The sequence below is a fragment of the Mus caroli genome, unplaced genomic scaffold (genome assembly GCF_978045245.1).
Source record: "Mus caroli unplaced genomic scaffold, Mus_caroli_1 scaffold_19, whole genome shotgun sequence".
Lineage (NCBI taxonomy): Eukaryota > Metazoa > Chordata > Mammalia > Rodentia > Muridae > Mus > Mus caroli.
This window is the reverse complement of record NW_028227274.1, coordinates 53,857,319-53,929,407: the sequence shown is the minus strand read 5'-3', so window position 1 is coordinate 53,929,407 and position 72,089 is coordinate 53,857,319. Positions and strand designations below refer to the sequence as shown.

General features: G+C 39.1%; 1 protein-coding gene, 2 long non-coding RNA genes and 1 pseudogene across 3 annotated transcripts; 1 reads left to right on the top strand and 3 right to left on the bottom strand.

The window, feature by feature from the left end:
- Window positions 1–11,826: 11,826 nt before the first annotated feature.
- Window positions 11,827–12,764, bottom strand: LOC147000297 (glyceraldehyde-3-phosphate dehydrogenase pseudogene; annotated as a pseudogene).
- Window positions 12,765–27,135: 14,371 nt separating this feature from the next.
- LOC110284938 (small ribosomal subunit protein uS17) lies at window positions 27,136–27,733 on the top strand. Its single transcript, XM_021150950.3, has one exon. The coding sequence runs from the start codon at window positions 27,190–27,192 to the stop codon at window positions 27,664–27,666; it is 477 nt and encodes a 158-aa protein (XP_021006609.1). The 5' UTR covers window positions 27,136–27,189; the 3' UTR covers window positions 27,667–27,733.
- Window positions 27,734–28,065: 332 nt separating this feature from the next.
- Window positions 28,066–43,914, bottom strand: LOC115029876 (uncharacterized). The gene is made up of 3 exons (XR_003835462.2): window positions 43,576–43,914; window positions 36,373–36,536; window positions 28,066–28,918 (listed from the first exon to the last, which is right to left on the bottom strand). It is a non-coding gene; the product is annotated as an uncharacterized LOC115029876 (long non-coding RNA).
- Window positions 43,915–44,933: 1,019 nt separating this feature from the next.
- LOC115029875 (uncharacterized) lies at window positions 44,934–46,692 on the bottom strand. The gene is made up of 3 exons (XR_003835461.2): window positions 46,644–46,692; window positions 45,615–45,919; window positions 44,934–45,120 (listed from the first exon to the last, which is right to left on the bottom strand). It is a non-coding gene; the product is annotated as an uncharacterized LOC115029875 (long non-coding RNA).
- Between the last annotated feature and the right edge of the window lie 25,397 nt (window positions 46,693–72,089).

Sequence of the window (72,089 nt, the reverse complement as noted above, 5' to 3'; positions counted from 1 at the left end):
GTCACTTGATCTTTGACAAGGGAGCAAAAACCATCCAGTGGAAAAAAGACAGCATTTTCAACAAATGGTGCTGGCACAACTGGCAGTTATCATGTAGAAGAATGCGAATTGATCCATTCCTATCTCCTTGTACCAAGGACAAATCTAAGTGGATTAAAGAACTCCACATAAAACCAGAGACACTGAATCTTACAGAGGAGAAAGTAGGGAAAAGCCTCGAAGATATGGGTACAGGGGAAAAATTCCTGAATAGAACAGCAAAGGCTTGCGCTGTAAGATCGAGAATCGATAAATGGGACCTCATAAAGTTGCAAAGCTTCTGCAAGGCAAAAGACACCTTCAATAAGACAAAAAGACCACCAACAGATTGGGAAAGGATCTTTACCTATCCTAAATCAGATAGGGGACTAATATCCAATATATATAAGGAACTCAAGAAGGTGGACTCCAGAAAATCAAATAACCCCGTTAAAATATAGGGCTCAGAACTGAACAAAGAATTCTCACCTGAGGAATACCGAATGGCAGAGAAGCACCTGAATAAATGTTCAACATCCTTAATCATCAGGGAAATGCAAATCAAAACAACCCTGAGATTCCACCTCACACCAGTCAGAATGGCTAAGATCAAAAATTCAGGTGACAGCAGATGCTAGCGAGGATGTGGAGAAAGAGGAACACTCCTTCATTGTTGGTGGGATTGCAAGCTGGTACAACCACTCTGGAAATCAGTTTGGCGGTTCCTCAGAAAATTGGACATAATACTACCAGAGGATCCAGCAATACCTCTCCTGGGCATATATCCAGAAGATGTTCCAACCGGTAAGAAGGACACATGCTCCACTATGTTCATAGCAGCCTTATTTATAATAGCCAGAAGCTGGAAAGAACCCAGATGCCCCTCAACAGAGGAATGGATACAGAAAATGTGGTACATTTACACAATGGAGTACTACTCAGCTATTAAAAGGAATGAATTTATGAAATTCCTAGCCAAATGGATGGATCTGGAGGGCATCATTCTGAGTGAGGTAACATATTCACAAAGGAACTCACACAATATGTACTCACTGATAAGTGGATATTAGCCCCAAAACTTAGGATACCCAAGATATAAGATACAATTTGTTAAACGAATGAAACTCAAGAAGAACGAAGACCAAAGTGTGGACACTGTGCCCCTTCTTGGAATTGGGAACAAAACACCCATGGAAAGAGTTACAGAGATAAAGTTTGGAGCTGTGAAGAAAGGATGGACCATCTAAAGACTGCCATATCCAGGGATCCATCCCATAATCAGCTTCCAAATGCTGACACCATTGCATACACTAGCAAGATTTTGCTGAAAGGACCCAGATATAGCTGTCTCTTGTGAGACAATGCCGGGGCCTAGCAAACACAGAAGTGGATGCTCACAGTCAGCTAGCTATTGGATGGATCACAGGGCCCCCAATGGAGGAGCTAGAGAAAGTACTCAAGGAGCTATAGGGAACTGCAACCCCATAGGTGGATCATTATTATGAACTAACCAGTACCCCAGAGCTCTTGTCTCTAGCTGCATTTGTATCTAAAGATGGCCTAGTAGGCCATCACTGGAAAGAGAGGCCCATTGGACTTGCCAACTTTATATGCCCCAGTACAGGGGAATGCCAGGGCCAAGGGGTGGGGTGGGTGGGTGGGGGACTGGGGGGGGAGTGTATTGGGGACTTTTTGGATAGCATTGGAAATGTAATTGAGGAAATTACCTAATTAAAAAAAATGGATCATAGATCTCTAATTTCACCCCAGGTCAGAGGTCTCATGTCAGCAGAAGATGAAGTTATAGGAGCAGATAGAGAACAAGTTTATGTAGTTCTAACCTCAAAGTGAATCTATAACATATCCTGTGTGTCCAGAAAGAATTGTCTGTCAACTGATATCTCTCAGTCCCAATTTGAAATATTGCTGCCATGTAACCTTATTGCTTTATATTATAAACGAGTAATTAGAAATATAAATGAGATATCTACATTGCAACAAATCCTCTAATCCCTTCCAGCTTCCAATTTTCCTTATTTTGTACATTTTCTCAAAATTGAAATATTGGTCTAGTAAATAAAAAAAGAATGGGAGAAAATCAAAATATTAGCTTTCCCCAAATCAGTTTTCAAATTGAATAAGAAAAGCTCTAATCCTTTCTTCTCCAAGCAGGTCTAGCCTTCCCAGTCTTCCTTCCACTGAAAAGGCCTTCAATATGGCATCGTTGTCTTCTCCCTGTGGAAAGGTAGAAACCATGCATACTACCACACTGCTACCCCGAACTTTCTGTTTCTTTAGCTTTTTGTTTGTTTGTTTTTCAAACCATGCCTTATTGTCAACTCAGGCTTGGTCCAGACTTTCTGCTTAATATTTTTGCAAATGTGTGCACTACATGTGTGCCTGGCACCCTCAAAGACTAGAAGGATGTCTCAAGACTAGAAGAATGTCTCATACTCACCCCCTGGAACTGAAGTTACAGATGGCTGTCATCCTCCATGAGGGTACTGAGTTTTGATCCCGAGTCCTTAGCAAAAATTACTGGTGCTCTGAACCACTGAGCCCTCAGCCTTGTCCCCGGCCTCCAGGTCTTTATTTTCTAATTAAATATTGTTTTCATACAATATTTTCATACAATATATTCTGTCCAGGTTTCCTTTCCCCCATCTCCTCCCCAACTTGATAGAGTTTTGTTTTCTCTTTACTTAGACAATAGTTAAATAAAACCAACAAATCAGGATCAAAGAAAGCAAATAGATAACAAAAATAAAAGCAGTAGAAAGACACACACACACATGCGCATGCACACACCACACACACACACACACACACACACACACACACGTGTCACCCAAGGTCATAAACTGTGATATATAAGCTAGAGACTTAGTAAGGCAAAAAAATAAAAAATGCCTAAACAATGCAATGTGGGAGACACCAACAATGGAATCTCCAAATGTGTTCTCAACTACACATTTTTGATTCTCCTGCCTCAGACTTCTGAATGCCAGGCTTTACAGAGCTATGACATCACACACAACCAGATTCGTCTCCTTTAAGAAATTCTAATTCCTGAGATTAGAAACAAAAATGTTTATACGTCTTTCAAAAACAAAATTTTGCAGTATATCCTTTTGTAGTAATATCTGAGCTCTACCAAAACCAAAGTTTATAAACTTTAGTCAGGTAATCATATAGTTGTGACCACAATAAACTAAATTGTAAAATTAGTCATATCATCATATTTTTCATGTAATAATGTGATAGAATATTTTCTACCTGGGATGTATGTTTTCATATATAATACTTATGTTCAATAAATGTTTATTGGTTGATTATGGTAAACATTTCTTAATCAAAAAAGCAAATATAAAAAAAAAACCAACCAATGAAAAGACATGTTTTATTTTTTATGTTTGTGACTAACAGTCAGTCAATATTTTGTCATTTACCATCTATATTTATGAATTCTTCTGTCATCTTTTTATCTCTATGTATATCATGTAAATCATTTATATTATCATATCTATGTCTCAGTTTATTTGTATAGTGGTCCATAAACAACCAAATTCCCAGAACAACAACAACAACAACAACAAAAAACCCAAAGAATTAAGGAGCTGACTGTTAATATGGAAAATAAGGAATATCTTGCAGCAAAGGAATAAAAGGGGTATTTTGAAGTGTTCCCTTTCTTTCTTAGACAAGATAAATGAAAACAAAGTATAGATTTTTCTGAAAATTTACACAAAATGCTTCCATTAATAAAGTTTCTATTCAACTCTGTTCTTCCATTATCTCCTCAGAAGATACTGTGGGTCTACTGATTGATCAGTTATGCTGCAGAAGGAGGATTTAACTTTTCATCAATAGTATTACTTATAGACATATGGATAACATGTTTTCTATAGTGTACTTCCACTGTTATAAGTAAAAAAAAAAGCATTGCTTTTTATGACCAACACCCTTATTTTTTCTATATATCCCTTCTGATATTATCAATGGTGAAAAGTGTATCTTTCTCTTTAACTAAACTTAAATCTCTTATTTACTACTGCAAATGACCTAAGGCTTGAAAGGCAATATGTACCATTTAAATTATTACAACGAACATGCTCATCCTTAATAAAACTGGAAACTTACTAACTTACTTTATGATTCTAATACTCTGGCCTACAAGCCATTAAAAACAGCAGTTATTTATGCCAGATTAATTATGTCCTCCATCCTACACACAGTCGCTCCAAATTGGGCTCTGTTTGAGGGTGTTTTTTGCTGTTGTTGTTTAATCACATTCTTAAGCATGTTTTAATTTTTGCTAATGCATTTAGCTTTTCCTTGGCGAGAGAGCTGATATATTTTTCAGCTTTCTGTTGTTACTCTGCTTCAGGAGTACTTCCTGTTTCTCCATATTACTGAGGATCTAATTCATGATTAAGAAGGAGAAGCTACAGGGTTCAAGACATGGCCCAGTCACCAGAACTGCAGTTATCAAAAGTATGCATTCCTTGTGACGAGACAGTTGGAAAGACTTCTGGTGACTGTGCAGTTTGAAACACATTTTTAAATCAAGTTTTATAACAATATAGAATTTTGTTTTACTTTTTTATTTTTATAAAAGCTATGTTAGCACACAACACACTTGCTTTGTTTTGTGGGGAACAGGTGCCACTAACAAAGTGTCTCTCAAGCTGGATTGACGAGAAACAAATATCTTACCTTGATAATGTTGAAAGACTCCTCTTGGCTCCCAGAAGAGACTTTCTGGTGACAGACATGGTCACTATGACACAAAATACCTTGTGGTAAGGGAAAAACACCAAATTCACTTTATATCTTTCTCCCCCAACCTCCTGCCATCAACATAGCCTCAACTCCCTTCAAACCAGAGACCTGTTGGGACCTGAGACCCTAAAGTTGTTTTGCCAGTCTGCTGGGGAATGGGGACTTTGCAGTGGCACATACATACATGTTGGCAAAAACACTCATACACATAAAATTAAATGGATAAATGTACATTTAAAAAAAAATCCAAGAATTCATTGACCTTCCTGGTTTTGTTTTCAACCTGATTGCCTTAGGTGCTTTCTAGTCTCTTCTCACGGTCTGGGCTCTTTCTTTCTCTACGGAGGGTTGTAGTTTTGAGAGTCAACAAATTCTGAGATCCATAAGTTATGGATTATCATTAATTTGCCTTTATATGCTGTCTCTTTATATCTTCGTACTTAATGGATTTCATATTACATAAACTGGCTTATTTATGTAAATATGGCTGCTGCCACGTAACATGCTTACTGACAGAGTTGGGTTGAAACTATCTTGCTCTATTTTTTTAAGTTCATTTTTCCATACAATATTTCTCTCTCTTTCACACTATTTTGAGAGTGTGTGAGTTCATGTGTGTGTGCACATATGTTCATATATATTTAGTGACCAGATATTAATATCAGTTTTCTTCTCCATTTACTCTCCACCTTATTTTTTTTTTTTGAGAACTGTTCTTTCACCAAAACATCACCCATTATTTCATGTCTCCAGTTCTGAGCATTAGGTAGGACTTTATTTTATTTAAACATTTGTTTAAAACTCAGTCTTCCTAATGCTTCCTGTTTTCAGTTCTGGATCTATTTCTATTGATTAATTTTCTCATTAGAGGTTGCCCCTTCATGCTTCTTTGTATGCATGTTAATATTCATTGTCTCTAAGATTAACTGATAACTATAGGGTTTTGTGTCCGTTGAACTGCTTTGGGTTTATACTGGAATGCATTCCCAGCAGAAGCTCAAGGAGAAAGACCCTCATATAGGAACACCACAGCAGTCTGTGTGCGCTCCACACTCTGGCCTGTGCCACTGCTGTTGCTGCATTCCTTTTGCACACTCTCTACACTTAACAAATAACTACTGCTCTTTTTGTTTACAGTACACAATCATTACTAGGGATTCTCACAATAAAGCAAAAAATACTGCAATTGCATACATTCCATTTCTGGGGTAACTCATATTTTTTTGTATATTCAGGTTTTCATCTTGCAGCATTGTGGGTCTGAAGGACTTCAGCATTCAAACCTTCCTTTCAACAGATATTCCGTTAACAAGTTTTAAATCTTTAACATACCTAAACAAATGTCCTTTATGTTGTTCTGATTTTGAAACACGATTTCCACTTGGTAATATTCCAAGTGGACCGATAACATTTTTTTTTCTGTTAATAGTGTGGGAGAATCCTCTGTCTTCTGGCTTGCATTATTTGTACAGAGAAGTAATCCCTCATTCTCATCTTGAGCTTCTGTGTGGTTTAAGTGTTTTACACCTCACTGTTCTCTCCCTTCCTGTAGCCACAGTCAATGGTTTATCTTTATCTCTGGTTTTAGCAACTTGATCATAATGCACTTGTCTATAGTTCTTTTCTCTGTGTTTTTATTCTCAGCATTTGGTTGCCAGGGTCCTATCCTGTTTAGTGTCGTTTCTGCAGGTGCATTCATGTTTGAATATTTTCAGCCATGATTTCCTGGTTGCCCACATATCAGACACGGATAGTATCTCATAGCTTGTTCTATCTATCTATCTATCTATCTATCTATCTATCTATCTATCTATCTATCTATCTATCTATCTATCTAATCTGTTTTATTTTGAATAGTTGCTATTACTATATTTTTTGGTTCATTGGTCTTGTCTCCTATTGTCTACTGCCAAAACCATGCAGGTGACATGTTATATGTTTGTTACTTAATCTCTTGTGTTCCTTCATCTCATGCCCCTTCTTTCCTCTATTTCTCAAGCATAGGAACCGAATTTCAAACATTTCTTTAAAACTCACTCTTCTTGATGCTTATTGTTTCCAGTTCTGGATCTGTTTCTATTTATTTATTTATTTATTTATTTATTTATTTATTTATTTATTTATTCTCACTAGAGGTTGTATTTTATTGCTTCTTTGTATGCTTGATAATATTCAGTATCTCTAAGATTAGCAAATACAACCTCTGTCACCAGTGGGGCAGGGATGTGGTGTGACCATGCTATGACATGGAAGACCTCCATTTCCCCTAATATTCCTGTCAACTCATCCTTCTTGGTGAACACTTTATTTCATCTCTTTGAAAAGATTCTCATGTTTTTTTTAAAAGCTAATTTCTCTACTTACACACAAGATATTTTCTCTGAGATATTTGAATATTGACACCCTCACTTTTCAAAGGAATTTTTACATTCCTCACAACTTTTCGTTCTTGTTAGCATGTGTGCATAATTAAGCATATCTCACTCTTAACTGTACGCTGTCTTAAGATCTAGACCTTCCTTGTTCTCTTGGCCCAGCTTCTGGAAACAATTAAGAACTTAGTCTTGAATTGTTCCTAAACATAATCACAGGCTTTTCTTCTTCTAACCCACCAAAGTGAATGATATTGCCTCCCAGAGTTTTTATCATCTGGAGTGGATAGTTTGCAGTGAAAGTGGTTTTCTTATTTTTTTAAGTTTCCTGTACCATGAGCTATGGAAGTATCAAGGGTAGAGTTGCTTTTGTCCTGGGAACATATACATTTTTTAAGACTAGAGACCTATTTGCGTACTAATCTCTCTCTCTTTAGCTTCAGGGCTCCTCTGGCAGCTTGTATATGGAGTTCTCATTTGCATACATTATAGGTTTGTGATTATAATTATTTATGAGGCGTTTAGGGTAATAACTGTTGAGTAAATATTTGTAGTTTTGGCTTTTGTGGTGGGTGGCACTAGGCTCATGCTGAAAGCTCTGCTCATAACAGCCCGTTATACATGAGTTTAATCTCCCTTTCTGCAGTGATCATCTAAATGTCAGCCTCTTTTCCAGTCTTGGTGACAGCACCCTGCAGTAATTTACATTTAGTTTCCAGTCTTCACATGAACTTTGCGTTTCGACTTCAGTCTTGGCAAATATTTTCCTTTCTTTGAAATTTGGCTGCACATTTAATTTTGTTTTTTCTTCCTTTTTTTTCTTTCTTTTATTTATTTACATTCAGTCATTGCCCCCCTCCCCAGCACCCTCTCCCACAGTTCTTCATCCCATTCCTCCTCCCCCTTGCCTCTGAGAGGGTACTTAACTCCAATCCAATCTCCTCCTTCTCTGGGGCTTCAAGTCTCTCCAGGATTAAGGGCATCTTCTCCCACTAAGGCCTGACCAGGCAAACTTCTGCTATATTTGTGTCAGGGGCTTTGGACTAGTCCATGTATGCTCCTGGTTGGTGGCTAGGTCTCTGGGAGCTCCCTGGGGTCTAGGCTAGTTAAAACTGTTGGTCTTCCTATGGGGTTGCTCTCCCCTTCAGCTTCTTCAATCCTTCCCCTAATTCAAACAGAGGGGTTCAGTTCAATATTTGTATATGCTTCTGTCTCAGTTAGCTGCTGGAAGGGCCTCTCAGAGTACAGCCATGCCAGGCTCCCATCTGTAAGCACATCATAGTATCAATAATAGTGTCAGGCCTTGAAGCCCTACCATGAGATAGATCCCAAATTGGGCCAGTCATTGGACAACCTTTCCTCCAGTCTCTTCTCCATTTTGCCCCTGTAGTTCTTTTAGACAGAAATTTTGGGTCAGAAATTTCTACTGTGGGTTAGTAACCCTGCCCCTCTGCTTGAGGCCCCATCTATCTACTGAAGGTGAGGTCTTTGAGTCCACCCTCCCTCTTCCCAATGTTAGGCATTTTGGCTACAGTCACGCCCATTGAGTCCTTAAAGTCTGTCACCTTTCAGGTTGCTGGTACTTTCTAGGGGGTCCCCCACATCCCATCCCCTGAGGCTGCTTCTCTCCATTCATTCTCTTGGCCCTCTGGGCTTCTCTCCTGTCTCCCCCACTCCCATATTTGATCCTGTTCTCCTTTTCCTCTCACCCTCCCCTATCCCACTCACGTTCCTCCTTCCCTTTGCTTCCTGTGATCATTTCCCCTCCCCTTCTATGTGGAATTGAAGCACCCTCACTTGGGACTTTCTACTTACACTTCTTACAATCTATGGGTTGTATCCTAGATATTCTGTACTTTATGGCTAATATCCACTAATCAGTGAGTACATACCATGTATGTACTTTTGTCTCTGAGTGACCTTACTCAGGATGATATTTTCTAGTTCTTTTCATTTTCCTGCGAAATTCATGATTTCCTCATTTTTAAATAGCTGAACAGTATTCCATTGTATGAATGAACCACAAATTCTGTATCCATTCTTTGGTTGAGGTACATCTGGGTTGTTTTCACCTACTGGTTATTACAAATAAGGCTGCTATGAACGTGGTAGAGCATGTGTCCTTGTGATATGGTAGAACATCTTCTGGGTATATGCCCAGGATTGGTATAGCTGGATCTTCAGGTAGAACTATGGGACCTCATGAAACTGAAAAGCAAAAGACACCATCAATAGGACAAATCAGCAATCTACAGATTGAGGGGAAAATAGTTCACTAACCCCATATCCGACAGAGGACTAATATCCAAAATATATAAAGAACTCAAGGCATTAATCTCCAAAAAAATAAATAACCCAATTGAAAAATAGAGTAAAGAGCTAGACAGAGAATTCACAACAGAAGAATCTCAAATGGCTGAGAAGCACTTAAATAAATGTTGAAAGTCCTAAGTCATCATAGAAAGGCAAATCAAAACCACCCTGAGATTCTACATTACACCAACCAGAATGGCTAAGATCAAAAACTCATGCTGCCTAGCATGTGAAGAAAGAGGAACACTCCTTCACTGCTGGTGGGATTGCAAGCTGGTACAACCATGCTGGAAGTCAATCTGGTGGTTCCTCAGAAAACTGGAAATGCTTTCAATGTATTATTATTATTATTAATTAATTTATTTATTTCAAAAGAAAAGAGGAAAATTTTTGTATCAGTAATGTATGGTACATTGAATTCTCAGTTCCCTCTGGACTGGTGGTAACCTGAACCTTTCACTAAATTTTAGTTTTATTGAAACACCCCCCCCCCCACACACACACCCCTAAGGATTATCTTGACTTGCCTATGATTCCATGGATTCAGGCTAGAATCTAACTATTTAAAAATAAATACTACCAGAGAAATCTCTGCTAAGATGCAAAGTGAGCTGATCTGACTGCTAGTTTTCTGTTAGGTGTTTGCACATCAGCAAGCTCATTCGAAGCCAAATGTATTCCTTTGCCTTCACAGGCTCACTCTGGCCACCTTCACTTTCATTAATGACAACATCTGATTCTTCTTTTTTCTATGGTCCATGGTTGTTCTTTTATAACACATTTTCATTTATGCTTTGACAATTCCGTACATGAATACAATGCATTTTCATCCTATCTGGCTGCTTCTTATTGGCTCACTACTCTCTTTGGTCACTTACCTCCCTAGGATGCTTCCCGCACTTCTCTCTCTTCTTTGCATGTTTCAAAAAATAAAACATCATGCAGATTTTCCCTTTGAAATAAGTGCATTTCTGTCCCCATGTCCATTTCAACAATTTTCAAGATTTTCTGTCTAAAATCTTTTATGCACACTGTTGCCAATGCCTCAGATAGTTTCTTTGCCCATCCTGAAGAACTTCACTTACCACTTGACTCTGATATTGTTCGTCACCAAGGAGATCTTCTTGACCTCTTAATACTAACCTTTCATCCTGTGTTCCCATCACAAATACCTACAAATTGCATGTCTTTCCAGCCTAATTAGAATAAAGGATCTTTGGGTATATGAATACATATCTACTGATATACATAGCGTTACGCACATAATAGGCACTTAGTAAAATATACTATTGTTTTATTTCTGTAGCTGGCCAGTTCAGGGAGGAATAACATTGTTTGTGTTCATGGCATTGTGTCTAAAGCCAACTTAATATTATACTAGTATAAATATTCCCCATTCCAAATAGTAAAACAAAGTTTAGTCCATAGATTATAATATCTGAGATACTTTATGAAAGGTGTAATTAACAGCATTGATTACCAACACATTATATCTAATTCTAAATTTACCATAGGCCTATTTGAATTCTCTCAAGGACTTAGTCAGTGGCCTGGTTATACGGAAATAGAATCTACTTAGCGTATTTCTCTATACACTTTCAAAACTTTTCATTGAAACAGTTTTTGTACTGAGACTATACAAAGAATAATACTTAGTCATGTGCTTTCTGTAACCTTCATGTATAATTAGGTAAAATATTACCAATATGACTGTGAGAGAGTGCTTTTAACTTTTAGGGCTTATATGACTTTATTTGCTTGAGTACTGTTAGTTGGTTTAAAGAGTAACCCTTCATCATGGGAGAACACTTAAAATTATTGTGGTGGTCTGAATGAGACTGGTCCCTCATAGGCTCATTGATTTGAATAATTTGAATAGGGAGTGGCACTATCTGAAAGGATTAGGAGGTGCGGCCTTGTTGGAGGAAGTGTGTCACTAGGGATGGGCTTGGAGGCTTCAAAAAGCCCATTCCAAAACCATAGTGTTTGTCTTCCTGCTGCCTGCAGATCCGGATGTAGAATTTTCAAATACTTGTCCAGCATCATGCCTGCCTGTATTCTACCATGCTCCCTGGTATGATGACAGTGAACTAAACCTCTGAAGTTGTAAGCAAGCCTCAATTCAATGCTTTTGTGTGTGTGTGTGCAGTGAACTTTATTGATGGTATTCAAGAGAGTAGGGAGGGCTCCCTAGGCCCCTCCTGTTATTATGGGCATCTGGGGTGGAAATTGTGAGGGAGATGCTCAGTGTTGGGGGCTGAGTTGGGATAGGGACTCCTCAGAAACTGAGGGCCTCTCTCTTGCTCTCAGTGTCCTTGCTGGGGTCATGGTCCAGGGTTTCTTACTCCTTGGAGGCCATGTGGGCCATGAGGTCCACCACCCTGTTGCTATAGCCATATTCATTGTCATACCAGGAAATGAGCTTGACAAAGTTGTTATTGAGAGCAATGCTAGCCCCGGCATCGAAGGTGGAAGAGTGGGAGTTGCTGTTGAAGTTGCAGGAGACAACCTGGTCCTCAGTGTAGCCCAGGATGCCTTTCAGTGGGCCCTCAGATGCCTGCTTCACCACCTTCTTGATGTCGTTATACTTGGCAGGTTTCTCCAGGCAGCATGTCAGATCTACTATGGATACATTGGGGGTAGGAACATGGAAGGCCATGTCAGTGAGCTTTTTGTTCAACTCTGCGATGACCTTGCCCACAGACTTGGCAGCACTAGTGGATGCAGGGATGATGTTCTGAGCAGCCCCACGGCCATCATGCCACAGCTTTCCAGAGGGGCACCCACAATCTTCTGAGTGGCAGTGATGGTATGAACAGTGGTCATGAGCCCTTCCACAATGCCAAAGTTGTCATGGATGACCTTGGCCAGGGGTCTAACCGGTTGGTGGTGCAGGATGCATTGCTGACAATCTTGAGTGAGTTGTCATATTTCTCATGGTTCACACCCATCAAAAACATGGGGGCATTGGCAGAAGGGGCAGAGATGATGACCCTTTTGGCTCCACCCTTTAAGTGGGCCCCGACCTTCTCCATGGTGGTGAAGACACCAGTAGACTCCATGACATACTCAGCACCGGCATCACCCCATTTAATGTTAGCGGGATCTTGCTCCTGGAAGATGGTGATGGGCTTCCCATTGATGACAAGCTTCCCATTCTCAGCCTTGACTGTGCTGTTGAATTTACCATGGGTGGAGTCATACTGGAACATGTAGACCATGTAGCTGAGGTCAATGAAGGGGTCGTTGATGGCAACAATCTCCACTTTGCCATGTGGAGAGCAGACGTCAGGCCTGGTAACCAGGCACCCAATATGGGCAAATCTGTTCACACCACCCTTCACCATTTTGTCTATGGGATGAGGCTGGCACTGCACAAGAAGATGCGGCTGTCTCTGGAACAGGGAGGAGCAAAGAGCCTCAATGCTTTTCTTTATGAGAGTTGCTATGGTCTTGTTGTCTCTTTACAGCAACAGAACACTGATTGCAACAATTATTGTTAAATTTCTCATATGAAAAAAATCATTTATATGTATTGCTATGGCAACCACATATAAAAGTGTGTTAAGTGTAGACTGTACAATTCTTTACATTAGATTCCTAAAACCAATGCAGGGATCATCATATAAACCATGAGGATTAAAGTAGAACAAAGTACTTTGCGTAAGTGCCTCTTAAAGACTTTCTTTTAAAATCTATTCTGCATAATACTCTAATAGTGGATTAAAGTCTTTACTTATTTAGCAAAACACATAGACTATGTACAACACAAGGAGAAAATTGTAATGCAAGCTGTGGAACCCAGGGAATGATATTCTTGTGCTGCCTTATCAGTGGTGAAGGTACTGTATCTATTCATGATGTTAATAACTGGGAAATCTGGGACCTAAGGGGAGCAAGCATAGGAGGTCCCATGTTGGCTATGCAAGACTCTCACAGGTGTGACAAGACTATCATCCACAAAAGGAGTATCAATATCTCACTATAGTTTGGATAGATCTTTATCACATAGAACTTGGGCTTCTTGTGTTTTCTCAATCTTATGTCTAATTCAAGAGTGAATCTGATAGTAAAGAGAAAACATCACGGATTAACTAAAAGACTATATGAAAATAAATCAGAGTGATATTTTCTTAGTTAGGAGAAGGACTGAAGGAGCAGAATTTCTTAGTTAGGAGAAGGACTGAAGGGAATTGCAACCCCATAGGAAGAACAATAGTGTCAACTAACCCAGACCCTCGAGTACTCCCAGAGGCTAAGTCATCTAACCAAAGAACATTAATGGGCTGGGAGTGGGTGGGTGGGTGAGCACCCTCTCAGAAGCAAAGAGGATGGGGGATGGGGTGAAAAACTTGTGACCAGGAAAGGAGACAACATTTGGAATGTAAATAAAATAACTAATAAAGCAAAAAAAATTCATTGGCATACACAACATAAAGTTTGCTTGTGAAATTTCCAAGCCAAATTTATTTTTATTGATTCTCCTCCTGTCTTCTCTCCCACTCTCCTGACCCCCTCTTCCACCCTTCAGTATCCTCCTATAGCTTCCTTTTTAAATACATATCACATATGTTTTATTCCATTCTCCGTATAACACACACATGCATGCACACACATACATACACATGCATGCGTGTCAGAGAGAATCACCAAGGCATTCATTAGCATAAAGAACACTTGACATATTACAATCCTTCACCCAACATTATAGTACAGAGATATACTGACAGATACAATAGTATTGGCACAGAGACAGACATGTCCTCCAATGGAGCAGATGAGAAGATCCAAAAAAAAAAAAGAAATGTACACACTGATGGTAACCTAATTTCTGACAAAGTTGCCAAAAACATTTATAGAAAAAAATGATATTCTGTCCACCATATGCTGCTGGTAAAATACTGATATCCACATGTAATAAATGTAATTTGATTCATTATTTTATCATGTATGAAGATCAATTCAAAGTGGGTCAAATTCCTTACTCTAAAAACTGAAATGCAAAAAGCTGCATACTTAGGGAATATATTACAGAAGAAAGCACAGGGAATATGTTATGAAGTTAATTGTGCGTGCACATGTGTGTGTGTGTGTGTGTGTGTGTGTGTGTGTGTGTAGTTCCAGTCAGTGTCAGATTTTCAATTCTTATGGAGTGAATTCCTTTCTTCCAGAATTCATTTCTCAAAGTTCTAAAGGGCCACTTCCCGAGAAAGGACCTTTTGCCTTTTGGGAGGCGATTAGTTCTACAGAGCAGGGTCTCTGTCACTCTGCTCTCTTCCTTTCCTTTCACTGTTCCCAGTGTCTGCTCCTCCTCCTCTCTCTGCTTCTTCTAATCCTTGTCAGCTCTCAGTGGATAGTCCTTGAACCTTCTGATGCTTCAACACTTATGTGACTCTGAACAGCTTTTGACTTTCCACTTAGTGGTCTCTCCACACTAAACCTCTTACCTTGGTGTTGATTTCAGGCTTTAGGAAGATGTTAAACCCAGGCAAAGTCAGAATTTTCCTGGTGATAGTGAATGTTGACAGGGCCATAGGATCAGAAATCAGAACAAGTTGAGTGTTCTCAGAAAGATGACAGCAAATTTGGATAATTCTTCAAAAATTTAGAAGTCCTACTTTAAAGTGCAATGTAATTAACTATCACACCAAAGGAGGAACTAGGGAAACTCTAATAAAACATGGAGGATGGAACTTGCAGTCTGAAAACTACAGACCTCTGACGAGAGAAACCAAACAAACAGATACAGTATTCCTGGCTTGGAAGACTAAACATGATAGCATGTCTGCTCTCTCCAGGCTGATACACTTAGTGCTACAATTCCAGGAGGGCTCATAGTAGTCATAGAGAAGAGTACTGTGTTTCTTCAGGCTAAACAACATCAACAACAACAACAACAACAATAACAACAACTAAAATAAAAACCCACCACCACCACCAAAAAGTCCTATACAGTTAAAATTGGTAGGGATTGGGGGTACAGGCTAGCAGTTAATGTGGTTGCCTAGCGTGTTCAACCCAGCATCACATACAGTAATGGTTAAACACACACACACACACACACACACACACTTTCAGTTATTTTAAATGGAAATATTTACACATATTTTTATGGGTCTATTTTTGTGTTTTCTGTTCTACTTCATTGATCTAGGCATCTGTTTGCCCACATCATTTGGTCATGAGTGTTGTCCAAATAATAGATTTCCTTTATCCTTGTTCAGAATTACTCCAGCCACTGTGTGTATCATCTGATGTGGGTTCTGGGAGTCAGACTCAGGACTTTTGTAAGAATAGTACACTCTTAACCTCTAAGCCCCCTGCTCAGTTAGTTTGTGGCTGGTTCACAGTGTAGAATTCAAACACAGTTTTATAGAGGAAAGACATTCTCAACACGTGCTGCTGGGTGGGGGCTGATGATCTTATACCAGAGAGAGCTAAGAAGCATTGGCCTAATATAATTTCCATCAATGTTAAACATCAAATTACAAAACATTTCAGTAAAAAGCAGGAAAACACTTAGGATATAGAGCTCGACAAAATATCCTTAGTCTTCAAAACAAAGGATGAATTGTAAAAGAAAAATTGATAAGTTAAACTTCTTCAACTCTAATGGTTTTCTCTTTGAAAGGTCTTATTAAAAAACTTAAAAATAGACTACGAGAAGTTGTTTGCAAATCACTCAAAGGAATATTATCTAGGATATATAAAGAATATTCAAATCACTCAATGGTAAAACAAATGATCAGATTAGCAAAAGACATGAGAGAGTATGTCAACAAAGAGGATATACAAACAAGCCCATGAGATGACATGAATGACAAATAAGTCCACAAAAAGACGTTTAACATCATTAGTCATGAGGGACAAGAAAATTAAAACCACAGAGAAATATCACTATGCAGTCACAAAAATAATTAAAATGAAAAATAGCAGCAATACCAGACCCTGCTGAGCATACAGAGTAACTGGGTGACTCACGTTTGTCATGGCAGTGGAAGTTAGAGAAAATACTCTACAAAACAGTGAGTCTATTTGTTAGGAAGCTAAACATGCAAATATTCGATGGGTACTTAGGGTATCATTGTGTTGTTTCCCAGTGGTCTCCAGAGAGCAACAAATTAATAAGATGGTACGTGCCTGTGATTGGATTGTATATGCTTGGCCCAGGGAGTGGCCTTGTTGGAGTAGGTGTGTCACTGTGGCCATGGACCCTCACCCTAGCTACCTGTAAGTCAGTCTTCCACTAGCAGCCTTCAGGTGAAGTTGTAGAACTCTCAGCTCTGCCTGTACTATGCCTGTCTGCATGCTGCTGTGCTTGATGATAATGGACTGAACCCCTGAACCTGTAAGTCAGTCCCAATTAAATGTTATCCTTTTCAAAACTTGCCTTGGTCATGGTGTCTGTTCACAGCAGTAAAACCCTAAGACAGTGCCCCCAAAGAACTTCAGTCTGAATACCAGAGTAGATTGTCAAATAATCTCAATATAGTGTGACCATCACACTTTTAGAATCCAGATTAATCAAAAAACAAAACAAAACAAAACACCAACAGATACAGTAACTGAGAATGATAGATATGTCAAAATAAACTATGCCACCACCATTATTATTGGCTCTGATGTGTTATGAAGCTATGACTACCCTAAGAAGCGAAAAGCCACATCCTTTGACACATATTAAATGGATTAGGCATGTGCAATTTTATGTTCTGGTATAAGTTTACAATAGGTATTGCATTTCTTTTTCAACTGAAACATAACAATGTGTTTGTTTGGTGGAAATCTACTGTTTTGATATATGTATATATTGTGTCAAACCCTAACTCTAACGGTAACCCAAATGCTAACCCTAACCCTAGCTCTAACTCCAACCTAACAGAAAGTGGATCCATGGTGGTTTGTCTTTCCTGGAGTCATATTTTAACTGAGAAAATAAGAAAGATGGCCCCATTGAAGAAAATGAAACATTGTTTCAAGAAAAAGTATGATGCTAATAGGTAATTACCCCAATAGCTTTCTGCTTACCCCTCACCCATGTTACTAATAGAAAAAAATGGATAGTGGAGATTTAGTAGAGATTTCTGAGTAGTGTCATATGGATTATTCTAGTACATAGCACAGCTAATGCTATGTGCACTGTTGCTAAGCCTATCTTCAAACCATATGCAGGTGCCATATGCCACAGAGTGACAACAGCTAAAGATGAGCCATTTCTGAAATACTTTTGTAGATAGCACTGATTTGCTGTTCACTTAACCAAGTTCAGAGCATCAGTTATTTATGTGCTTTTTGACACATATTAAATTGATTAGGCTTGTGCAATTTGGTGTTCTGGTATATATTTATGACAGAGATTGATTTTCTTTTTTGAGTGAAACATAAAAATGTTTGGTGGAAATGTACTGTTTTGATATATGCGTATACTGTGTCACTCAAATCAGGATAGACTCATTGCATCAAGCATTTAGTATTTCTTTATGGAGACAACTTTAAAGTCCTTGCGTGTGTGTGTGTGTGTGTGTGTGTGTATGTGTATAATAGCTATATATGTACACGTACACAAACAAACAAACACACACACACTCTCTTTCATTGCTTTCTCTTTGTTTCTGTTTCTGTTTCTCTCTCCTAGATTAGATTCTGGGCATGCCTGTGAAGAATGTTGTTAGGTTAATTGAGAGAGATCAACCCCACCATTTTGTGGACTAGATCCCAGGGCTTGTGTAATATCATCCCAGGAGCTGGCGTCCCAGGCTTCAGGAAAAGGAAAGCTGACTATGAGTACTGAACACTAATCCCTGCTTCCTGACTGTGGATACAATGTGACAAGATGTCTTAAGCTACCATGACTTTACCCTACTGATGGAATATATCTCTATGAGTGTAACCAGAATAAAACCCTATATCTGCTAAATTGCTTTTATCAGGCTTGTTAAAAAGATTTAGTTTTTTTTTTACATGAGTTATCTATTATTTACATGAAACCCACATGACAGAAGAGAGTGTCAGATCCCATTATAGATGGTTGTGAGCCACCATGTGGTTGCTGGGAATTGAAGTCAGGACCTTTGGAAGAGCAGCCAGTGCTCTTAATCACTGAGCCATCTCTCCATCCCCTGTTAGCCTTTTTTCAACAGGAAAGGAAACTGATATAATGATGATCTACACCTCCATGTTAGTTATTATGGTTTTATCTGATAATAAGAGATATTGAATTATTTTCATGTACCTATTAGGTATTTGTAGGTCTTCCTTGGACAAATGTCCAGATTCATTGCCTGTTTCAAAAACTGGATTTATTCTTTCCCTGCTACTGAGTTTTAAATTTTTCTTATATTCTTGTTAGTTCCTTGTCATATGTATAGTATGCAGATCTTCAATGAAAAGCTAATGCCAATACTCCTCAAAGTATTTTGTAGTACATCAACAAAAGGAACATTTACTAATTCTTTGCATAAAACCACATTTACCCTGATACTACAACTATAATATTCAACACAAAACTAAGAAAATTTTATACCAATACCCCTTAAGAACATAAATGCAAAAATTCTCAATAAAATATTACAAACTGAATCCAAGATCATATCAAAAAGATTATCCACCATGATCATGTTGGCTTTATCCCAGAGATACAGAGGTGGCGCAACCATATGTAAATGGATAAATATAAGCTACCACATGAATAGACTGAACGACAAAAGATGCCCATTTATCTCATTTTACCCAGGAAAGGATTTTGACAAAATTCAATATCCCTCTCTGACTAAAAGTCCTGGAGAACTCAAGAAGTTGACAGAAGCTTCAGTCTGGACACCATCTTTCAAGTAAAGCAGCTGCCTACTAAATGGGGAACAGTCTTTACTACTTGTACACATGAGAGAGGGTTAGTATCTAGAATATACAGAGAAAAACCAAAACAACAAAAGCTAAGCATTGTTGGCCAAAGGAATCCCATAGGAATTCCCAAATAATCTCTAAGAAAAATGAGTAGTCTCCCTCTTGGGTCTTTTCTTGGGCTCTTTTCCTTCTGTTGGTGTTCCTTGTCCAACTTCAATGTGATGGGTTTTTGTTTTATCTTACTATGTTTCATTCTTTATGTTTGGTTGTTATCTCTTAGAAACCTGTAATTTTCTAATAAAAGATGGAAAAAGAGAGAGTATGGATGAGAAGGGAGGCAGGGAGCAATTTGGAGGACTCAAGAGAGGGGGAGTTGTAATCAGGATATATCGTGGAGGAAAGAAAGGTTCTATTTTCAATAAAAGGAAAAAAATAAGGATCAAGAAAACAACACAAAAATTGGATATAGAAATAAACAGAGAACTCTAGAGAGTTCTCAAAAGATGAAACATACATGGCTGAGAAACACCTAAAAATGTTCAACATCCTTACCTATCAGGGAAATGGAAATTAATTCTGCTTTGAACTGTCATCTTGCCCCAGTCAGAATGGCCACAATCAATAAAACACATGACAGCAGGTACTTAAGAAGCAATGGGGAAAGTACACGACTTTTGCATTGCTGGCAAGAGTACAAACTTATACAGCCACTGAGGAAATCAGTGTAGAAGTTCCTCAAAAAGCTTAAGATCAATTTACTGCAAGATCTGGCTATACCACTTGTGACACTTTACCCATATGACTACACCCTGCCACAGATCCATGTCTATTGCTGCTCTAGTCAGAATAGAGAGGACTTGGATACAGCCTAGATGCCCATCAATTAATAAATATGTAATAAGAATGTGATACTTTTGTGTAATTAAATTATTATTTAGCTATTAAGAAAAATGAAGTTACAAATTTTTCAGGTAAATGAATAAAGCTAGAAACATAACAGATAACAAAAGACAAATGTTGCATGTTTTCTCTTATAAGTGGATATTATCCTTTAAGCTTTAGATATGTGTGTTTGGTTCATAGTAGTATAAAGTATAGTCTTAGAAGTTAGGTAGCTAGTAAGACACAAGAGGGGAGGAAGTGAAGATTGGAACTTCCAAGAAAAGGGAAATAAAATAGAGTATCATAAAGTGGTAAAGGAGAAGCTACAATAGGCGGATTAAAGGGAGAGTCAGATTGGAGGGCAGGGTAAAGGATGAAATATGGGAAGAGACAACTAATACTAAAGGTGCTTTAAAAGCCATCTGGAAACCTACTACTGTAGAAACTTCCTAATATACATACATATACAAAAGGGATCTAAGTGGAGTCTCTATAAAATGGGCAACAAAATTACTCAACTAGACATATTATGTCATCAAGTAGAACCTCTACTGCCAGAAATAGGTTAAATCTTGTTGAGTTATCTGCTAAATGGGTCCTATAGACCATGCCCCCAAACATCCCAGGCTATTGCCAAAGCTATTGATTATTCTCCATAACCTGATAGTAAGACCCTATCCATGAAGACACCACTTATTTGTATTATAGAACATGAGAAAAATAAAACTGGTATCCAAGTAGAAGCTCTAGCCCTACTGACTGGCATTTAGATTCTGGAGGGAACTATGCACACTTCTGGTTGGGAGAAGGAATCATCCGTCTAGCTCAGCTTCACAACAGGCAACCTACACTAGACAGCTGCTGTAAAATACACTTGTGGGATAATGGCACAACTGTTAGATGAGCATTCAACCATGGTTTGATTGGATTTAAAGCCCATTCCATGAGTTCCTATGGCTAAAGTGACCAGTAACCAGAGACTACACAAATGATGGGCTCTGGAGGAAAACCCAATACTATTATTCTACTTGAGGAACAGAGCAACAAAGTGACTCCTAGTGACCTATTGATATACCGATAGATTAGTGGATTGCTCAGCCCTCATCAGAGAAGTGTCTTCTTTCAGGAGATGGGAATTAACACAGAGACATATGACTGAACAATGTGCAGATAGTGAGATACATCAGAGTGTTCAGTCCTAAATCAGATGTCCTCACCAAATCCCTTTCCTCAAGGCTCACGGTTCTATGTACAAGAGGAGATGGGTTATAAGAAGAGCTGAAGGTGGTGGATGACTTCAAGGAAAGTGAATTTTTCATATACAACAAGGCAGAGTTACATATACATTCACAGAGAGTACATGACAGCTTGCCTGAGGCTAGTACAATATGAAGTACAAAATCCCAGCATGAAAACGAAGTAAATAAAAAACCTACCTCTAACCAAGAAGCCATTTGCAACTGGTAGCTTCTGAAAAAGAGATCAGTTGCCTCCAATGGAGTAGCACTAGCAAGGTATAGCAACCACATTCTCAAAGAGTACTTGGCCAACACAAGACTCCATGATTTTTGAGTGTTGTGTTGTTTGATTGGTTTGATATTTGATGTTTTGTTTCATTTTGTTGGTTGTGTGTGTTTGTGTGTATGTTTATGTATGACAGAGAAAGGGGAGGGGAGGGGGAAAGAGGGAGAGAGAGAGAGAGAGAAAGAGAGAGAGAGAGAAACCCAGTTTTATGGATAAGTAGGTGGGAAAGATCTGGGTGGAATTGTGGGAGGAGAAATAATGGGATTAAATGCATTGTATGAAAAAAATTAAAGCCAGTAAGTACAAAACAATTAATGCAGTTAGATAATATAATGTAGCTGGGCTTTTGGCTATTTTGTGGGTTCTTTTCCCTTCACCCTTCTCTATCCCTCTTCTTTTACCCTTTCAACCCCCTTAACACTAGGTTGGAGGGAAAGAAGGATAGAGAGGGCAGAGAGAGAGAAAGAAGTCCCTGAATATAGTCAGTGGTAGAGGGGCTGGGGAGATGGCTCTGTGGTTAAGATCACCCGCTGTTTTCCCAGAGAACCCAGGTTTAATTCCTAGCAGCTCACAAGTATCTGAAACTCTAGTTTCAGGGGATCTGACACCATCACACAGACATGCAGGCAAAACATTAATGCACCTAAAAATAAAAATAAGTTAATTATAGAAAACAACAACAACAACAACAAAACGTTAAAAAGTCAGGGCATGACATCATTAGATTACTTCCTGCTGATTAGGGGTATGGAGTTCCTTGGGGCAAGTTTGATCTTTGCTGTCAGGATATCTAATTTCTTCTGGTCTCTTTGAGCAAGACTACTTGACAAGCTGCAAAAACTGTTACAAAGGGCAACTGGCTACAATCAACAGCATCCAATCACCAACCAGCCATATATCTATCAGGGCACTAGCATTTATATATTTTCTGGAAAGGCCACAGAATTCCAAGTCTGACACACTCATGGAAATTATACCTGCAGCTGGCAAAACCACACCCCTGCTAGAGCACAAGGCAAATAATGATCAGCTGCTGAGAGGTAGAGCCATGTTCCTAACATGGCATCAAAACAAATACATTTCCCCATAACATTTCTGTGTTTTCCAAATAAACCCAAATTACAAAATTCTCACTATACTATAATGCCTCCTGTTTTTTGTTGTTGTTGTTGTTGTTGTTGTTGTTTGTTTTTTTACCTTTTTTCCTCTCAGAATTGCCTTGGCTACCTGAATGTTTCTGTTTCTCTGTCTCTATCACTCTCCCTTACCCTCCCTTCCTCTCCCTCTCCCTCCATCTCCCTCTCTCCACCTCCTTCCCCCTTCCCTTCCCTTATCTCTTTGGTAGTTCTATTATGAACTTTAGGACTGATTTTTTTTTCTTAGGAAGTAAGTTGAATATATAGATCACCTCATAATTCACAGCTATTTTAAGAATATTGTTTATCCTAATCTATGAACATTAGGTGTCTTTCCAGTTTTTCTGGGTCCTATTCAATATCTTCCATCAATGATTTTTTTGTTTTCCCTGTAGAGATATATCATTCTTTTGATAAATTCTTAGCCTCAGATCTGCTTTTATTATGTGATTATTGTAAATAGCATTATTTTCATGACAATTTGCTATTGCTGCATTATGACAATACTGATTTCTGCATATTGATTTTATTCCCTGGAACTTAGTCAAAAATCATTCAATCGTTCTAAATGGTTTCTTTGGTTTCATCTGGAGAGCTTTCTCTTCACTAGTCCATGGTGCCAGTAAACACTATCAATTTTACTCTCTTTTCTAGTCAGTCTGTCTCCCTCTCCCGCTCCTGCTCCCGATCTTTCTCTTGCCTAGCTGCTTCCACAGCTCTTCCAGTACGGTGCTGAATGAATGTGAAAGGATGCTGTCCTAGTGTGTTTTCTGCTGCTGCGAGAAAACGCTGACAAAAAGCAATTTAGCAAGAGAAAGAGATAACTTGGATTATAGGTTATAGTCCATCATGGAGGGAAGCTGAGGCAAGAGCCTGAGGCTGGTGCTGAAGCAGTCCACAGAGAAAACAGTGCTTACTGGATTGCTTCCCCGGGTTTGATTAGCTCGCTCTGTTTTGCTATCCAGGCCCACTTGTCCATGGGTATCCTCCCAGTAGACTGAGTCTGCCCTCATTAATCGCTAATCAAGAATATGCCCCACAGAAATGCCCACAGTCCAATCTAGTGGAGGTGATTCCTCAATGGAAGTTCTCTCTTCTCATCTGTGACAAAGATACCCAACACATGTCGGCATCCTTATTTAATTTCAGGTCTTGAAGAAGTGTCAGCATTTTCTAATTGTTGATATATTTTATTGGAATATTATTATGTTGAGTTACATTTCTTGTATACTTTGTTAGCTTACAGTTTTAGTCACAAAATGATGTTAAATTTTATTAACTGTGTTTTCTCATCTCCCAATAAGATTATATAATCCTCTTTTATTCAGTTGATATAGTATGACAAATTTATTAATTTATATTACATATGTTGGAACATCCTTGAATCCCTGGGCAGGGCACTGCTTGATTGTGGTAAATAGTATTTTAATATGCTGTTGTATTTGTTTTGTCAGGCTTTTCTGTTGAGGAATTCTTATGTTTATGTGTATCAAGGTTATGGCCCTCTTGTTATCTTTTTCAGCTCTATCCATGTCTGGTTTTGCTAGGAAAGTAATTTTAGCCTTATAGAATGTTGTGCATTTTTTTTTTTATGTTGAAGAGAATTTTTTTCTTTTTAGATTTTTTTTTTAAGTCAAAATGGTGCAAGACGCAGTTTCAATCTGTTCTTTCTTTGTCGGTATTCCATCTAGATGATATTGTCTATTACTAAGATTGTGTTACTTAAGCTCCATAATATTATGGTATTAAGAGATAATTTTCTTCAGGTCTATTAATGCTTGCTGAGTATGTTTGTACTGTATCATTTTATATACATATATATGATAAAGTCACAACACACACACATATATGTGTGTGTGTGTACATATGTATATATATATATATATATATATATATATATATATATATATATATATTTGATTTGGGATCGAATTTCCATAGATATCTCATTCCTTCCTTTTACTCCGTATGTTCTTATAGGCATAGTAAGTTTATTGTAATGAAAATATATCAATTTCAGGCACTATATTTTTAATTGTAGAGTTTAATCTACCTACATTTAAGGTAATTATTGACAGATAAGGTCAATATTCAGTTTTTATTATATTATAGTTTATGTTTTTCTTTCTTGTTTCTTTCATTTATAGTCTTTACTTGTGATTAAATGATTTTTCTCTAGTAGTGTATTTCAGCTTATTGCTTGTTTTATTTTAGAGTTTTTGCTTTGGCATTAACATGAAACTTGCAAAACATTATTTTGGTTATAAGCTATTTTCAAATGATAATGAACCAGACTATTGGTAAAGATAAAAAACCAAAATGAGAGAGAAAGGATATTAAAAATTTATACTTTCTCACAGTTTGAATTTTTGATATCCCATTTTATATATTTCCCTAGTTCATAACTCTCCCATTTGAGTTCTTCTATGTTCATATGCACATGAAGTATTTGTAAATGCTATTTTAAGACCAAAGAACAACTTTGCAGGTCATTTGTCATGTGTCTCCCACCTTTGTTTTGATTTGTTTCTTTGAGACAGAATATCTTAGTTCCTTGGAGCTTGCCAAGAAGGCTAGGTAGACTTGCTAGCCAGAAAGTCCCTGAAATCCACCTGTCACCTTCCTCTACTTTCCAAGACTGGGATTAAAAGCAGACACCACCATACCCTACTTTTTTGTGGGGGTCCTGGAGATTGGATCCAGGTCTTCAGTTTGAATGGCAAGCACTCTATTGACTAACCTGTATCATATCTTTATTTTCTATGTTAATATATAAAGTAATAACATTTTTGCTTTTTATTCTCAAAAGGGATGTGGCATTACATCACAGTATTAGAGATTTCTGAATATGTCTTTAAAAGGTTTTGTGTTAATTTGAACTACATATTATAGATAATTGATTTGTTTATAGTTGAATTCATACACACATCTGTATATATGGCTCTTGAGGGTATCATGTTGAATGAAAGCAGTAAACACAAGGACTTCTACATTATATTTTTCACCTGTATTATATTCTTCAAACAAGAAGTAGATTAACTAAAGAATAGATTGATGGGTAACAAGGATGAAAGACGAAGTAGACACGGCAAGGAATTGTGTATGGCTGTAGAACTGTAACATGAAGGATTTTAATGATGGAAGTATTTTGTGGTTTTGATATATATGAATATCCTAGTTGTGATATTGTACAAGATGATACCCTCATAGGTGCAGTAGTGGCACATATACCTTGGTGATAGCTAACAGCTCTCTAATTGGACTTAAGACTTCTCAGCAAGAGCGATGTCATGCCAGGTACTGGAGACCTACCTAGCTACTCAGTGAAGCTATGATTATTAGAGTGGAACCTATAATGTACTAATTGTAGTAATTACTAAAATCTCCGATTAACTAAACCAACACAATCCCTACCAACTTTCTTTACCTTTTGTCCTTTAAGCACCGATAAGCGTATTCTTCACCTCTCAAGAAGAAAACTTTTGCAACACATAGAAACCATTGTAGAAAATTACAATCAACCAAGAACGCAGAGATGTGGATCCCAGGCTCAGTGGTTAAATCTTTAAACCACCCCCACACACAAGGCTCAGGTAACATTGTAGAAGATTGTATGAGCCACGGGCTCAGAGAGTTTGCTGTCAGATTGTGTCTTCTAGTAATATCAAAAGCTACATCTATAAAGTCTTACCAACAGCACTGCCCAAATGTGAGCTGAACAAGGACAACACCAACAGGGGTGTTAAACTCTATGAGCAAAAGCCCATGAGGCCTTGACCGTACACAACTAGCTACAGGCAACCGAGAAAAGCCGAGAGCAAGAAAGGCGGTCCTCACTAGGGAAAACCACACTAATTGGTTGTCCAGTACCAAATGGTCAACCCTGAAAATATACATACAAGTGATAGTATATGGACTGAACAGGTTTTATTTAGGAGCATATATTCATGCACATATATGTATACAATAGCAATTAGTTAAAAAAAGAAGTCATAAATTTGAAGGAGAATGTAGAGGGGTATATAGGTGGGTTTCGAGGAAAGAAAGGGAAGGAGTGGGGGATGTTGTAGTTATATTAAATCTCAAAAAATGTTAATATACCATAGCTCAGTGTGTTTTAGAAAGTCTTAACTAGAATTACAGATAAAAATATGGGACCTAACAACTGTTTAACACTGTAACAATAAAGATTTCCCTAATTCCCAGGACAGATGGGAAAATTAATTGAGATTAAAAAATATCTATTGAAAGAGTAGATAGGTGGTGAATAAGGAAGCCGGGAGCGGCCCTGCCTCTCCTTTTCTCCGGCGGCCGGGAAGATGGCGGACATTCAGACGGAGCGTGCTTACCAAAAGCAGCCTACGATCTTTCAAAACAAGAAGCGGGTTCTGCTGGGAGAAACCGGCAAAGAAAAACTCCCTCGGTACTACAAAAATATCGGTCTAGGCTTCAAGACACCCAAAGAGGCCATCGAGGGCACCTACATAGACAAGAAATGCCCCTTCACTGGTAACGTCTCCATCCGAGGTCGGATCCTGTCTGGTGTCGTGACGAAGATGAAGATGCAGAGGACCATCGTCATCCGCCGGGACTATCTCCATTACATCCGAAAGTACAATCGCTTTGAGAAGCGTCACAAGAACATGTCTGTGCACCTGTCCCCCTGTTTCAGGGATGTACAGATCGGAGACATTGTCACAGTTGGAGAGTGCAGGCCCCTGAGCAAGACTGTGCGATTCAATGTGCTCAAGGTCACCAAGGCTGCTGGCACCAAGAAGCAGTTTCAGAAGTTCTAAGGGGACTCTGGCCAATGCCTTAGAACAAATAAAGTTATTTTCCAACGTAAAAAAAAAAAAAAAAAAAAAGAAAGAGTAGATAGAGGATATCTGAAGAGGCTGGAATTCTTTTCCTTTGGGCTCTCGCCATTTTATGTAAACTGGCTATCTGAGATCACACACTTCAACAACGACTTATATTTCTGGGTCTATTGTATACCACTGTTCATCTAGACACTTTCTTAGTTTGGAATGTCTCACATTTTTGCCTTTGACTTTAACAGTCATATAACTGTTACTGCTTTTGAACTCTATAAAATTTGTTTCAGGAAAAAAAATCAAAGACCAAAGCCTTTTAATATTTAATAATAATTAGCTGCTTTCCCAAGTAACAGAATAAAATAATGATTTTAAAACATCACTAAAATAGCTCATATCCCAATTTACCAGCTAAAATTAATAACAGAATTAAATATAAAAATTCCCATGGTTTAGATCTAGGTTTGACCAAAAATAAATATTGTTCTTCAATTTTCTCATAAGGAGAACTTATTCTGCATTTAATATAGAACATATTAATGATCTCTGTACTTATCCCAGGGACAAAACAATGATTTTTGAAGGATGGCATTATTTGATGGAAACTTCTGTATTGGTAATACATAGTACACCTGATATAATAAAAATGTCCTCCTTTAGATGATGTAGCAAGGTCACAGTTTTCCTTTGGACAGATAGTCAGCAGCCTTGGTAGACTTGGATACAATAGCTAAATAGGATAACTGATGCTCGACTCAAAGCACAGAAACATTTGCTCAGCAATCTTTATCGATCCTTAGAGGAACTCTGATATTGTCGAAAATCCCCTCCAGGAAATAATTCCCTGAAAGGGACATCATTCAGATCATTCCTGAGTCTTAGAACCAAGCCTGATGAACACAGAAGCAGGGCAGTGTAACGTGATACTGAAGAACATGGCACCAGTTTTCGTTTTCATCTCGTGGAGAAAGACCAGCACCGCGTGCTCAAAGAAGCAGATGGCAAGAATTCGAGGTCAGCCTGGGTGTGATGTCTGTTCCATACACTGTCCGTACAGAAGCATCTGCAGGGAGCCACGGGTCACCCAAGATAATCAGGATTAGGCATAAGAGGCTTTGGTTCTTTGCGTCTATTGTGTGACTTCAGAGAAGCCCCCCTGACAACTTGTTTATGAAGCAGATTGACTCCTGGATGGGCCTTTCAAGCACCATGCTCTCCAAATTCCCCGTGTGACCTGGAAGATAAAGCCATAGCGGTCAAACCTTTAACAATGCTGAATCTTCACCCCCAGGACGTGGCCTAATTGCAGGAACACGTGGAGCTGGAGTCAGGAAATAATCATTGGCAGCTGAATAGCCGCCATCTGCAGATGTGTGCTGTCTACAAGTCCCTCTCTGGCTGCACTGGCTGTCAGTACAGACCTCGGAAGATCTCAAATAGAAGTAAATTAGCCAATCTCAGGGAAGAGAGCAGCTACTAGTATACACAAAATGGGAGAGCTACTCAATTTTGCATGAGATTCCCAGCAGACATAGACTTTGATGAGCTCCTGCTGTGAGCTTGTCCTTCTCTCAGACCTCGGGAATGGGAAGACTGTACACCTGTAAGTCCTTATCAGTGCTATTTCCAGGCCCCATCCTGTGCTGCCCCATTCATGCCAACTCTCTCTCTCTCTCTCTCTCTCTCTCTCTCTCTCTCTCTCTCTCTCTCTCTCTCTCTCTCTCTCTCTCTCTCTCTCTCTCCTTGTCCTGAAGTGAACTTGCCCTGCTTTTATTAAGTAAAAATGAATCCTGAAATCAGCTCTTGTCACTTCACCATGTGGAAGAGATGACAGAAGAATCATTTTGTTTTAATGAAACATGCCGAGTCTGATTGAGTGTCTCAGTTTTACCTCATATCTCATTTGCAGCTTCCATATACTAAGGATGCGGTCAGGGAAGGCTTTCTTGAGAAGCTCAGTCCTAGAGCCCTTTTCTCAAATTTCAACATATTTCTGACAGCAAACCCTATGTGGGAAGAAATTTTTGCTCAGAATGAGCTCAGAATGGAGGGCACTTGTTTCAGAGTCTACCCTGTGAAAAGAGTTAGCAATGATACCATCCAATAACTGTTTACTAAATACTTCACAGAAGAACTTCTAACTAAGGGAGAAAGAACATAAACTTGTTTGGAGTTCACATATGGAGACAGGGCATATTTGTCACACCCCTTTATGTTATTTACATTATTGCATTTTATTGATTGATGTGTGAGGACCTAGCCCACTTGCATACACTAGCAAGATTTTGCTGAAAGGACCCAGATATAGCTGTCTCCTGTGAGACTATACCGGGGCCTAGCAAACACAGAAGTGGATGATCACAGTCAGCTATTGGATGGATCACACGGCCCCCAATGGAGGAGCTAGAGAAATTACCCAAGGAGCTAAAGGGAACTGCAACCCTATAGGTGGAACAACAATATGAACTAACCAGTACCCCGGAGCTCTTGTCTCTAGCTGCATATGTATCAAAAGATGGCCTAGTCGGCCATCACTGCAAAGAGAGGCCCATTGGACTTGCAAACTTTATATGCCCCAGTACAGGGGAACCCCAGGGCCAAAAAGGGGGAGTGGGTGGGTAGGGGATTGGGAGGGTGGGTATGGGGGACTTTTGGGATAGCATTGAAAATGTAAACGAGGAAAATACCTAATAAAAAAAATAAATTATAAAAAAAAGAAAGAAGAAGAAGACTGAGAAAGTCACGGGGAGTAAGACAACAAGCAGCATTCCTCCATGGCTTCTGCTTCAAGTTCTGACTCTAGGTTCCTGCCTTGAGTTCCTGCCCTGGTTTCCCTCAGTCATGGAGTGTGACTCGGAAGTTTAAAATGAGCTAAAACCTTGCCTCCTTCCAGAAGTTGCTTCTGATCAGTGTTTTATCACAGCAGTAGAAAACCTAAGATAGCAATGTTGCGTTGCTATCTTCACGTTGTTCCTCTGTATTCTATTTACTCCAAATAAAGCCTTAAGTACTTTGTAGTCCAGAATGCCAAAAAAAAATCTCTCCCTATGAGATGAGATGGGAATTATTCTGAAAGTGCAGTTTGAATGGACTCCTCCATTATGACCTCAGTGGGAGTCTTGGCACCTGTGTGAACTAAGATCAAGGATGTCATGCAGAATGTAGGGTGTGTCAGAAAGGAAGGAAGGAAGGAAGGAAGGAAGGAAGGAAGGAAGGAAGGAAGGAAGGGGGAGAGAGTGGGGAAAGGGGACACAGAAGAAAGTGGTGAAGACAGAGCCCTATAAGAAACATACTGAGTTTAAATGCCAGCAGGGTAATTAGCAGCCAAGGATGGCCAATGTCACAGAGCTCATTAGAGCTCTGGAACACTATAAAAATCCTCTATGCACAGGAGGGTCTCTTCCTCACCAGAGGGTGCTGGGACAGTCATTCATTCTTGTATAGTTATACAACATATAGGAAGGGGCGCATGAGGGTGAGATGCATATCATAAAAGATGGCTTTTTGATCCAAGCTACTTAGAATCGTTTATAAAAAATGTTGTAGCAGAAAGGAGTTGTTTTTGCATGGTATTGTTTAAATTATCTGTTTAGACTGGGGTATTTTTCTTCTTTGCAGGGAACTGAAGTAACGAAGATGAACATACTCTTTGAGAGTAAACAATTCATCAGAAGGTAGCCTCTGTAAAGCCGGTATCCCAGCACATGGGGACAGGTGGATTTGGCCCTTCATAGAGTGTAGATTATTAGAGTTGACAAGTCTGAATATCTAAGCATGTGCCCTCAGTCTCTGGTACCTGTATTACTCTTAGGCTGGGTGATGGGTCTATGGAGGCAACCTTTGCGGACCACGGCTTCTCATCTATTCATAGGAATCTACTCTACTGGAACCTGGAGTTAGCCACTAACGAACATGAGTATTGTCTTGGGGACTGGTTCTAATGCTTTGAGTTAACCAAGAAACCTCATGTCCAAATGCTAAAGGTCCTTGTCCTTAATTGGTTTTGGATCAATCAATAAAGAACCAATGGCTAATGACTGGGCAGAGAGAGAAGGGCAGGACTTTTAGAGTCCACGGGCTAAGAACTGGGAGAAAGGAAAAGGGAGAATCATGATGATTCAGAGGGACATGGATCAGACTTAGAGCTGCAGATGGAAAATCATCCGAAATGTAGGTAAGTAGGATGTCGCCCTCGGAAGGGCTGTCCAGAAGCATCCTGGGCAGCAAAGACTAGGGAGCCTCCCAGAAGGGCCCACTGCAACAAAGATAAAATATAGAATTAGAGGGCGGTAAGCCAGGATTACAGGAGGGAAATGTGTGTGTGCTAGCTGTGGGGAGGATTAGAAGTGCCCAGCCTTTGAGCTAGCCAAGGCATTTAAAAATTAACTGGTGTGTGTGTGTGTGTGTGTGTGTGTTTCATTCTTGAATCCAGATAATGCCTGTGCTACCTGCTGGGAGCCAAAACAGTGTAGCTAAATGCTACAATAAGGAGTCTTGGATACTGTCTTTGGGTGGAAATAAATAAATCTGTACATTATGTCATCTCATTTCTTAAATTCTCTCTTCATGGTTTATTCTCTTTGTTACTGTTTCTCATCTCTTTGGTTCTTTCCTCTCTCTTAGAAATACTTTATGCCATTACAGCTTTCATTTAAAAGGTCTGCTGCTTGATGATAAATTATAAAAAGCAATGCTTCAACACACACATACACACACACACACACACACACACACACACACACTTCCTGGCATATTTTAACACAAGAAAGGGAATTCACATAAAGCCACAATTTGAATGATGTGTGCACCATTTAATTATGTAGTTTACTTACACAAGAAATAGTCATTCCATTGAAGTATAACTCACAGAAAACATCACTTTTACTTAAGCTTCATAATTGCATCTGTTCTGTGTAGTTACTAGCTAAATAAAATTCTTTAAAATCTTAACTACTTTATGAAGCTTTCCCATTTTCATCTTAACATTGGAAAAAAATCCTATAGTCTATGGGAAACTGTTGACAGATGGCTAGAATAAAACATTCCACAGTGTTCATTTCATTATGCACGATCTATTATGTGTGGCATGATTTAACCCGATACTTTTAAGACAGAAGTGTACTTTTTTTCAACAGTGAGAGTTGAATGTATAAAAACTATCAGGGCTCATGGTTCAGGCCCTTTAATGATGGAACTTTAGCACAAACTGAGGCTGGAACTTTACAGGAGTGAAATCCAAGAGGTCACAATGTTTGCTGTTTTCCTTTTCTTTTGGAATCTTTTCAAGTGACATTTTCTTGGCCTGGAAATGATCCATGTACATTTATCTCTGCGTTCCATCAACATTTTCCATACTTATTCTATCTAAGCATCTCATTTTGAATGTTTTGACCAACTGTGACTTGACTACATCCTGTTTTACAAACTTCCCAATTGTATGTCTGTGCATATGTATACATATGTGTGTGTGTGTGTGTGTGTGTGTGTGTGTGTGTGCACGGACACATTAAAGTTAATGCAAAGCAACATTGTTTTTAATCTCACAGTATTATTCATTCTACACAAGTGAAGAGATGATAAAAATGAAATGCTAATGAACAAAGTGGACATTATAAAGGCACATTATGAATATTAAACAAAGCTACCAAAAACAGAGGCTAAAATGACCACACTTAAAGGAGAATGCACACAGTCATCTACAAGAATTGCTTTGCTTCGGGTACAACATGTAATGGGCCCTAACTTCCAGGCCTACAATTAAGAGATATCCATATCCACTCAGGTTTTCCACGGCACCAGGGACCTGAGCCAGGGATTCAATGCATACTAAGAGAGTGCTCTACCAGCTGTGCTCCAGTCCCTTCACCGTAATTTCTAAATCAGCTTGCACTGAGATCACAGAAGTGAATTCAAAGCTAGATGTCAATTGCTTAGCTCCTGAACATGCTCTTGTACACAAACACCATCTGTCAGGATGAGGGTACAGTTATGACTCAAGGTGGGGAGAGGTCTATCATTGCAAACAAACTAACAAAAACAAAACAAAACAAAACAAAAACAAAAAAGAAAGTACAAGAAAAATATAAGAAAAAAATATACCGGAAGCAACCCTGGGGCTGGAGAGATGGCTCACTGCTAAGAGCACTGACTGCTTTATCTAAGAACCAGAGTTCAGACCCCAGCACCCACATTGAGAAACTCACATAGACCTGTAATTCCAGCTCCAAGAGATCCAATGATGCCCTCTGGCTTCTGTGAACAGCACCCCTCCCCCCACATACACACAAACACACAACACATACATATAGAGAGTATATCATTTTTAAAGCAACATTGCTGGGTATATGTCACACAGAGCTCTTGTTTGAAGCCGTATTTGGAGACAAAAAGAAAAGCCTGAATTTTCTTGTATTGTAATTGCTAAATTGGGGTTCTCGGCCTATTTCAGGATGGGTGTGTTTCTTTCAATAGGGCTATATAACCTGGCGTTACTGCTTAGGTTTCTGGACCATAGGATATATTTCACTGGTTCACATACAAATGTCACTATACTTGGTAACTTAGTTTATCTTCTCCCAAAAGCTCTTGCCTGCACTTTGACCTTCAAGTTCATTAACATTCACATAGATGTGTTACTTTAATTCATGGTCCTTCCTATCTCACAAACATTGACTCTTTAGTCAGGGTCTGTCTGACTCAGCCAGATTAACAGGGACTTTTCTGGACAAGCAAGAACATTTATCCTACAACATACCAACTAAATGAGACACAAGCACTCAGAGAGCCCCGTCCAATTTCCACCTTCCACATACTGTATAATTGAACTGATGGAAAGTGTTGGGTGAATTTCACTATCCATTGAATGTTAGCCATTTTTGTTCATTAATGTAAGGAAACATTGTTAGGAAAAATTTTTTTTGTAGAATGTGCCAAGAATGTCTATTTCTTTTAGGAATCACTTGCTCATTTTCAGATCCCCTTTGCCAGGCATTCATTGCCCCTGGAAGTAGAATAAGGATGCACCATTCTGACATGCACAAGAAGAAATAAATAGGTCAGCCTGTGACATTCCTGTGAATGGCAGAGCTATGGTTTACTCAGTGGTCTCTACCCTGTGCTGAGTTTAAACTTTTCTAACGCCATGGGCCTTAAATGTATTTGGCTCTATCTCTACATAAGTGATATGTATTTTCCTGCCCTTGGTTTCTACATTGAATCATTTGCTAAGTAAACATGTGAACAATAAGGCTTCTGCCTAGATTATAGCTGTGTGGTTAGGACTGCATTTCCCCACTGCCATCCCTCTGTCTGTTCAGTGTCTTCGGGAGAATGAGCAGAGATTGCTGCTTCATCTCTGCTCTTTCTACCCCTTCCATATCCTGGTTTCCTTCTATAGTTACTCTCTTAGTTTGGGTTTCCATTGCTGTGAGAGACACCAAGATCAAGGCAACTCTTGTAAAGGCAAGCATTTAATTGAGGCTGGCTTACAGTTTCAGAGGTTTAGTTCATTATCATCATGGCAGAAAGCATGACAGCATGGTGGAGGAACCGAGAATTCTACATCTTGATCCAAAGGCAGCCCAGGAGGAGACTCTCTTTGGCACTGGATGCAGCCTGAGCATAGGAGACCTCAAAGGCCACCTACAAAGTGACACACTTCCTTCAAGAAAGCCACACCTCCTTCAATAAGACCACACTTCTAAATAGTGCCATTTCCTATGGGCAAGGATTGAAACACATGAATCTATGGGGGTCAAACCTATTCAAACCACCACAGTTACCATGATTTCTTTCTTGTAACACTCTCAAATCCATGTGTATACAGCACTTTTAGTGCTTTTTAAAGGACATTTCATGAGCCACTAAGATTTCATGGAACACTAATAAATGCTTCATAAAATTTTCAAAAACTGTTAGTAAATCACTTTTACAAAAGCTGGAGAGTTGAATGAAGATGCTGAAAGCCCTGAGAAGTAATAGGCAGCTTTACCAAAATTATTTGACATAAGAATCTCTCTGTTTTAGTTATATTGAAAGTCTAGGGTTCAGAGTTCACAGTTTTGGGAAAATGCTAATAGCATCTTATCCAGTTGCTAGTTTGACAGTTCTTGGGTCTCTTGGGGAACAGCTATGCTTTCCCACATTGTAACACATCTTAAACACTGGATTCACCAGACATTATAGTAAATTAAATTACAGTTTTGATCCCTTTGCGACTTTCTTCTCTGTAGTCTTTAAACACAAATACATACATTTAGAAAGAAAATATTTTATGTTAGCTTAGCAAATATACAATAATAGAATAACATCATATTAAATAATATTAATGTTTACAGAAAACTACCTCAGAATGGCTTAATGTTTCCAGAAATGGAATGTAGAGACAGACAGAGTTGAATTTGGCCTTTTAAACCAACCATTTAGAAGGTGTGTGCTTTATCTAAGTCAGAGGTGGTGGTGGGGTCATCTTACAGTGGAAATGATGCTTTCAACTTTGTTGACTTTTGAGAGGGTTAAAGATAGACAGGCTATAGGATAGCTGGATAGAATGGAGTCTTATGAAATGTAGTTGAGGTGAGCAAACTCTTTTCTAGTTTTACTATATAGTAAGTTTTTCTATCTTTGCTCTCTTCCTCCCCCCTTTTTTAAATAGAGCTTCTGAATTAGGACTGACAGTGCCTTACCTACCTTTTAAGGAGTCCTTCGTAGAGCCTTTACAGGCTTATGTGCTCTGGGTTCTGTATGTTTTGGATGCTGCTTGTTCATGCATACACACTCTTCTTCCAGAATAGCTGCTGCCAGGCTGCAGGAAGCAACTTGGGACATCTGAATGTCCTACTTGTGTTGCTGACCTAGGGTGACATAGACAACACAAGGCCCATGGGGCTGTGGAACAGTTTCCATGTGAATATTTACACTTCAAAGCTCCTTATATGCAGACACTGGACTTCTTGTGACTCTAGTTTTCCCTGCTGCCCTTGGTACGTGCCCCACCCACTTCCCCGCACTCTTGTTGAATACCTGGGTATCCTTACAGATTTTCTCCAAGGCCTGAGTCCTCATGTCAGAGTTTCCTTCACTCAGTCAGAACCTGAGATTGCACCTACTTTTCTCCAACTGATTATCATCACTGTTTCCATTAGAAATGAGTAATTATTTAGTAACTGACTCTGCTACAGGCCTTCTGCCAGCTTTCAGGACTCCCAGTGTCTCCTCTGAAACACCTACCGCTTTCAGCTCCTGAGAGATTCCAGCTCTACATTTACTGACAGTGCAGATCCATGATTCGCTTTTCCTGCTCCTTAAAAACCCTTGGTATATCAAATATTCAAATTCTTGTTTCCGTATCACTCAGAAACAGTGTTTTTGCACAGGGGCTGCGTGTTGATCATACAGCCCAGTTTCTGCATGACTGACATGGTGCGCTTTGCTGAAGGGCTGGTTCAGAGGAGCTTTCCCTACGAGATGAGATGCCAAGTGACTCTCCATTCTGGTCATCTCTGAAGATAGCATAATTTGAAAATGGTTCCTATAGAACAGCATTCAAACACTGAAGGGAATTATGTGAAGTCTGTTACTGCCGAAGTGTCACCTCCGATTGCCAATTCACATACTGAGATAAAAACGAACCACAAATTTATCTACTCAGCTAACACTGGATTATTGGACAGTTCGTACATATAAACTATAGTTTTGGGTTTTAATAGTAGTTTAAGTAAGTCCTAATTGGGGAGATAAGTTAGATGTAGGCATATTTAGTTTCCCTTAGATTCTAATATTTCCAGGGGCGATGTCAGGGAATGAATAAAGAAGAGAGCCAGATGTCTCAACTTCTTGGAGAGTCTCTGGTAATCCAAGGGTCTGACACATCAATCTGCATTCGTTTGACCGTAATGGTTGGAACTGTCCCTTGGGGAGCTGGAGTCAGTTTTCTGGTCTGGCAATACTCTAGTATTTTCCAATATTCTAGCCAGCATATTAGCAGCTGAAGGACCACATCCAAGGCTCGGTGTCTAGAGCCTGGACTGAGACTCCTTCTCTTAGGACTTTATTCTCAGTGCCCTTGTGTTGCTGTTTTAAAGTGCTCCATCATATAGAACTTTCCACTGCTCATGAAAACACTAAAACAAAGAACAAACAAATAAACAACAGTGAAACAAGCTTCCTATTGGATAAAGATAAAGTAATTATTATAATTGCCATTGTCAGAAGAGAAATGTTTCATTCATGCTTGCTGTGGTATTATCTCCCCAAAGAGAAGTCTATATTGCCAATGATACTATAAATGAATGGAAGCAGTGAATGAATAAATTCTTTAGTTTAAGAAATAAAGTTGGAAATGTCAGTACATGCCAATCATCCCAGCACTCAAAAGACCAAGATGGGAGACTAAGAGTTCAAAGCCAACAGCCTGGGATACATAAAACAGGAGAAAGGAGAAAGGCGGGGGGTGTGGGAAAGGGGGAAGAGAGATAGACAGACACAGACAGAAAATTGTTAGATCCTGGGCAGGGCATGGTGGTTCATGCCTTCAAACTCATCATTCAAAGGAGGGAAGGCAGGTTGTTCTCTGAACTTCAGGCCAGCCTGGTCTACAAACCAAGTTCCAGGGAAGCCAGGACTACACAGAGAAATCCTATCTTGGAAGAAATTAAAGGGAGAAAAAAAAGAGTAAGAAAGGAAGGAAGAGAAAGAAAAAAGAAAAGAATGAAAAATTGAAAGAAAAAAGAAAGAAAGAAAGAAAGAAAGAAAGAAAGAAAGAAAGAAAGAAAGAAAGAAGGAAGGAAGGAAGGAAGGAAGGAAGGAAGGAAGGAAGGAAGGAAGGAAGGAAGGGAGATCTCTATAAACATTTCTTAAGCAATGGACCTTAGCTATCTAGAAGGAAAATTTTAATTTACAGATATAGTAAGACAATCAACTCTGGGCGTCTGACCTTTAGGTCTACTGCTTCCTCTATTGTATCCGCATTATCTATAGGGTTATCTTACTATGACTTACCAAATTCTTTGCGCCTCTGTTATGCCTGAGGGTCTTCAAGTCCCTACATCACTAAAAGTGTGCTTACTTTTTCTTCCTATTAACTGTGTGTATATTGGCTCATTGGAACAAGAACACATTGTCAATTTCCTTTTTCAAATGTTCTACACTGGGCAAGAAACAAACTTAATGGCTGTTCAGTGAATATCATGAATGAGTGGATTGCTGGTGGTCTGAACTGAGTTTATATCACAAAATTTTGGCAAAAGGGGCTAGGCAGATGTATGTATGGCATACATCACTTTTAGACCCAAGAACCTGAAGCCCTACACTTGCCAGGCTGTTACTTGAACCTAGTGTTTCTGTTTCTAATTTATTTATTCCAATTAGCTGATAAGCTCCCAAAAGATCAAGTTCAGAGTGCAAGGAGACTATTGAAGAAAGGAGGACTGTTCTTGGCAAGTTCTTAGGAAAGGCCTTTTCTTGGTGATGATTATCATTCCTGGGTATCTACTTGCAAGATGAGGGATTTCACTGACAGAACAGTCAGTGGCTTGAGAAAGGCAGAGGGTGTGTGCTTCACGCTTGTCTCCCACAACTCAGACAGTGGCTTGCAGGCAGGGATTAGCCAGAGAACAGTCCTTTGTGAACATGCAGAGGGGTCAATAAGTACATGATTATAAATTAGCTTGGCGGGCTACTGTGGTCATTAGCTGGGTCGAGTGTTCCTATTTCATATAATTGTTTGCTGTACCTGAATTAATTTGAGTGTTTAAATCCCGCATATTAATTCTGTGCTGCAGGATGTAAAGCTTTGGACTAATCCCTTTAATACTCTTTAGTATAAACACCTTAATCAAGCAACAGCTTTATAATTAGTTCTACTTACAGGCTGGATATAATTTACTAGTTTTACAGCTCATAAGTTACCGCAACTTTTAAATCATAGTAATTATGCCTTGGAAGGCAAGCGCAAATAGACTTCCTGGTTTATTCCAAGAATAAAACCAAGACGGTCAAAATCAAGAGATTAATAAAATCCAGGCTATGGATACACTTTATATTTTTATGGAAGCTCAGGATCTTATATCCTTAGAATTTAATCACCAGATAAAGGTAGGCTGTCGAGCTAAGCAGGTGATTTTTTTTCCCTTTAAAATGATGTACAGTTCTCTACATATTACATATTTCTTTGGTTGGCTGCAGAAACTGCTGACGTGATTTAATTTTATCGCAGCGGCGAGCGTTTTGACAATATCCCTCTCTCTCGTGTACTTAACCTAGTCAGTAAATAATGGTTTAGCTACTCAAGGTGTGCTGATCCATTTTACTTTCTATCTATTTTTTCCCTGAGGATTTTAGAGTGTAAATCATCTCTGACGTTAAGAACATTTGTATGGCCAGGCTGTATGTATTAGAGAGTGGCACTTTAAATGAAATCTTAAATAGGCAGTTAAATTAAATTTATTAAAAGAGTTATATGCATTAATTAAAATAAAATTAATTATTTAAAAACACTTATTTCAGGGTGGGGAATATTATAAAAGATAAGAATTGCCTAAATTGCCACCAAGCTTTGATTAATATTCATTATTATTGGCTATCTACTATAAATATATACTTAGTACTTTCATACAGTTTATAAGAACATTTAGTTCAGGGTCCAGTGCATGCTTAGTGCATAGATACTTTTTCTAAGAAAAGTTCAGTAAAAATAGGACAGATCATCTGGATTTCAATCACACAATGTGTAAGTATATGAAGCAACACATATCTATAGATATAATTTTATGAAATACTCTCTACGGACTTGGGTATCGATATGTAAATATAAATGACCATATTTAGTCGTATTGAAACACAGACAACTGTTAGAAATGTGCTTTGTCCATTCCCACAAAGGTATTGATTACCTTGAGGCTGAAACATAGTGAATCAGTGCTGATAACTGGTTTGTAGGCTCAGGTGGAGGCTCTTTACAAAAATCACATCTGAGGATCCTCCAAAACTTCACTCCCAGAACATGTGAGACACAGGAGGACAAATCCTCCAGGACAGGGCATCCACTTTCCATCCTATTCGCTGCCCCCTCCTCACATCATCCCCTCCCACAATCCTTCCCCTATACCCTCTCTCCTTTTCCTCCGTGTTGGTACCCCCGCCACCACACACACACACACATCGTATCTCTCCCACCCTGGTACTTCAAGTCTCTGCAAGGCTAGGTACTTCATCTCCCATTGAGGCCAGACAGGGCAGCCCAGCTAGAAGAACATATCTCATATACAGGCAACAGCTTTGGGGATAGCCCCCGCTCCGCTACATTTGTTCAGGACCCACATGAAGGTCAAGCTGCACATATGCTACATATGTACAGGGGAACCTATGTTCAGCCCACGTGTGTTCTTTAGTTGATGGTTCAGATTCTGAGAGTCTCAAGGGTCCAGGTTAGTTGACTCTGTTGGTCTTCCTGTGGAGTGTAGACCCTTTAGTTTAAACAACCATGCCACAGTCAGACCTTAAGCTCTGAAGGGCCCAGAAAGCGCCAAACTAGCGGGGGCTCTTGGTGCAAGCTGTAAACCCAGCTCCTCAGGAGGCTGAGGTAGGAGGATGACAATTACAGAGCCTGCCTGGGTGGCTTAGTGAGATTTTAGCTCATTATTAAAAGTGATAAAAAGGCTCTGGGGGCAGTACTAGGTGGTAATGCACTGAATACAGATGTGAAGTATAGTCTTTGACTTAGCTATGGTTTCTATTTCTGTGAAGAGACCATGATCACAGGTACTTTTATAAAAGAATACATTCAATTGGAGCTGACTTACAGGTCCATTATCACCATAGTGGGCAATATGGCAGCATGCAGGTAGACATGGTACTGGAGAAGGAGGAGAGAGTTCTAGATTGGAATCAGCAGGCATCAGGAAGAGAGAGTGACACTGGGCCTGGCATGAGCATCTAAAACTTCAAAGCCTACCCTCGGTGACACTCTTACTCTAACAAGGCCCACAAGACCAATAATGCCACCCACTATGAGTCTACTGAGGCCATTTTCAGTCAAATCACTGAAGCCTCATAGGAGGTCAATCAAATCAGTCTGCTGAGCTCTCGAGCAGCTCTAGAGAGGTCTACTGAGCTCTCGGAGCATAGAACCACTATGTTGCAGGAAGTCAGGAGTCCATTATTAGTTGCTAAAAATGTCAACAGTCAAGTAATTTCCTTTGGAATAAGAGGATCGAACTGTGATGGCCCTTATCCCACTGCTTTGACAGATGTAATGTTTTGAACTGAAGCCACTGGAGAATCAGATGCAGTCAACGCAGCACTCCTCAGACTAAAGTAGAAACTCCTGAAAAAGTATTGTAAACCTCTTCACTGAAGAGTTTCTGACCACAACAAAAGAAGAAAGTCAGCCCCAAGATGAGTTTGCACCAACAAGCCGAGCTGAGCTATCCTGGCTGCCCTTATCATTTCAGGTACTGGCTTGCTCACAGTGTAGCAACACCTATGATGCAGATGATACACATGCTTTATCATCTTTAATGTAAGTGGTATGTCTGGGTCTGGGTCAAACCACCAGTTTTTACTGTCAAGAGACATGACAATGACAACAGGAGAGTTTCATATTCGTGTAAATAAGAATTCTTGGATAGAAGCTATGATTGCAAATGGACTAATTAAAACTTTGGTGATGTTGGAAGGTTGGGTTGTCGTAGGTCCAGGGGTTGATTATCTTATCTTGGGCTAGCTTTACTCACCTCTGCGTTAGAACTAACATCTTGTGACTGATATACAAAAGACTTTTGAAATCTCAGCAGACCGGTAGTTCCCAACACCGTAAGCACAAGAACATGCATCAAATAGCATCTGAGGCCAATAGAGAGACTTCTCCCATCCAGCCGTAACTGCCTCTCTGATGTACTTACCAATATATTGTAAACTTGCCTAGATTTATGAATATGTATTTCTGCACAACTATAAAACTCCATTAAGCTGCTTCTAAGTTGGAACATAAAAATTGGGGTAACCTAAATCTGTATTTTTGGGACCATGGTCATTTAAAATGGCTCCAGAAAGAACTATCTCTTATTTCCTTGTTCGGATGCTTTATGTGAGAGTTGTGTTTTGCTCATCAACAATTATTCCCTGATTAGATGATGTGCAAGCTTTATTGTCCTTAATTTAAATGGTACACGTGGGTCTGAGTCAAAGCAGATCTCTAAGTACTCATTTCTTTACTGTCAATCAATCCCTTGTATACATGACAGTATCTGCAGCAGCACATTCACGTTTATTGCAACACCGCTCACAACAGCTACATTAGAGGAACCAGTGTAGGTTCCCTCAGAGAGACGAATGAGTAACAAAAACATGGGCCACCTACACTGTGAATGTTTTCTCAATCATAAGGAATGAAGTTATGTCAAGTGCAAGCAAAGGGAGATAGTCATATTAGATGAATTAAGTCAGCACCAGAAAGTCAAATATTCCTATACATGTAATAAATACATAGTGTCCTATCTGTGTGGATGGCATTAAGATAGAAGAGTAACTGAGGTAAAGAGAACTAATGGGAATGGAGGGAGGGGGTTAAAAGGGGAGAATAGGGGGTGTTGGGAGATGTGCTGGAAATACATTGGATGTTTATATTAAAGAGGAGGCTTAGAGTAACTAGGAGGAAAGGCAGAGTGGAGCTTGCTGTCTCTGGCTCTGGATTTTAAGAACAGAATCAATTTAATAGGCATCTAATTCGTTATACCTTTGAGGAAAAGATGTAAAAGACTAAAAGAGCCTGATTTTTCTTTTTTCTGAAGACAAAGAGAATTATTCTCTCTCAGTGGAAATATTGTGAACTGCCAATGTTGGTGGTACAATGTCTTGATACAAGGCAGCTTTTTCATGTCCCAGGGAACTCACCTCACTGAGAAGCAGGAAAAGGCTTCTTTGCCTTTTAAACGAAACCTCAGCATTAGCAGCTGTTTACTTGACATCCTCAGAGTCTGCAGTTTCATCTCCTGTTGTCTCTGCTCTCTGACTTAACTCTCCCGGTTCATCTGACATTCATTATGAGCACGTGTGCAAGGCCCTGAACTGCAGACTGAGATGAATGTGTGCAGAAGAATTTTTCTCCTTGTAAGACATCATTAAACTGGGTCTCAAAGAATTCCGCTGCATATTTTTCCTTGTCATGAGAAGAATATATAGCCTCAGAATGGAAGGGACTCACTCTAGGAAGCCCTAGCATGGCAAGTATGGCTCTGGCAGACCTTGCCTTCTCCCCAAACTGCTTCCCACCCCCTCCCACACATTGCTAAAAACCATTAGATTGCATTGCTAAAGCTAGCCACCAAGGTCTATTTCCTTATCTGGCCAATTCCTCCTTCTCTATCTCCTGCCTTTGTTCCTGTTCCCTGCCCTCTGCCACTTTGGGAGAAATAAGTCGCCTTTGTGCTGAGAACTTCGTCTCAGGTGCCTTGAGCAAACTTCCAAGGTTTCCTACAAAACTGGCCCATGCCTAACCTTACACCAGGAACCTATTCAAACTGTGGACATCTTTAGATTGATGACTGTACTCTTCCTTTCAAACTTACACACCCTCCTTCCCTGTGACCAGGCTCTACTTCAGTTTCCCTAGAGATCGTTTAAAAATAGTCTGCCCTGCTCTGAAGCCTCTTAAATGTGAACCACAGTGCATAGCATTCTCTCCATGGCACTGTTCTCAATGCTGGTTCTCCTACACATCCCTCAGCTGGGCTCCTCCTCACTGTCGCCACTGTCCTGCTTCAGCCTCACAGTTGTCATTTCTAGAGTTTACATTCTATTTAATCTTTCCATTTTGCTTCTTAGAATATATCAAATAAGGCCTAACCCTGGAGACTTTGAATGTCCTCTGATATCCACAGTTTATTCTGGGGAAGCCACATTACACCTGCCATTCCTTATCTGTTCGCATCTCATCTTTTTATAGGTTTCTTTCATGACCCCTTATCTGGTACTGCACCTTCCTTTTGGAGTCTCTATCCTCTTCGCAGGATAGTTATCTACAGTAAAGCACTCGCCACTAACACAGTATGCATTTATTAGCATAGTATATACCCATTCTCATTTGCTTTCTATTGCTGTGACAAAACCATGACCAAAAGCAAGTTGTGGAGGAAAGGGTTTCTCTCCTCCTGCATTATATAGTCCACCTTGAAGGAAAAGTCAGCTCAAGAACTCAACACAGTAACTGATGTAGAAGCCATAGAAGAACATTGCTTATAGGCTTGCTCCCCATGACTCATTGAATCTGCTTTCTTATATACCCCAGGACCACCTTCTTATGCAGGGCAGCAGTTCCTACAGTGAGCTGGGATTGTTGACCAAGAAAATGTCCTATAGACTTGCCTACAAGCTAATCTGATGGAAGTATTTTCACAAGTGAAGGTCCCACTTCCTCAATGGCTTTTGGCTTCTGTCAAACTGGAAAATAAACAAAAACAATAAGTAAACAACCCCCAAAGCCCAAACAAACACCACCACCAAAAAACAAAGTCAAAAAAATGAAAAAAGTAACAACACAATGGTTACTATCACTAACATATTAATTCTACAAAGCCAGTGATGGGTCATTAATTGACATTTCCCCCTCAAACTTACAACAATGCCTATTTTATGGTAAATATTCTAATGTCTCAATAATTGAAAACAAGACATGCTTGCCTACTAACATGTCTATCCACAAAGGCTTTCCTCACATCGCCCTCTTGAAACCACTCTTTCGCCGCTTGCTGACTGAGCCAGAGGTCTCCAAGTGGTGTGCTACCTTCCAGTTTTACACAAAACCCAACATTTAGGATGTTTTGTTATTCACTGACTGAATCAAATGCTAACACCAGGGGGACATAACATGAACTGTGGTCGATTATGCTGAGATCTAAGTCTGGGTGAAGTTGAGGATGCAGGTTTTAACTTACAGTTCTCTTGCTTTTTATTCTCAGGCATCTGTGCATTTTGCAGATTTGTATTCTTGAATGTTCCATTTCTCAGCTGTTAGCTCTCTCTGCTCCCAACTGTGCATGAACTCGGAGTGGGAAACGGGGTCAAAGGGGACAAACTCCTGAAGGCCTCCTTTTATCTCCTTTGATTTCCTTATTGGCAGAGCCCTAGCAAGAGAGGACAGACGGCCTCCAGTGGCCTTTTGGGTGGTGTTCTTTGTTACCGGAAATCTTTCCTTTCATTCCAGCAAAGAAATGAATCAATTTGATAGGATTCTTTCATCCTGGGGAAAGGGCACAACTTCTTTATTTTCAAGGTTGTGGTTTTCTCTCTGTCTTTTTTTCCAACTGTAAAACATACTCCACTATTGAAGCCATAATCATATGCACTTGTCAATCAATCTTAACCTACTGCACTGCAGTTGTGGCATTTTATCTAAAAAGGGAAGGATTAAAGGCTTTGCATGAAATGAAAGGTACACAGAGCCAGGCAAGTATAATGTATGCCATTAGCTATCTGAGAAGAGAGAAACGGACAGAAACAGATTACCAATATTTGATTTCTCACAGGTATTAAAGAAGTATTTAAGGCTACCTACAAAATAATGTTAGGGAATTTGACACTTTGATTCCTATTTTGTTCTCCTGGCAATTATTTAAAAAGAGCTTCTTCAACCAGCAGCTACATAAATCAAATTTGAAAGGCTAAGATTTAGAAGGAAAAAAAAACCTCCTAGTTTAACGTTAAGTCCTATGCCATGGTTTCAAGAGTGGATTTTAAATGTTATTTTCTTCAAATACATTCTATTTCTTCAAATACGGTTTGTATGGTAGCTGGGATCTATGGGATTATTTTAAAATACATTTTCTACCTTTGTGTCTCTGGTCAGTACTGGGCAGTAGAGGAGAGACAACTCAGCAAAGACTGCAGGGGGGTAAGTCCAGACGGAACCAATGAATTTGTTTTCTAAGGAAAATTGGTATTGTGTCGATCCCAGAAGTACTCACGATTTAAAATGTCAGCAAGACTCCAGTCACAGGGGCAACAGCATGTCCCATGACCTCAAGGACTGTGGGTTTCAAGTGAGCTTTGGTCATTGCAACACAGAACAATGGGATTCCATCCAGAAATCTGCAAATAATGTTAACAGTCGTTCTGGGAAAAGCTGCCTGTGTCCCCTTCATAGAGTGTTCTACGTCAAAACCAACAATGACAACAAAACCCTGAAGGCTTTATTAGAAACTCTTGTTGTCGGAAACTTTGAGAGGCTACTTGCTTTGCTTTTCTTTTGTAGGTTTAAAAATTAATTATAAGGGTTTCATATGTGAGAACTGTATTGACAGCATTTTTATCTTGCCTTCTCCCCATTCAAACTCTTCCCATGTCCTGCCTTCAATTCCTTCTCAAATTCATGAGCTTTTAAAATTGCTATTGTTTTACACACACACACACACACACACACACACACACACACACACACTGCTGAACCCACCTCTTGTTGTTCATTTACACATATGTTTAGGGCTGAACACATGCGGTTGAACAACCTGTTGGGGGTTTGTCCCTTGAGGAAACCGATCCTCCCTTCCCCAGAAGCCACTGGTTATCTGTTGTTCTCCACCCAGGGGTAAGATCTTGTGAGATTCTCCCATTCCACACTGATTTTTCAATCAGTGATATCACTGAGCAGGTCTTGTTTAGGTGAGTATACTGTTCAGATTTCATGGGTTGTCGCCTCCCTGTCACATCTAGGAGACACTGTCTAGCAGTAGGCATCCCAATCATTTGGCTCTTACAATCTTTCTGCCTGCACTTTGTTAACATTTCCTGATTATTAGGTATACAGGGGTTACATTTTAAATGTATCTTTTGAGGCTGGGTGAACAGAGTCATTTATCGTCTACATTCTGACCAGTTGTCGATCTCTTGTGATCTCTTGTGATTGACAATTTCAATAAGCAGATCAGACAATTAGCTTTGTTCAGCCCCCAAGAGGTCTGCAAAGCTCAGAAAAGAAACAAATGAGCAGTAACACCAACAACTGTGTGAATTGTGACCTGAGAGTGACAGGGAGATGACGAGATAACTGATAATTAAGCTGGTTTCAACAGCATTGGGGCTAAGTCAGACAAGCCAAGTGATATACTTAGCTTCTTCATGTTATTCAGGTCAGAAGAGCAAAGGAACATGAAAAAACAACAACAACAACAGCAACAACAACAAAAAACCCCAAAACAGCAGCAAAGCTCCTCATTGTGTTGAGATTAACTAGCTCCCATCAAAAGTACAAAACGGGAACGGCAGATGGATCATGTTTAAAATACCTCAGAAGGAAATGGATGTTCTCCAAATACACTGCATTCATCTCATCTAAAGCATGAATTGCTGCAGCAATTTTGTATCAATAATGAATGAATCTGCTCTATACAGGAGGTGTAGTCAGAACTTGGTATTTTAGACGTGATGTATGTATTTCTACTTTGCGCTTCATAACTTCAGGTGCCACACGAGCTTTATGGTAGAAGCGAATGACTAACTAACTTCTCTGTCAGGTTTGATTTATGCAAGGAATGTTGTGAGCACCACTTAGCAATAATAGTCAGAAGAATGTGGTTAACACCCATAGAGATCACAGTTCAGTTCTCAAATAGTTTGTTTAAATATAGTTTCCAAATATAGTCTTGTGATATTAATATGCTACCTCGACTATTTTATGAGGTTATCATTTGTATAATTTGTATTAATATATTTCTGAAAATGTTTCATAAATTGCAATACAAGAAAGAATTTGGGAAGTGAGGGCTTTTGTGTGTTTGTTTTTGTTTTGTTTTTGTCTTATAAGAGTTCCTGGTATTATCTATGTGCTAGTTAGTGGTTTGTTTTTTTGTTGTTGTTGTTAGCATGATACAAGATTGAGTCAGATGGTATCTTAGTCACTGTTCTATTGCTGTGAAGGGACACCACGACCAAAACCAAACCAAACATTTAATTGGCACTTGCTTACAATTTGGGTTTAGCCCATTATTAGCATGTCAGAGAACATGGCAGCATACTGGCAGACATGCTGTTGGGGAAGGAGCTGAGAGTTCTGCATCTGGATCTGCAGGTATCAGGAAGAGAGAGACACTGCCTGGCTTTAGCATTTGAAACTCAAAGCCCATCAATGCTGACACACTTTCTCCAGGGTCATCCCTAGTTCAACAAGGCCACACCTCTTTTTTTTTATTAGGTATTTTCTTCATTTACATTTCCAATGCTATTCCAAAAGTCCCCCATACCCTCCCCACCCACTCCCCTACCCACCCACTCCCACTTCTTGGCCCTGGAGTTACCCTGTACTGAGACATATAAAGTTTGCAAGACCAATGGGCCTCTCTTTCCAATGATAGCCGATTAGGCCATCTTCTGATACATATGCAGCTAGAGGCATGAGCTCCAGGGTACTGGTTAGTTCATAATGTTGTTCCACCTATAGGGTTGCAGATCCCTTTAGCTCCTTGGGTACTTTCTCTAGCTCCTCCATTGGGGGCCCTGTGATCCATCCAATAGCTGATTGTGAGCATCCACTTCTGTGTTTGCTAGGCCCCAGCATAGTCTCACAAGAGACAGCTATATCTGGGTCCTTTCAGCAAATTCTTGCTAGTGTATGCAATGGTGTCAGCATTTGGAGGCTGATTATGGGATGGATCCCCAGGTATAAGGCCACACCTCTTAATCTCTGTGAAGTAGTGTCACTCTCCAGTGACCAACTATTCAAATATATGAGCCTATGGGAGGGCATGTCTGTTCAAACCAGCACATATGGGAAGAGGAACCTCAGTTGAGAAAAATATCTCAATCAAACTGACCTGTAGGCAAGCTTGTTTTTCTTGATTAATGACTGATGTAGGAGGGCCCAGCTTCTGTGGATGGTGCCGCCCTTGGGCAGGTGGTCCTGGGTTGTATGAAGAAGTGGATTGAACAAGCCATGGAGAATCAACCCATAAGCAGTATTTCTCTGTGGCCTGTGCTTCAGTCCCTTCCTGAAGTGATGGATTGGGATCCAGCTGTGAGAGCCAAGGGAATCTTTCCTCCCTTAGCTTCTTTTGGTCATGGCTATCATAGCAAGAGAAGCTAATTAAGATACTTCATCCATGTGGATATTTCTCATACATCTGATTCTCGTCTTGCATTTTGATTATCATATCAGCCTGTTTCACATTCCCTAATAGTTAAGAGGCAATGGCTCACATACTATTCATATACTAAAGGATCCTCCAGCTAGCTGAAGAAGGATTACTGAACTTCTTATTTTAGTCTCAGATACTTAAAATAAAACAAACAAATACACAAACCAAAACCAAACAAATATCAACAGCAAAACAACAAAACTTTACCGAATTTGGACTCTTTTCTTAGCCAGACATAGAAATCATATTTTTAAAAAATTATTTAACTAGAGACATAACTTGCAAATATTAAAGTACCTAATTCCCACTTGAACATTTGGTACATTTTAACAAGTCTATATGCTATATTACACCGAAGAAATTAATTAAAGAAATGCAAAGTTGAATAGAAGACTGAATATTTCCAGAGTATCAATTCTCTACATATTGACCTACTTATGAAATCACCAGTTCAATAAAAATTCTATAGAAATTGGCAAGTTGTTGTAATGTTTGTATGAAAAGCTTTTATGTTATACAGAGAATATAGGTGGAAAAAAGCATTTGGCAGGGTTTAATGTTCATTTATTTTACACACACACACACACACACACCACAAGCACAACAATACAATCTAAAATTTGGTAAATGTAGCTGCTAATACCTATAAGCATTATATTGATCAGGAAAGTGTTGGATGTCTTTTTGAAAAGACAGAATAAGGCCAAGATGGACTGCCATTTAATAGGTTTCAGTGATTATAAACATCGAAAGAAGGGTAGGTTAAAATATCTAAAGGAAGTGGGAATTTGCTGTTATAAGTTGACAATGGCCAAATTTTAAAACAAATATTAAAGATTTTTAAATTATGTTTTGTGTATGTGTGTGTGTGTGTGCGCGCACACAACTCTCTGTGTGGGTATGCATATGTGTGTGAAAGTGCCTACATACACATGTTAGGGTGTTGTGGTGGTTTGAATATGCTTGGCTCAGGGAGTAGAATGTGATGGTTTGTATATGCTTGGCCTAAGGAGTGATACTCTCAGAGGTGTAGAGTAGGTGTAATCTTACTGGAGTAGGTGTGTCACTGTGGGCTTTAAGACCCTCATTGTAACTACCTGGATATGAATCTTCTCCTAGGTGCTTTCAGATGAAGAGGCAGAACTCTCAGCTCCTCCTGTACCATGCCTACCTGGATGCTGCCATGCTTTCAACTTGATGATATTGGATTGAACCTCTGAACCTGTAAACCAGCCCCAATTAAATGTTGTTCTTATAAGAGTTGCCTTGGTTATGGTGTCTGTTTACAGCAGTAAAACCCTAACCAAGACAGGTGCCAATGGAGGACAGAAATGTGGGGTCTCTTATACCTAGAGTTACAGGCACCTGACTTGGGCTTTAGGAACTAAACTTAGGCCCTTTTCAAGAGTGGTAAACACTCTTAAATGAAGAGCCATCTCTCCAACCTCCAAAAGCAAATTATTTAAATAAATAATTATAGCCCCCTTCTCCTTCAGCCCTCCAGGACTCTCAGTGGATGCCTAAAATACAAGACCTTAATCATATATATATATATATATATATATATATATATATATATATATACATACATATATATATATGTGTGTGTGTGTGTGTATGTGTATATATATATATACATATATATGTATATATATATAATTCTATGCTTCCTGTAGCATTCATACATAGTGAATAAATATATGTTATTATATTTGACCTCTGATGCCTCTTTTGTAGCATATTGTGCATTAAATATATTCTTAAATAAAATAATGGCTATGACTTGTCCATAGGTCTGCTATACCATAATAATAGACCTAATGGAAATAGTTCCTGAGTGGCTAGCAGGCAAATGACACATACAACAAATGAGAAATTACTTGGTTTAGGAAAATTTCCACAGAATGATTTAGACTGTGGTCACTGTTGATACTCTGAATGAGAGATTACAAAGCTGTGGATTAGGGGTGTGCTGGCTAGTTTTATGTCAACTTGACACAAGCTAAAGTCACTTGAGAAGAGGGAACTTCAATTTTTAAAAAAAAATGCCTCCAGAACATTGAGCTGTAAACAGGCAAGGCTGAAGGGCATTTTCTCAATTAGTGACTGATGGAGGAGGGCCCAGCCCATTGTATATGAGTCCATTCCTGGACTAGTGGTTCTGGCTTCTTTAAGAAAGCAGGCCAAGTAAGCCATGAGGAGCAAGCCAATAAGTGTCATTTCTCCATGGCCTCTGTGTCAGTTTCTGCCTCCTGGTTCCTGCCCTACTTGAGTTCATGTTCTGACTTCCTTCCTTGATAAACAGTGAGGTTAAAATGTTAGCTAAATAAGCCTTTTCTTCCTAACATTGCTTTGGTCATGGTGGTTATCACAGCAGTTACCTTAACTAAGACAGAAGTTGGTACCAGGGACTAGGTATTGCTGTGACAGGCTTGACAATGTGGCTTGGTGGTAGAATGTGGACTTTGGACAAGAAAAGTGGTTGAACACTTCAAGTGGTGCTTATTGGGCCATCCTCGTAAGAGAATGGAAGACAGCAATGCTGAGAGCAATTTAGACTATGCAGGCCCCCACTCAAGGAGTTTCAGAGAGGAACAATATTAGCAAGTGGCTTAGAAAACATTCTTGTATTTTGGCAAAGAATGTGACTGCTTTTTGCCCGTCCAAGAAAAAAAAAATCTGCCTGATTGAAGAGTTTTTACATTAATGTTATTGGCATAGGGGAGTTTAAGATAAGCTAATTTTGACAGTCATATGGTTTTAGTGATCACACTCATGCAGATCTACAGTGAAATGTAGCAACCAGGGCAAAAAGAGATAGAAAATGCTGTCTGAAGGGAAAAGGAGAGCCAGGAAATGTGATGTAGGAGCCAAATTTTGTCCTTAGAGAAATGCAGTTTAAAGAAAGGCTTGATTTAAAATGGAATAAAGAGAGATGTCCCTTCAGGGCAAGACCCTACCTAGCTAAGCTTCCAATTTGTAAAAAGGAATTAAAGAAAACCTTAAGCAACAAAGGGAACTACCAACAATGGAGAGCTTATGCAAATGTAATTCAAGGAGAAGGTCAAGGTTTAGCCTCAGCAAGCATAAGAATTTGGCAGCTTTGACCATGTGGTTCTAGATTTGGGTCAAAGAAAATAAAGGTACAAAGGAGTTGTAGAATCTTCTTCTGTGGTTACAGAATGCCACTGTGGTCAGGCATGTGGCAGGGATCCCCTGCACATAGGCCTGGAGAAGCCATTGTGTGAAGCTGGGAAGGTGAAGCCTGGATTGAGCTGGAGATGCCACAGTGATGGACTAACTGCCAAAGAAACCACACCAAGAGAAAGGAATGTGTTGCAGTCAACCACGCTAGAAGGGGCTGGAGATCTGAAGTCGCCTTTGACATAGAGATTCAGAATGTGGAGTCTTGCCTCCATCCTCACTGTACCTGCTCCTTTGCTCCCCTTTGGAATGGTAACACATATTCTGTGTCATGGTGTGTTGAAAGTATGTGATTTGTTTTTAGATTTTGATTTTACAAGGGGTTGTAGGGGTTGTAGTTGAGAGATTGTCTTAAATCTCAGAAGAAATTTCAGACCTTTGACCAGTGCTGAGACTTTGAAAGACTGTAGGTAGTTTTGAAGTTGAACTAAATGCATTTTGCATTATGACATGGCTACAAACGGGGTGTGGAGTGTGAAGGCTTGAATGAGAATGGCCCCCATAAGATTAGGTTTGGATGTTTGGGCTCTAGTTGATGAGCTGTTTGGAAAGGATTATGGGGTTGACCTTGTTGGAGACAATCTGTCACTGAGAGTAGGCTTTGAAGTTCCAAAATCCCAGTCTCTCCCTTTCCCTCCCCTTGCCCCCTCCTTCTCCCTCTCTACATCTCCAGATGTAAAGCTTTCAGCTACTGCTCCAGCACTATTCCTTGTCTGCTTCTTGCTATAATGATCATAGAATAATCTTCTAAAACTATAAGTAAGCTCTTAAATGCTTACTTTTATAAAAATTGCCTTGGTCCTGGTGTCTTTTCATAGTAATAGAACAGTAATTAAGACAGGGGGACTGCTGTATATGATGGAATATGTGAGATTAGAGATGTCGCTAGATATAAAGAGATAAGCAAATACATTGCACTATTCTATACAATAAGCACAAAACCTCATAGTGAACATTTGAAATATTCTATTTGAAGCAGTAGTACTGAAATTATCAATCAGTTTGACAAAAGATGTATAGGAGCTTTTCATTAAAAAGGATTCCAGATTAGTAGAAAGAACAGAGAGAAGTTAGGATGGGATCTGTGGTCTATGTGTTTCCATAGAAAGCTCACTCAACTGAAGCAGAAACTAGCATGTTAGGTAATCATTTGTAACCTAGCAGAGCACTTCCTCATCAGCGCTTGGTTGTCCTGAGTGCCATTGCTGTTTTCCAGTTTGGCATCACACTGCTGACTGCTTAATCTATATGGAAGAATCTGCTTCTTCAGCCCCGTTCTTCTCTTTGATCTTTCCCATATATACTCCTGAAAAAGGAGACTTTTAAACTAGTCACATATGAAAGTTATATGGAAGACAAAATCAATATAAGTCCTAGAACAATTCTTCTATATACAGGAAAATGAGAAAATTGGGTGATCACTTTTACCTTTCATGGCACCTGGGCATGGAGCCCACTGGTCCTTAAATAGTAGGTGGTAGTCGGTTAATAATGACTGGTATGGGTTAGTTAAAGGCAGAAAGAATGAGAAAAAAATTGAGGGCCTGAGACACAGTTCAGTTAAAGACTACTTTCCTAGAATTCATGGCAACCTGGGTTTGATCTTTAACACTAAACACACACACACACATACACACACACACACACACACACACACAGAGCAGAGAGAGAGAGAGACAGAGGCAGAGCGACAGAGACAGAGACAGAGGCAGAGTCAGAGAGAGACAGAAAGACAGAGACAGAGTTACAGAGAGACAGAGTGAAACAGAGAGAATGGAGACATAGAGAGAGAGGAGAGGAGAGAGGAAAGACAGACAGAAAGACAGAGGGTCAGAGAAAGATACACAAAGAGAGAGAGAGAGAGAGAGAGAGAGAGAGAGAGAGAGAGAGAGAGAGAGAGAGAGAGAGAGAGAGAATGGAAATTAAAGAATTTTGTAAACATATTCTAAAGTAAATGTCAAAACTGCCAAACTGACAGAATAAAGATATATTAATATAACCACCTTAATTCATATAAGTTGGTGAATTTTACTTACAGGAGTCTTTCTCAGAATAAGCTATAAAGCTTCTTAAATATTTCAGGGTGTAACTAATCTTTAAAATATTCTGGGCCCAGCAGTTAAAGTCAAATATGTTATCTGACAGTACTGTGTTCAAACGAAGCTCTGTATGCCACTAGTAATTCATTGCCACTTTCTTTTAATTATAAGAAGAATTAACAGTAATATTTGGATCTTAAAGATGTTAATACATATAAATCTAATAAACAAAATATAAACAGAATAAACATAATCCCAATTGAATAGCAAATGATAATTATTTTTATAATCATCACTGGTATAAATAGAAACTGATATTTTCCACTTTTCTCTTTTTGTATTTGTTTAACTATTATATTTTAGATATATTCTCCTAACTATTCAAACCTATGAACTTCTTGAATCTTTCATTTTTGTTTACTGTTCTAATTCTCTTCATATTATTTTAACATTATTATGCTGTATTTCATATCTATTGCTTAATTTTGATCTCTTCTTTATATGTAAACTATCTTAGGAAAGGAATTATTTTGTCAATCCTGTACACCATTGACTCTCCAGAGCAAATATCCTGGTTCATATTAAGTGGTTGGGTATTCAATAAGTATGTATTAAGTGGATGAATGCTGAAGTTGCCTGTCTGATAGTGAGAGAGATCCCTATTATTCTAATTTGCTTGTACTCTTTGTTCTCATGGGCATCCGAGTTTTCTTGTGTTCTGAAAAAGGAGGGACCCTTTAATGTCTGTCTGGCAGAAAGACTCATTCTCTTGTACTGTTATAGCATAATACTTTGTATATGAGAACCAGTGGCTTTTCCATAAGTATGTCTTATACACCTGACCAATTTCCATTTGTAGTAAAGCCAGGACTAGCTATTGTTGTGTCTGAAGAAAAGGCCATTACAATTGGAAAGAAGAGCAAGGGTAGAGTTTCGGTTTGGAGATCATGGCAGCCAAGAGGACTCGAAGCTATGAAAACATGTGATGACTTAGAGCAGGGTTTTCCCATTCTCCAAAGATGGGCTCACTGGACTATAGGGACTTGGAAAGTAAAACTGAGCATGAATAAGTGAAGGGCTGCCGAGTTGGCTCAGTGGTTGAGTATGCTGGTTGCTCTTTCAGAGGTTCCAGTTTCAATTCTGCTCAACTCCAGAACATTTCACCACCACTTGGAATCCAGTTCCAATAGATCCAAAGCTCCTTTCTAACCCTTCTGTGGGCTCCTGCACGCACATGGTACACATATATACACTCAGGCTCACATGCTTATAACAGGGTTAGTTTGTTTGCTCTTTTGTTTTAATAAATAAGTGAAAAGGATCTTGAGGGAAAAACAAACAAACAAACAAAACCCCAAAACCTATGTGCACACACTCATAAGGTTCTATCTGTACACTGGGACCCAGGTGGTCCAAATAGAGAAGTGCTTTTGCTTTGCTTTCTGAATAATAAACAAGAAGCAGAAATGCTGTGAAGTTGAGGCAGTCCTGTGGTCACCCAATAAGGACTCATAATCGCCTCACCCCATCCAGGTGTGATCTGTGATGTTGGCCAACTCTCCAGCCCTGGGAACCTGTCAAGAAAGCCACTGTTCTGTCTCTCCATACTACTATGCTAACTGAAGCTCCTTCAGGGATTCTTGTTAGGTGATTAAATGGGCCTCATGTTGCACTCATTCCTCCCAGTCACTGATATCAAGTCTTACTTATAGATGGTACATCTATTTTATATAAATCTCACAGGAAATCTAGAAATTTTAATTTTTCCCCTAATGTTTTATAATTCCTACTTGGTGGGAAAATGCAGGGAAGATGAAGAATAACCTTTAAACATAGAATTTTATTTTTTGAGACAAAAGTCTCACATAGCCCAGGGTGTATGAACTTTCTAAGGCTCCTAAGAAAGATCTTGGACCTTTGCTCCTTCTGCCTCTGCTTCCTGTGTGCTGGGATTACAGGTGTGTAAGTAACACCATGCTCCATTGATTTATTTCTGGTGATCAAGGATGAGAGAAACATGCTACAAACTAAGGTTCATACCTAACCCCTCAAAATTTAAACTCTAGCAAATTTATGAGCCCTGGATTCTCGTATACAGTTCTGTCCTATGACATTCCTGAAGCAGCATTCAGAAGTGATCTCTGTGTGTGTCTGTAATCTCTCTTCTGTCTCTTTCTTTATTTTGAACCATAATTCTTTAGGGGGTGGGTGACTCTTTTCTCAGTCTTTGTTAAGGCCTACTCCCTACTGGAGGATTCCAAAGCAATCCTTGCTTAGCTCATCTCCAGAGCCTCTCTGAGTTCTTAAGATGTAGAAGAAATGGCTGGCATCTGTACCTGCTGTGTCAACTTGTCTCCTCCTCATTTGCTGGTTCATCGCTACTCTTTGCCTTGTTGCCTTCCTATTGGTCTCGGGAGTATGACGACAACCTGTTATTTCAGTGGTGTGTTTCAGACTGGATGTGCCACAATGCTGCCAGATGGCTGGATGCTCTCTGTGTCCTTTGGCCGCTGCATATCTACCTGGGATCAGTTTGCAGTTTGGGGGCTCATTGTGTTTACTGAGAAGACTCAAAATTTCTCCTGTTCAAAGTTTTGTATCAGAGTTGTAACATTAAATAAACCTTTGAGGCTATCGTGACTGCAACAAGGCTCTGACTATTTCATGATGATGATATAATATCATGGTGGTGATCCTAGCGCAGTGAAACTAAACATTCAAACTAAACTAAACTAGACCAAATGAAACTAAACAACAGAGTGGCAGTCGAAATTTAATAGAGAATGTATCAGTAGGAAGGATATGAGATGATAAAATCAAAGGTATTTCAACTGGATAGTGGGCTGATTTGGGTGAGAATGTCTTCCATAGACTCTGGCATTTAAATATTTGGTTGGGGAGAGGATAAGGAGCTATGGCTTTACTTGAAGAAGTACATCACTGGCAAGTGGGCTTTGAGAATAAACGGACTTGTGTGTCAGCCTGGGTTAGAATGTGGCAACAAAACCTAACAACCAGACAAAGACAGAGCCTGGTGATGGCAGGCCTCTAATCACAGCTACTTTGTAGTCAGAGGTAAGAGAATTTCATGTTTGAGTTAACCTGTGTTACAAAGTGAGTTCAAGGCCAGCTTGGACAACTTAGTAAGATCCTGTCTCAAAATCAAATGTAAAGATGCTGAGCTGGGGCTAGGTTCCATCCCTGGGACTGTAATGACACCAAAGAAAGGCACTGCTATAGGTCGTGTAGCTAGGTATCTGCTTCGCTGAACACTGTCCAAGAAATGAGCTGTGAGAGGGGAATTCTTAGTGCTTCTGGGAAAACGTCAAGAAAACAAGCCTGATGACCTTAGTTTCTTTAAAAACACAGAATTGTTCCTGGAATATGATTTTGTGCTCCTCCCAGGTGTGGCGGAGAGGAGTGAGTTTACTTCAGCTGTTGTTAAGGAAAAACATGTTTCACCACTTGTGACCTGCCCTTGTGATTGAACAAGAATGGTCTTGTGACGCTTCTTAACCCTCAAGGGTACAACGTGCCCGATGCTCTGACTAGAGCTGGCTATTGTGTGGCACTTTAGTTCGTCTTATTTTTAGGCTTCGTTCTCCCAGGTTCACACTGCCAATTGGAGTTGATAAACCTCTGGTGGTAGTTTTAAATGTCTCTGAAATCAGATGAATTGGCTTAGCATTTGTGAGGTTGCTACCCACATATAAAAATAGAGGCTGGTGACATTTTCTTAGGCCAAATAAATTTGATATACTACTAGAATGGGCCTCTGCACATCCTTGATGCTTTCCCACCATTGCTGCTGTTGACTTAATGTGAACGAAATGAACAGGATTTTTAAGAAATGCTTTCTATGAACACATACAATTCCACTGACTAATATGAGGGAATCTGTTTTATCTTTGGTTTGGATGGTTAGTTTTTCCTTCCTTTTTTGAAGTTCTGAAGAGCTGCGTAGCTACATGCCGGACAATGGCAGACAGTGTGAAAGTACGAAAAAGTCCAGATAAATGACTAAGAAAAATTGGCTGTATACAAAATGGAATGCTTTTCAGCTCTACAAAATTGAAATCATAACATTTATGGGGAAATGGACAGACTTAGAGTGTGTAATATCAAGCAAGGTCATACAGTCTCAGATATGAAAGAACCTGGATGTGCTTCCTTGTATGCAGAATCTAGCTAGTAATATATGTATATATGCAAACAGATAGACATACGTGTGGAGTATAACATGAACAGAAAACAGCAGCAATATACCAGGAGAAAAGGAAGAACTGAGTGCAGGTAATAGGCACCATTTGTAGAAGAGGGTATAAAGCTAAGTGTTTTTCTAGTTCTAACTCTGTCATGGGTTAATTTTGGTTTGGGTGGTGGATAATCCATAAAACTACACCCATAAGTAAAAATGTAACATCTAATGTGACGCACCAGAGCTTACGATTTTAAAAGCTTCTCTACTATTCAGAAGCTCACTGACTTGTATAGTTTTTGAGTCTAGTTTATTTTGGGGGGTATCTTTTTTGGTTTGGAAACTGCTTAATAATAAAATATAAAATAAATTTATTAAAAATACCCCTGTTATCAAATTATATCGTAACTTTCTTCCATTCTCTAGGGATGTTAACGAACATATCCTTTTGCATTTTAGCTTTTGAAAATAAATGTAAATGGAAAATGAGTAATGTAAGGAGGTAAAACTATGAACTGCTATATCATTGGATAGCAAAAATAATGTATAGCACAGAAATGAGCTATGGAGACACGTTCAGTAGCTGAACAAACCTTGTAAGAGTAGCTACTTAAAGAAGACACTGTTCTATTGGGATAGGCCAGTGAATGGAACACACAAAGTTCCCTGCCATGGTGGGGTTTCCATGCTAGTAAAAGTGGCTAATAATAAAAAATGGGCATAATTGCAAGAGGAAAGTACACAGCATGGGCACTGGGTACCAAACTCATGTCTTCTGCAGCATGCTCTCAGCCTCTCAGCCATCTCTCCAGGCACGGTGCTTGTTGGATTAACACTGCCTACCACTTTTAGCATAAACGTATCAAAATTTCAAAATTTTAGGCCAGAGGGGATTATAAAAATATCTTACATCACTAATACCCGAATCTTCCACATTTGTACTTCTCAAGAGAAATGGATTTACTCGGGATGATTTGGAATTTTAGGATGCAGTTTCATAATCCTATTTCTGGCAGGATCCTGTCTCTTAGGACACGTCAGGGTTCTTACGGTGTTGAAAATAGCATTTGGCTTTTGTACCGCCAGAGCACAGTGCACAGGAACTTGGTGTTGCTCATTTGTAATGCTCCATACAGTTCAGATGGCAAGTCTCTGTGTGAGCTTATACATACTACTCTCACTTGTAGTACCTGCCTGTGAGTGTTGGACCGAATAGGTGCTGAAAAGGGTGTTTTTGTTTGTGAAGTATAACGAAGCAGCCATGTAGGATACCGAAACTATCACTTCGTACAAGGCCAAGGGGAAAGAAATACCAAAGTGATAATAGTCCAGTGAGATTTTTTTAGTAACTTTCAGGCCAAATATTTTGGAAATGTTGAACAGGGCTGGTTCTAGAAATGCTTCCAACGTTGGCTTGTAACTACGGCTTCAGTTCACAATGGTTAAGCAATAATTATGTATATACCTATCACTATTTATACTTTTCATAAGTAGACTACTATTATTTTAAACCAAATAAGTATATATCCTTTTATAGAGATTTATATTCCTTGATAAAAGCCTAGCGTAAGAGCTGGGCTGTACCTTAGTCATAGAGTGTTCGTCTGGTTGTGCGAGACTCTGAGTTGGTTCCTCAAAACTGACAAAGAAGTGTTTCAGTGAAACAGAAATGTGGATCTTCAGGAACACAGTCCTCCCATCTTTAGTGACAGGTCCCAGTTGTACCTTCTGAGTACTAAGTATGTCCTGCTGACAGTCAGTGGGCTTAGTGGACCGTGTCGCAATGCTATTGCATTGCAGCACACGCCTGTTGAGTTCTCCTGCAGTGTGTTTTGCCTCCTTTGAGTTCCCAGCAACATTAACCTCTCAGAGTCTCCTGAAGAAAGATAAACTCAGTGTTTGTTGCAAAACATTGCAGAGAATTCTTGCAGTCTAGGAAACAGAAATACCAAAATTGCTTCTTGTTTCTCCTCAGTTAATACAAAATAAATATAAAAAAATCTCTAGATTTGCCATTCCAAAAAAAATCCCTATTATTCTAGTTATTCCTCAATCTTGTTCAACATAAAAATATATAAGTTGATACTATATTTAAGCAATATCAATATTTCAAGATTATTAACTAAGCTTGTTCATTTAACACTTAGTTTCCCCTGGAACTTCTTCAGGGGGATGTTAACTGCCTAACATGGGTGCTGGGAATCGAACTCTGGCCCTCTGGAAGGACAGTATAGTCCTTAACTGATGTGTCATCTTTCCAGCCCCAATTTTAGTTTCTTTTCAAGAAATGGAAAAAAAAAAGAGAAAGAAAACTGATTTTAGGTAGGGTGATGGAGATTATGAACATAAATGTTGTCTTACATTCAGTTATTTGTTAATTCATTTTTTATTAAAATTTACTTTGCAACTTCTCTCTGTGTCTAATTCCACCATACTTCTGTAACTGCCACGAGAATAATTTGTTCAGGCGACACATATGAGTGAGGATATGGGGGCTGTGTCTTGCTGCCAGGCTTAAACAGGAAGGCTCCAGCTTAACGGATGTTGCAAGTGGTAGGACTTTATTCTCTTGTCTGAGTGAGCTGAGTTCTGGTGCTTATGAACCACATTCTATTTATCATTGCAAGTGTTAGTTTAGTTTGATTTCATACCTTGGCTATTGTGAATAGTTCGTAACATGCAAGTGAGGTAATCTCTCTATCACATTGATTTCTTTTCATTTGTCTATATACCCCAGTAGTGGGAATTCTGGGTTCAATGATAGATCCAGTTTTAATTTTTAAGGGATCTTCAGACTGTTTAAGCAAGGGTTGAACTAACTTATGTTCTTACCAAAAGTGTACAAAAGTCCTTTTCTCACATCCTTACTGCCATCCGTTACCTTTCATCATTTATTTTATCTCTGTCTGTCTCTCTGTCTGTGTCTGTCTGTCTGCCTGTTTCTATTTCTCTCTCTCTCTCTCTCTCTCTCTCTCTCTCTCTCTCTCTCTCTCTCTGTGTGTGTGTGTGTGTTCCTGCATGTGAGTGCTGGCACCCTAATATCATAAGTATGGGTACCCTAATACCATGATATGTGGGGGTCAGAGAGCAACTTTTAGTGTTGGTTTTCACCATTCACCCTGAGGTAGAATCTCTAGTTATTCTCTACTGTGTTTGAAAAGCCAGCTGGTAGAGACCTGAACTCACTCCTCATGTTTTTGCAGTGTTTTTACTGCCAACCCATCTCCTCAGCCTTCTTTAGTTTTTGTTTTGTTTTTTGTTTTTTTTTACAATAACTGTCTTTACTGAGGTGAGGCATACTCAGCTTGGTTTGTATTTGGTTTTCTCTGAGAGTCACTGGTGCTGAATATTTTCACTGCTTTTTATATATCTTTCCCCCTCTTTGCTTTCCTTCTCTTCCTTCCTTCTCTTTCTTTTCTTTCTTTCTTTCTTTCTTTCTTTCTTTCTTTCTTTCTTTCTTTCTTTCTTTCTTTCTCTCTTTCTTCTTTCTTTCTCTTTCTTTCTTTCTTTCTTTCTTTCTTTCTCTCTTTCTTCTTTCTTTCTTTCTTTCTCTTTCTCTCTTCTTTTTCTTTCTTTCTTTCTCTTTCTCTCTTCTTTCTTTCTTTCTTTCTTTCTCTCTTCTTTCTTTCTTTCTTTCTTTCTTTCTTTCTTTCTCTCTTCTTTCTTTCTTTCTCTCTTTCTTCTTTCTTCTTTCTTTCTCCTTTCTTTCTTTCTCTCTTCTTTCTTTTTTCTTTCTTTCTCTCTTTCTCTCTTCTCTCTCTCTCTCTCTCTTTCTTTCTTTCTTCTATAAATATCCGCTTAAATGTGGCCATTGTTAATTGAGTTATGTGTTCTTTCCTAATGAGATTTTTTTTTATTGACCTGACATTCTGCATATTAAGTTTATGTCTGAAGTATAGGTACAACTTACTGTCTCCTATTTTGCATATTATTCTTAATTTTTCTTGCACATGCATAAATAAGTTTATGAAAAATCATGAGTCATCACAATTCTCTTTGACAAGAAATAATATTCTGAAGATACCAGGAAATCTATGACTGCTAGCATGACCTTCCTTTATATTTTAAATTTCATGAGAGGAAAGTGAGTTATTCTAAGAACCACATTGACTTTGAGTCTACCTCTCATACTAAGTGTCTCCATTTATGAGTACACGGGAAGATGAGGAGAACACTTCTGAGTAATACTGCATACTTAAGAGCACTCTCTAATGCTGGGCACATGGGTGCTGACTTTTAATCACAGCACTTGTGAGGCAGAGGCAAGTGGATCTCAGTGAATCCAAGGGCAGCCTGGGTTACATAGCGAAACCCTGTAAAATATAAAATAAATAAAAGGAAGGAAGAAAGAAAGGAAAAGAGAAAGAAAGAAAGAGAAAAGAAAAGAATGTACTTTAACTATAAAAGAATAGTCTTACGTCTGTATCTTTCTCTTTTTATATTAGTACTTGAAAAAGCAGAATAGAACTTATAAATTCTATTTCTTGATATACTCACCATAGCTGATAACTTCAGTAATAATTAAATTCAAATCTCCATCTAGGAGAAACAGAAGCAACAAAGGCAGGATTTTTACCCTTTTTCCCCCCCTAGGGACAAGACCTTGCTATGAATTTAAAGTATTCTTAAGCTACTTTAAAGATTTCTTAAGATAAAAGAGAAATGATACATTCTCAATAAACAGCACTTATCCCAACTCAGAGGTTGTTATTATTTTTTAATAAAATATACTGTGGTAATGTAAATCATGTTTGATCTATCATTTGAAAGATTGCAATATATACTATATAGAAGAAGACGAACAGTTCACTTAACATAATTCAAGGAGTTTTAATGTCTAATAAAACCAGACTTAGGAAAACATAGCACGAGGCATATATTTGAAGAGCTTACCTCTCTCAATCCTATACTTTCTGCCTTTCCCACAAAAGCTTAGCTGGCTTGCCTGACTTAACAGCAAGATTTAAACAAAGAGAAACCCCAATCTGTCTACTTTTTCTTACCTTAGGGCTAACCTGTACACGGTAACTGCTAATCTAAAGGTTTTCAAAGCAGTTTCCCATGTGATATGAAAAATAGCAAGACTTCATATGGGTGAAATTGCATATAACTCTTCCTATGCAACTGTAACTCCAGTACTTCATAATGCAGTGTGTGTATCTTAAATGCGGGCCTCTGCTCATGTTTCAGTCACCGCACTGAGGGGACTTGAAGAAGTGGGGTAGGGGAAGGGTGTTCTGTTTGGTAATACACCAGAAACACACTTTTTTTGTGCAGTGCATTGAACTGTGTCTTTCTTTGTCATATATTTTCATAACTTTTTTATAGGCAGAACTTCTCCACAACATTTAACCTTATTGGACATTTTATTTTCCACAATCCATTCTCAAACAATAGTGACTAGAATTTTCTCTTTGGACTGACTGCTTTGGAGGTTTAACCAGTGGAGTGTGAAGACAATTCCTTGTCCTCTAATGAGAGAAAGTGCCAATTTTAAATAAGAGAGCTCTTCAAAAAAAACATGGATAAAACCCAAAGGAAGACATTACAAAGGTAATAGGTTTTAGTAAACAGAAAGTAAGTTTCTCTCTTTTTAGGGATAGTATAACATCTGTAGAAAGTAGTTAATAAAATGTGTCTAAAGTAAGCAGTAAAACAAGAGAAAATCACAATGGCTAAGGGTCAAAATGATTAAGGCACAAATTACATCGTATGTAAAGGAAGAGACCATGACATTAGAAAATGCACTTTCTTAAAGCCAGGCATTGCAACACACGCCTTGAATCTTGGTACTTGGGAGGCAGAGGCAGGTTGATCTCTGAGTTTAAGGCCAGCCTGGTCTACAGAATGAGTTCTGGGATAGCCAAGACTAGACAAAAAATAGTGTCTCAAAAGTACAAAAGGAAAACAAAAGTAAAGGAAATGCACTTTTTAAAAGTTAAGTGAGAAAACAAAGAGAAAATTGTTCTCCAGACATTGCAGTAATCACTCTTCTGTTTCTTTTGTATTATTATTGCATATTTTCTTTATTTACATTTCAAATGTTATCCCCTTTCCTGGTTTCCCCTTTGAAAATCCCCTATCCCCTCCCCCTCCCCTTCTCCCCAATCCACCCACTCCCACTTCCTAGCCTTGGCATTCCCCTATAATGGGGCATAGAACCTCCACAGGACCAAGGGCCTCTTCTCCCATTGATGATCAACTATGCCATCCTCTGTTACATATGCAGCAAGAGCCATGAGTCCCATCATGTGTTTTCTTTCATTGGTAGTTTAGTCCCAGGGAGCTCTGGGGGTACTGGTTCGTTCATATTGTTGTTCCTCCCGTGGGGCGTCAAACCCCTTCAGCTCCTTGGGTACTTTCTCTAGCTCCTTCATTGGGAACCATGTTCTCAGTCGTATGGATGGCTGTGAGCATCTACTTCTGTATTTGTCAGGTACTGACAGACCCTCTCAGAAGAAAGCTTTATCAGGCTCCTGTCAGCAAGCTCTTGTTCGCATCCACAATAGTGTCTGGGTTTCATGGATGTATATGGGATGGATCCCCAAGTAGGGCAGTCTCTGGATGGTCCTTCCTTTAGTCTCTGCTCTGAAATTTGTCTCTGTAATTTCTTCCAGGGGTACTTTGTTTTTCCTTCTAAGAAGGATAGACGTATCCATATTTTGGTCTTCATTCTTCTTGAGTTTCATGTGTTTTGCAAATTGTATCTTGAGTATTCCAAGCTTCTGGTCTAATACCCACTTAATCAGTGAGTGCATATCATGTGTGTTCTTTTGTGATTGGGTTACCTCACTCAGGATGGTATCCTCCAGAGTTATCCATTTGTCTAAGATTTTCATAAATTTTTTGTTTTTAGTAGCTGTGTAGTACTCCATTGTGTAAATGTATCACATTTTCTGTATCCATTTCTCTACTGAGGGACATCTGGGTTCTTTCCAGCTTCTGGCTATTATAAATAAGGCTGCTATGAACATAGTGGAGCATGTATCCGTATTACAAATTGGAACATCTTCTGGGTATATGCCCAGGAGTGGTATTGCTGGATCTTCGGGTCCAATTTTCTGAGGAAACGCCAAGTTGATTTCCAGGGTGGTTGTACCAGCTTGCAAACCCACCAGCAATGGAGGAGTTTTCCTCGTTTTCCACATCCTTGCCAGCATCTGCTGTCATCTGAATTTTTGATCTTAGCCATTCTGACTGGTGTGAGGTAGAATCTCAGGGTTGTTTTGATTTGCATTTCCCTGATGATTAAGGATGTTGAACATATTTTTAGGTGCTTCTCAGCCATTTGTTATTTCTCAGTTGAGAATTCATTGTTTAGTGCTGTACCCGATTTTTAAATAGGGTTACTTGTTTTTCTGGAGTCTAACTTTTTGAGTTCTTTGTATATATTTGATACTAGTCCTCTATCGGATTTAAGATTGGTAAAGATCTTCTCCCAATCTGTTGGTTGCCTTTTTGTCTTATTGACAGTGTCTTTTGCCTTACAGATGCTTTGCAATTTTATGAGATCCCATTTGTCAATTCTTGATCCTATAGAACAAGCCATTGGTGTTCTGTACAGGATTTTTTTTCCTTGTATCCATATCTTCAAGGCTTTTCCCCACTTTCTCCTCTAAAAGTTTCAGTGTCTCTAGTTTTATGTGGAGTTCTTTGATCCACTTAGGCTTTAGCTTTGTAGGAGATAAGAATGGATCAATTCTCATTCTTCTACATGCTAACCACCAGTTGAGACAATATCATTTGTTGAAAATGCTGTCTTTTTATCCACTGGATGGTTTTACCTCCTTTGTCAATGATCAAGTGACCATAAGTGTATAGGCTCATTTCTGGGTCTTCAATTCTATTCCATTGATCTAACTGTCTGTCACTGTACCAGAACCATGCAGTTTTTATCACAAATGCTCTATAGTACAGCCTGAGATCCGGGATGGTGATTCCACCAGAGGTTCTCTTATTGTTGCGAATAGTTTTTGGTATCCTAGGTTTTTTGTTATTTTAGATGAATTTGCAAATTGCCCTTTCTAATTGATTGAAGAATTGAATTGGAAATTTGATGGGAATTGCATTGAATGTGTAGATTGCTTTCAGCAGGATAGACATTTTTACTATAGTAATCCTGCCAATCCATGAGCATGGGATATCTTTCCATCTTCTGAGATCTTCTTCAATTTCTTGCTTCAGAGACTTGAAGTTCTTATCATACAGATCTTTCACTTGCTTAATTAGAGACAAAGGTATTTTATATTATTTGTGACTATTGTGAAGGGTGTCATTTCCCTAATTTCTTTCTCAGCCTGTTTATGTGTAGAGAAAGGCCACTGATTTGGTTGAGTTAATTTAATATCTAGCTATATTACTAAAGTTGTTTATCAGGTTTAGGAGTTCTCTGGTGGAATATTTGTTGTCACTTATTTATACTATCATATCATCTGCAAATAATGATATTTTGACTTCATCCTTTCCAATCTGTATGCCTTTGATCTCCTTTTGTTGTCTAATTGCTCTGGCTAGGATTTCAAGTACTATATTGAATAGGTAGGGAGAAAGTGGGCAGTCTAGTCCATGATTTTAATGGGATTGCATCAAGTTTCTCTCCATTTAGTTTGATGTTGGCTACTGGTTTGCAGTATATTGCTTTTAATATGTTTAGGTATGGGCCTTGAATTCCTGATCTTTCCAAGACTTTTATCATGAATGGATGTTGGATTTTTTCAAATGCTTTCTCAGCATCTAATGAGATGATCATGTGGTTTTTGTCTTTGAGTTTGTTTGTATATTGGATTGCATTGATGGATTTCCATATGTTCAACCAACCCTATATCCCAGGAATGAAGCCTATTTGATCATGATGGATGATCGTTTGATGTATTCTTGGATTTGGTTTGTGAGAATTTATTATTTTTGCATCAATATTCATAAGGGAAATTGGTCTGAAATTCTCTTTCTTTGAGTCTTTGTGTGGTTTAGGTATTAGAGTAGTTGTGGCTTCATAGAACAAATTGGGTACAGTAACTTCTGTTGAATTGTCTATTTCATCCAGGTTCTCCAGTTTTGTTGAGTATAGCCTTTTGTAGTAGGATCTGATGATTTTTTGGATTTCCTCAGGTTCTGTTGTTATGTCTACTTTTTCATTTCTGATTTTGTTAATTAGGATATTGTCCCTGTGCCCTCTAGTTAGTCTGGCTAAGGGTTTATCTATCTCATTGATTTTCTCAAAGAACCAGCTCCTGGTTTGGTTGATTCTTTGAATAGTTCTTTTTGTTTCCACTTGGTTGATTTCAGCCCTGAGTTTGATTATTTTCTGCCATCTACTCCTCTTGGATGAATTTGCTTCATTTTTTTTCTAGAGCTTTTAGGTGTGCTGTCAGGCTTCTAGTGTATGCTTTCTCTCCATTTTCTTTTTGGAGGCACTCAGAGCTATGAGTTTTCCTCTTAGGACTGCTTTCATTGTGCCCCATAAGTTTGGGTATGTTGTGGCTTCATGTTCATTAAACTCTAAAAAGTCTTTAATTTCTTTATTTCTTCCTTGACCAAGTTATCATTGAGTAGAGTGTTGTTCAGCTTCCATGTGTGTATGGACTTTCTATTATTTATGTTGTTATGGAAGATCAGCCTTAGTCGTTGGTGATATGATAGAATGCATGGTATTATTTCAATATTTTTGTACCTGCTGAGGCCTGTTTTGTGACCAATTATATGATCAATTTTGGAGGAGGTACCATGAGGTGCTGAGAAGAAGGTATATCCTTTTGCTTTAGGAAAAAAATATTCTTTAGATATCTATTAATTCCATTTGTTTCATAACTTCTGTTAGTTCCACTGTCTCTGTTTAGTTTCTGTTTCCCTGATCTGTCCATTGCTGAGAGTTCAGTGTTGAAGTGTCCCACTATTACTGTGTGTGGTGCAGTGTGTGCTTTGAGCTTTAGTAAAGTTTTGTTAATGAATGTGGATGCCCTTGCCTTCGCAGTGTAGATGTTCAGAATTGAGAGTTCACCCTGGTAGATTTTACCTTTGATGAGTATGAAGTGCCCCCTCCTTGTCTTTTTTGATAACTTTAGGTTGAAAGTAAATTTGATATTAGAATGGCTACTCCAACTTGTTTCTTGGGGTCATTTGCTTGGAAAATTGTTTTTCAGCCTTTTATTCTGAGGTAGTGTGTGTCTTTGTCCTTGAGGTGGGTTTCCTATATGCAGCAAAATGCTGGGTCCTTTTTACATAACCAGTCTGTTAGTCTATGTCTTTTTATTGGGGGAATATTAAGGAAAAGTAATTGTTGCTTCCTGTTATTTTTGTTGTTAGAGTTGGGACTCTGTTCAGTGGCTATGTTCTTTTAGGTGTGTTTAAAGATTACTTTCTTTTTCTAGGCCGTAGTTTCTCTCCTTGTGTTGGAGTTTTCCCTTTATTATCTTTTGAAGGGCTGGATTTATGGAAAGACATTGTGTAAATTTGGTTTTGTCATGGAATACTTTGGTTTTTCCATCTATTGTAATTGAGAGTTTTGCTGGGTATAGTAGACTGAACTGGCATTTGTGTTCTCTTAGGGTCTGTATGACATCTGTCCAGGATCTTCTGGCTTTTATAGTCTCTGGTGAGAACTCTGGTGTAATTCTAACAGGCCTGCCTTTATATGTTACTTGACCTTTTTCCATTACTGCTTTTAATATTCTATCTTTGTTTAGTGCATTTGGTGTTTTGATTATTATGTGACAGGAGGAATTTCTTTTCTGTTCCAGTCCATGGGCATCTCTTTCTTTAGGATAGAGAATTTTTCTTCTATAATTTTGTTGATGTTTACTGACCCTTTAAATTGAAAATCTCCATTCTCATCTATACCTATTATCCTTAAGTTTGGTCTTCTCATTGTGTCCTGGATTTCCTGGATGTTTTGAGTTAGGACCTTTTTGCATTTTCTTTGATTGTTGTGTCCATGTTTTCTATGGTATCTTCTGTACCTGAGATTCTCTCTTCCATCTCTTGTATTCTGTTGGTGATGCTTGCATCCATGTTTCCTGATTTCTTAAGTTTTCTATCTCCAGAGTTGTCTCCCATTGTGATTTCTTTATTGTTTCTATTTCCATTTTTAAATTCTGGATGGTTTGTTTCATTCCTTCACCTGCTTGGTTGTGTTTTCCTGTAATTCTTTAAGGGATATTTGTGTTTCTTCTTTAAGGGATTCTACCTGTTTAGCTGTGTTCCCCTGTATTTCTTTAAGTGAGTTAATGTCCTTCTTAAAATTCTCTACTAGCCTCATGAGATATAATTTTAAATATGAATCTTGCTTTTCCTGTGTGTTGAGGTATACAGGACTTGCTGTGGTGGGAGAACTTGGTTTTGATGATGCCAAGTAGTCTTGGTTTCTGTTGGTAAGATTCTTGCATTTGCCTTTTGCCATCTGGTAATCTCTGGTGTTAGATGCTCTTGCTGTCTCTGGTTGGAGCTTGTTCCTCCTGTGATTCTGTAAGCCTTTGTCAACACTCCTGAGAGACCAGCTCTCTCCTAGAAAGATCAGTGCACAGAGGGCTGCGGAACAGTCCCACCTCGAGGCTGCAGATATAGGCCCATAGGACCCTGTTCCAGCTGCTCTACTGTTTCTACAGCCTGTGCACTCCTGAGTGGACCTGCCTTAGAGAGACACCAGAGAGAAAATGGTGATCCCCTGAGTCCCAGGGATCAGAGCACTCCCTGGAGGGGAGCTCTCCTCTGGCAGGGAACTTGCACAGAGGACTGAGGATCAGCCCCACCTCCTGGCTGCAGATGTAGGCCCAAAGAACCCTGTCCCAGCTGCTCTGCTCCTTCTGTGGCCTGTGTGCTTCTGAGTAGACCTGCCTTAGAGAGTCACCAGAAAGAAAATCTCTTCTGTTTCTAAGGTTTTTTTTTTCTAGTCACTATGCAAAATGTAGAATCACTATTGAAGTATCCATTATGGGGCTAAGGCAATAGGTGGGTTCTCATTTAAAATGAGTCACCTATAAGTAAGTCCTTCCAAAACCCAAGATGACATAGTTGAAAGAAAAGCAGCTGCATCAACAAAGTGGCTCCTGTCTCCAGGCTGTGTGAGCCCACCCACCCTTGGCCACCTGTCATTGCAGCCCCATGGTTCATTGTATGGCTTCTGTCATAGATCTGCATTGAGATCCTTCTCGGCCAACTCCCCCAGTTTGCTAAGAAGCTCTAGAATGGAGCAGAGTCAAGATTAATATGCACTGAAAAATAAAAATACCCTTATCACATTTTGTGTGTGTGTGTGACCTTTACACAGTTAAATGAAGATATTGCCTCACTCGGAGTTTTTGGCTTCATATCAGGTTTGAAGAAAGAAAAAAAGTAAAAGTCCTTGCAGCATACAGAGGAAGGAAAGCCGGCACATGAACCTTGGCAGATATTATGGAGCAGAAGCAATGGCAGGCAGGTTCTTTCCTCCTCCTTCTTCCTGTCTGCACTTTGTTTTCTACGCCGGGGGGGGGGGGGGCAGAATAACTGATGGGAACTGACATCTCTGGGAGAGCTGGGTATGACTCTGAAATGCCAGTCAGCTCCGAGGCAGACAATAGGGGCTTTATTTCATTTCATTTTGTTTTGCTCAGGAATGTTCTCTATGCCAAAGCTCTGTTCAGCGCCAGGAGAGTGGGAGGAAATAAGACTTGTACAACGTTAACCTTGAACAAAGAAAACACTGAAAGCTCCATGTTGTCTGCTCTACTGAAAGCTTTTTTCGGGAATGGAACCCAAATAGTTGTCATGAAGCACTTGGATAACTCAATGAAAAAACCAAGGAACAAAGGTTCTTTAATACTCTTATTACCCAATCCTTACCCCCCCCCCCTTTGTCTATACTTCTTG

What these genes read in the sequence shown, in the direction of transcription:
- LOC110284938 (XM_021150950.3), top strand. Translation starts at nt 27,190, where the DNA reads ATGGCGGACATTCAGACGGAGCGTGCTTACCAAAAGCAGCCTACGATC.